The following is a 72,089-nucleotide window of genomic DNA, read 5'->3' on the forward strand; positions in this document are numbered from 1 at the left end:
AGATTCAGGATGAGAGATTCCACTGTGCTTTAAAGCAACAGTTTCTGAGGCTGAAAAGATGGTTTCACTATTCAGAGCATTTGTTGCTCTTGCAGAGGACCAGAGCTCAGTCCTCAGCCTCTGAAGATGTTTGGGCACACACACACACACACACACACACACACACACACACACACACACGAAAAATCTTCAAAAACATTTTAAAAAGAATAATAAATGTTAAAGATTTATATAAATCTGTATTATTCAGTCAATCATGTTTTTCTCCTTTATATTCATTGATCAGCCAAGAAGTCTTTACAAAGCAAAACAGGTACCTGTTTTATTGACACTTTGGTTCATTATGCTTCATGTGGATAATGAAATGAACTAATAAAAACAACTCTGGCGATCATAAAGCATCGTGTGAGGTATTTTTAAGGTTTAGTCAGTGAAAGCAACACAGACAACATCATACTGCCTGTTTGTTCTATTATTCATTCGTTATTCATTCATTCAACAGTTATTCAGTGTGAGCCTGTGGTTACTTTTTATTTAGTTTAGCTCATTATGGAAGAAGACCCAGTATCCCACCCTCACCCTCTCTAGGGTCCCTTACTGCAATTAGATCCAGGAGTTTCCTGTTCTCTACTTTCTTCTCCATGTCTTAGCTATGTATTGACAATAAATTATTTAAAACTCTCTATCTGTACTTTTTGCACTTGAAAGCATTTCTGTTTTCATTACACCAAGTCCAGCTACATGAAAGAATAAAGTTTGGTGCTCTCTTTCCTCCTTTTTGTAAACCCCACCTCAGTAAAAACAGTCTTGCCAAGCATGAGAGAATACAACCAGACTAAACTACGTTCACTTACAACTCAAGAATAGTTTTTCTCCTCACTTCCTTCTACCTTTGCATTATTCATGACAACAAAGACTCCATAAGAAATTCATGCCACAAATGAACTTAAGATGAACTACTTAATTTCATGTTTTATTTTTTTTAAGATTACCTGTTTTACTTTAAATCAGCACAGAACAGAAATAATATAAATTAACATGACTTTTCTTGGGGCCTGAATCAAGAAGATATCAATCAACATGTTACCCAAAGCATGTTTGGGGAATATGAGGTCAAAATATATGATGATAAATGTAGCTTTTACTGCAAAGTCTTACTATGCTGAATTTTTTTTTTATTTTCTTCTGGAGTTGTTTTGGCTCACTCATTGCTTTCTTTTCCCCTTTCTCTACAACCTCTCCAGCATGTGATATCTCTTGATTTTTTATCTTAGCCATTCTGATGGGTGGAAGGTGAAATCTTAGGGTTGTTTTGATTTGCATTTCCCTGATGGCTAATGACGTTGACCATTTCTTTAAGTGTTGCTCTGCCATTTGATATTCCTCTGTCGAGAATTCTCTGTTTAGCTCTGTTCCCCATTTTTTATTTGGATTACTTGATTTTTTGCTGTTTAACTTCTTTAGTTCTTTATATATACTGAATATTAGCCCTCTGTCAGATATAGGGTTGGTGAAGATCCTTTCCCAATCTGTAGGCTGTCTTTTTGTTCTAAGGACAGTGTCCTTTGCTTTACAGAAGCTTCTCAGTTTCATGAGGTCCCATTTATTGATTGTTGCTCTTAGAGCCTGTGCTGTTGGTGTTCTGTTCAGGAAGTTGTCCCCTGTGCCAATGAGTTCTAGGGTATTCCCCACTTTTTTTTCTAGCCGATTTAATGTGTCTGGTTTTATGTTGAGGTCTTTGATCCACTTGGACTTCAGTTTTGTGCAGGGTGATAATTATGGATCTATTTGCATTTTTCTACATGTAGACATCCAGTTAGACTAGAACCATTTGTTGAAGATGCTATCTTTTTTCCATTGTATGGTTTTGGCATCTTTGTCAAAGATCAGGTGTCCATAAGTGTGTGGGTTTATTTCTGGGTCTTCTGTTCGGTTCCATTGATCCACCATTCTGTTTCTATGCCAGTACCATGCAGTTTTTATAACTGTTGCTATATAGTACAGCTTGAGATCAGGGATGGAGATGCCTCCAGAAGATCTTTTATTGTAGAGAATAATTTCATGTTTTAAAATACATGAAATTGTTAGTCATTGCACTACACTGAAATGATGTCCTACAGTTGCTATTTATTTGGAGGAAAGAAGAAACAAAGCATTTCAGTTCAGCTAGGGAGGAAAAAGTAACTTGATTGTGGAGCTAATGCTTGCTTATGAGCTGTTGAATAAAGTAATATACAGAAAACACACAGGTGGTAACAAGAACAAAAAGGTGATATACTGTCTTGAAGAACCTCAGAAGGCACAGTGGAGTGTGTTTCTGTGAATTCTAGGGCTGGAAGGGCATAGTCTCTTGTGAGGAGCTAAAACCTGCCTTCATTTTAACAGAAAGGTGTTTCTCAGAATCACCTCACACACTGCATATATTTAAAGGTTATTTTTGTCTTTGACAAGTCTGAGAGGAATCTAAAATAGGCTGAGGCCTGAATGGACAAAAATACATATCTGGTCTTCTGATCCCAAGCACAAGGAAAATTATTCAAGCACCATGTTTTTATATGCCTAGGCACAATACGTGTATTGCTTTTGCCCTTTCTTAATGCAAATGTAACATGCATAGCATCCTACCTGTTTTCTATCCAGACACAGTGATGATTAATTTGGTTTGTAGAAATGCTGGAGTAGATTGCCAGACTCACCATGCCTATCACCAGCCACTGCATGCAGCATCTTGCTTTGAAGAGTTAAGGAGTGGGGTCTGTCCTTTTTCTAGTCTCGAATGTCAAGATTAAGCCAAAGTGGGGTGCCTGGGTTTCAGCATTTCTTCTGGAATAAAAAGATGGATTTGAAGCTGCCTTTCAGTTTTGTTTCAGGATTTTCCTGGTTTTGTTTCCATCATATCAGCCTCTAATATAGATTTTTGGAGCTCACCATTGATGAGCTCTAGTTACCTCAAAACACAGATATTTACATTTGTAGTCCTGGAAACTGACCATCATGATCTCTGCACAGAGTCAGCTCAGAGAGTGGCTTGCTGTCCAAGCCTGGCAACTTGGCTTCTATCCAAAAGACCCATGTAAAGATGGAAGAAAACAGCCAGCAAATGTTACTGGGTTGTCCTTTGGCCTTCATATTTGTATATAGAATAACTTTCGTTCTACAGAACTACAGTCTACAGGGATTAAGTAATATTCAGAGAAACAGATTACATTAAAAACTTGTAGAACTATCCAGGCACGGTGACATACCTCTGTAATCGCAGCACTCAGCCAGATGCAGGCAAATCTCTGTGAGTTTGAGGCCAGCCTGGTCTACAAAATGAATCCATGACAGCCAAAGCTACACAGAGAAAGCCTGTCAACAAACAAACAAACAAACAGAAAAACTTTGTAGAGCTATCTGAGTCTTCTTCTCCCTCTACAATAACCAGGATTTATATTCCCCTTCACAGTTATCCACAGGGGAAAAAATAAAGTCAACCCCAGAAATTACTTTCTGAAGGCTCCCCAGGAAACTCCTTTATCTAAATTTATTTGGAAAAAAAGCCTGGACATCACTGCCAAGTGATAAATCCGTTCTTTTCTACATAATGCTGATGTGATGATAAACAAAAAGATGGATATTGGCCAAGTGCTAATGGGATGGATACCGAGGGAGAAGTAGAGGGTGTTCTAGTTCGGTTTTCTACTGCTATGATAAACAACTACAATCCAAGCAACCTGGAGAAGAAAAGGTTGAGTTCATATTACTGGCTACCATTGAGGGAAGCCAGGACCGGAGGAGTTCAAGCAGAAACCCAGGGCAGAGAGCATGCAGGAATACTGCTTGCTCACATTCACTCACATGGCTCACTGCACACTCACATTCACCCTCCTTTTTTCAGACATCCCAGCCCCACCTGCCTAGGGATGGTCCAAACCACACTGCACCAAAACATCCTCCTCAGTTAGCAATCACAAAAATACCCCCTCCCACCCCAAAGACGTACCTACAGGCCTACCTACTGGAGGCAACTAAGAGGTATCTAGCGAGCTGGACACTTTGAGCAAATTTTTACTGAAGATGTTTTGCTAAGTGCTCTGTGAATTATGTTTTTTAATACTTATTTGTTGTTCCTTTGCCTTTGGAAACAGGGCCTTGCTTGGTATCACTGCAGGTTTCAGTATTCTTTCTTATTCAAAATAGTACAAGCTATATGGGTTAATGTTTTCAATGTACATAAATATAACAGAATTTTATCTTGCCAGTTGCATAACTGTTCCCTGCAAATTCCTTAATGAACCATTTTGAAAGTAAAACAAAAGGTTACGTGTTTGCCAAATTATCATATTAATTGATGTCATCATTATGACCAAACTGTCACTTAAAGCAAAATTATCTCTTCTAAAACATAAAAATAGATACACAATAAATATTCAAGACACAAATAGCATTCAATCCTACAGATCTTAGTCCAAATAATTGCTGAAAATCCTCAAAATAAGTTCCTGAAATTACACATGAACTGACATATCATGACTAGTATTTAAAAGTTGGAGTTTGGTAACATTTATTGCTTGTATTTTTATGTGTGTGTGGTGTGTAGCTACATAAGTTTATATACACCACATGCATTCAGTTATCTGTGGAGTCCAAAGGAAGACAGATGAAGCCTCTGGGGCTGGCGTTACAAAGGGGATTGATATGGGTGCTGAGAAAAAAACCCTTAAGAGTAGCAAATACTCATATACACTAAGCAATCTCTCCATACCCCTGTGCAGTTTAACATCAGTTTTTGAAGCTAGTTTAGAACTAATTTTTAAAAACTCAACTTATAACTAATTACTTTAATATGTACCATAGTGTTATGCCATACTAAACTGATAAGGTACGTAGATAATAACAGATAAGATAGATGGTAGACACATGAGAGATATATATGTATGTATGAACAAAATTCTTAGAAATGTGAGGCTTAACTACCAAATTGCTATCACAAGAGCCTTAAGATGGAATCTTGAGAGAAGCAGGTAAAAATGGCAAGTGAATAAAAAGAAAATGACACCAAGGAATTGTTTTTGAACTAAAGTGTGTGAGCTCTGTTCAACAGTATGAAGATGTTAAGTATATGCTGAAAAGTTACTGATACAACTCACAAGCAGTGATGCCGCCTTAAAAAGACATTTAATGGTTATTTTCTCAGCATTTGACAAGGCACTTCTCTCATTCTGACTTTTGAATCTTTTATCACCATTGCTTGTGAGGCATCCTAGAACAGTGAGTTCTAGTGCTGAACTCTGAGTCATGCAACTCTGCGTTCCCTGTATCATCAGTTACCACCACAGAACCTCTCCACAGGTCCTTGTTTTTTTCTTTGTAAGCCAATAACTATTTTCTAACTTACAAAATTATTAAAAAAAGACATGCAAAATATATCCTTTTCTCACGAAGGATGTCCTACCTAGTAACTCAAACGATAAACCTGAAGGTCCCTTTATGGCTTCCTTTTGCTCCGCTAATATCCTCTCACCTGTATGGCTTCATCTCAACACTGTAGTCCTCACCAGTGCTTGCTACGCGGCTTTCATCAATCATTTCTGATTGGCCACTCTCCATTTGTTCCTTTCCATCTCATTCTCTAAGAGAGTTAAGTTTCTAGGCTATGGAGTGAAATATGTCAACAACCCGGTGTGAACACACGTGGTGCTCATTCCTTCAGGATAAATTCTAACTGCTCAGCAGGGCTCCCCAGACATCCTGGTCCTTTGGCGTCCAACTTCAGGTATTTGTTTCCTGCATTACAGCCTTAAACTCTCATATTTACGTTTCTCTAGAAATTTAATGAGCTTCTTTGGTTTCCTTTTACTTACTTATTGAGAAAAGCTGAACTATGGACCCCAAGTGGGTAGTAAAATTACAGTTAGCTCAGGCCAGCCTTGAACTCCAGATCCGTCTGCCAGTCTCTGGAATAGTAAGATTCCAAGTTTGCATTGTTAAGTTTGGCTGCTTGATTTCTTGATTCCACAGTGTTTCCTAAATTTATTTTATTCTCAGCCCAGGATTCTGTTCTCTGTGAGCTAATTCCTTGCCTTCCATCTCTTCCCATCCCTACCCACTGCTAAGCTGCTCACTCTCACTTCTAGTTCCCACTGTAGCTTGCACAAACTTATTGTGTGATAGCACCCGGGGTCCTTTGTAACTCCTACTACTGAATTCAAGAGCTCTACCCTACTACCAGACAATGATCACAAAACAAATATTCTTTAAATCAGTGAGGTGACCGTTCAAAGGCTCTCAAACCATGCTTACCAGGGTGACTCATTAAAAGAAACATTAACAACAAATTATATGGTACTCTCTAGTAGCTGCTTCAAAAGATTTACAGATTTGTTCTTTTAAAATATTTCTTTTTCATATTTTTACAAGTAAATCTAGTATATGGCCTCCAGAGTCTTCCTCATCCTGAAGCCATTGTACAAAGTAGAAAAAACCTGGAGGGAAAAACAAATCTCTTGGAATGTATCAGCTTATCCGTAAAGTCCCCAAGAAATCTGATATATACATACAGCATACACAATTCTTTGTTGACTCTAAAGATCAGTGCTCTGGATGGCATTGTTAAAGTTCATCTGTCCCAGAGGTGTCATTACAAATATAGTAGCTTGGGTAGTCTTACTGGACTATCAACATACAGACGAACTCAAAACCTTCCGGACTTTTATCTTCCTTAAATTAAGAGTTTGGTGGCCTCGTTTTGACAGAGCTTATCTGTGGTGGTATCACTAAGAATGGCCCGAAGGGGCTCATGTTGGAATGCTTAGTCCCAAATTGTTGGACTGTTTAGGAAGGATTCGGAGGTGTGACATTTTGGGAGTAGGTATGTCAAAAGGGGTGGGTTTTGAAAGTTGCAACAGTCAGTGTTCTGTCTCTCCTCTAACTTTTGGATCAGAATGCTTACAGCTGTCAGCTATTCTGCAGTGTGCTGCCTGCCTGCCTGCTTTCATGATACTAATAAACTCACCCTCTAAAACTGTAAGTCTCCAATTAAATGCTTTCTTTTGTAAGTTGCCTTGGTTGTGATGTTTTGTCATAAGAAACGACACTATCTGATCTCTTACTTTTCAAGCGTAGTTTACTACAGGCCACATTATGTTTTTCTAAGATGTGGTGATTTCTATGTCAGAGGTGATGAATTCCTTTCAAAACCAGTCCCAGCCCACTGCATTAGGCAAAAATAAATGAACAAACAAGCAAATCTCCATCCCAGGCAGAGTGTGAAAAACTACAACACTGACAAAGGAACTGAGAGTAGAATACTGGGTACCAGAGGCTGGGGGAGAGTAAGAGGTGGGGAAAAGGACAGGTTGATCACCCTGACTTGGAGTATAGACATGAGCAAAAGGTTCTGGGGTGCTTATAGATAACTATCATTACTGTACACTGTGAAAAGGTAGCAGGAAGGATCCCAAATGTTTTCATCATAAAGAAATAATAAATGAAAAGGAGTCAGTCAGAACCAAACTCAACCATTACACAAAGTAGAAGTGTGTTGATACAGCACTCCATGCCCTATAAATATGTACAACTTTATATATCACTTAAATGTAAATATTCATAAACAGAACAGGAGGAGGAGGATGGTGAGGAGGAAGAGAAGTGAAACCATGTTTCATTGGTCTAAGCCAGTTTTGAGAAGCAACTGACCTGGATTCTATGGTAACATAGGTTTATGCTGCCCTAGAAATACCTTCCAGTCACTAAACAGCCTGCCAGCTGGACTTCTATAATGTTCTGCAGTCAGCACATACAAAGTTTTATACTCAGAAACACAAAGGAGAGTCCCAGGGTGATAGTCAGCTGGTGATCAAGTGGCTATCTCTTAAATACCCTTCCTGTGTTAGGCACAGGAATTCATTAACAGTTCTAGCCCTGGAAGGTAAATCTCCAGAAAGGGACATCTGTACTGTTTCTCAGATGATGACCTTAACAGTGGAAGGTCACACATCAACAGCTGGCCTTTTCTTATGACCCATGTCACATTTACAGACAGAAATTTAACTTATTTAAGTCTTTTCTGTATGTCCACACTGCTAGCCGTGGTGTCTTAAGTCCAGGTACCTTCACGTGGAAAGACCTTTACCCAGAAGTTGTGTAGCTAGCACAGTTGGATACATTTTTTTGTAAGGAAAATCTGCCTATGTTGCTCGACTTTAACACTTTATGAAACTGTATGAGTTGCACATAGCTGTGTACATCTGTGGGAACAGATGTTTTCAGAGATCCTTCTTGTAGTTTGTTTTTATCAACCAAACTTGACCCAGCATTAACTTAACCATGTTAATGCTTTGCAGTCATTTACAGCTATGTATTCTGCTTCTATACTGTGGACTCAGCCTGTTTATGAGCTGAACTTGAGAAAAAACCAATTCAATCAATCCTACTGTACTTTAGACTCTGAATATTATTAACTCCTAAAAGTTAAGCTGAGAACATATACTTTGCTCTCTCTGTGAACCATTCTTGCCTGATTCAGAACATACCTGTGTTTAAGACAATGCTGATCACTCACTGTAAGCACCAAGTGGCAATTCCTCCACCCCAACAATGTTGAAAACAATCTGTGTGTATAGGTTGATATCTGCTTGTGGCTTTGTGTGCTGTTTTGGGTCAATAGTGTGAGAAGAACTGTTCCCTCCATTGAGAGATTCCTGTAAAAGATCCATTAAAACAAAAAAAAAAAAATCCCTTACTCCCTTTTCATACTATATTTTCTGTGCCTTTGCTCAAAGAAGATGTCTTTGCTCAGATTGGAGCAAACAGATCAGAATTCTTCTGAACAACCAGGCTCACTCTTAGGTAATGATACCAAGGGTTAATTTTTTTTTCTTTTTTTTAATGTGTCAACAGTTTACACATCTTTTTCACCAAAGTTACACCTTAGCTGAACAAGCTCAAGAGCCGCCTCACTGCCCTCACCTTCATTTCTGTTCTTCTAGAAGTTCTCTGATTTCTTGTACTCTAAATCTTTTCCTTGTCCCCCCTACATTTCTCCTTCCTCTGTCTGTGAATGTCCACAGACTCTGAGAACTTGCATAAATTTTATCTTTTACTACAGTCTCCCTATGGCAAGTTCTATACAGTGGAGAAAGGTGACCAAATTCATCAAGCTGAAGTTGGTATCCCTTTCCTGTAAGAATGACTTCCAATTTGCAATCTAGAATTAAGTTCCCTTCAGGAAGAAACTTCCATGCTGGGCATTCTTAGATGTCTTGAGATGTCAAATATTTCTTCTGCTTCTCGCTGTACTTACTCAAAATCTATCTACCTCCCACCCCTTCCCTCAGCCCATCTTAAACCCAGCCTTGTTTCTTAATATTGTTCCTAAAGTATTCCTTCTTTCTCCTCCCCCCCTTTCTGTCTCTATTAATGTCTTTCTGCATCAATCCATATAGTGTTATTTTAGTTCCCTAAAAAAAGGGGAACAGGGACTGTCTCTGACATGAACTCAGTGGTTGGCTCTTTGACCTTCCCTCCCCACCCCCGAGAGAGGAGGAGCCTTGCTAGGCCACATTGCAGCCAATCCTGATGAGACCTGATAAACTAGGGTCAGATGGAAGGGGAGGAGAACCTCCCCTATCAGTGGACTTAGAGAGGGGCAGGGAGGAGATGAGGGAGGGAGTGTGGGATTGGGAGGGAATGAGGAAGGGGGCTACAGCTGGGATACAAAGTAAATAAACTGTAATTATTATAAAAAATAAAATTTAAAAACAAAAACAAAACAAAACCCCATAGAAAATGTATCTGTATGGGAGGATCAGAGGAGTTGAGGAAAAGAAGTAGGGGAATACAGTCAAGATGCACTGCATAAAATTGAACAAAAACTATTTTAAAAAGTTTAACTCAGTTGTTTTCCAAACTGTCTCACATTATTATTGTACAAATGTGGCAAAAAAATTTTAGAGAAAAGGCAGGTTATTCAATAAATGGTTAGAAAATCAAGTATTCACAGACAGAAGATCTGAATTAGATCTCTTTATGCTGTATGAAAATCATCTCAAAATGGACCAAAGGCCTTCCTAGGAAACATTAAATTGCTAGGAGATCCCAAGGGAGATGATTCAAGATACTGGCATTGCCTGAGATTTCCTGAACAGGACTCTTAACATAGTTCAGAAGACACAAGTTAAGAACTGACATTTGGGACTGTATCAACTTATAAAGCTTTAACACAGCAAAAGAAACAACAGAAACGAGAGGCTACCTATAGAATGGGAGAGAATATTGGCCAGCCATTCATCCTACAGTGTTCTCGCATGCAGAATCTCTAAAGAACCCAAGCTGGGAGTACAGCTCAATGCCAGGAGGTTTGCTTGGCACTCAGAGAGCCTTGGGTTAGAATTTGCTACCCCTAGCACACAGCTGAGGAACAGAGGGAGAAGGGAAAACAAAAGGAGGGAAGAATGAAGTGAGAAAATTGAACAACCTATGAATAGATTATCAAAAACATACAAAGCACCAACATATACACAAAAGGATTCAAAATCTTTAGCTACAAGGGAAAAACCACAAAAGGAATGCAAGTCAAAGCTAACCTGAGGGTCCATCTCAGTCTAGTAAGAATGGCTTTATCAGAAAGGAAAAAAAAAGGGGGGGGGGGCAAAGAGATGCCTCAATGAGTTAAGGTGCTTCCAAAACAAGCCTCATTCAGTTCCTGCTACCTGCATAAATGTGGACAGAGATCTGACTCCATAAAGTTGTCTTCTGATCCGTACATATGTATTCCCACACAGGTTTAATTTTAAAGAAAAAAAGACCTACCGAACCAACACAAAACAAAACAACAAATGAAAAATTCTGGCAAGGATGTGAGGGGTAAAGAAATCCTTAGGATTTGTGTGTTGTATGTGTGGTGGTGAGGGAGGGAGGTGGAGGTAAGGAGAGAGAGAAGGTAGATTAGTGAAGCTACTATGGAAAACAATAGCTCCCTCAATACAGTAAGACATATCATAGGTAGATTAGAATACAAGGCCAGGGGACTAGGAACACCTGTACATACATGGTTACTGAAGCACTATTCCCAAGACTGTAAAATTGGTCTATGTGTCTATCAATTGATAAAAGGATAAAAAAAATAGACAGATATATAACAGAGTAGCATTCAACAAGAACAAAAATAGATCATTTTGGAGAAAAATGGAATGAAGTAGGGGTCACTATGCTGAGAGGTAGATGCTTTCCCCTGCCTCCAATGTGAAGCTAGGGAGAAAAAAAAGAAAAAAGATCTGAAAGTAGATTAGAAACTTGTAAGAAGTAACAAGGAAGAGGGGAAGGTAAAGATAGAAATAGGACAATACAAAGTATCAATATGTAAATGGAAGTTAATATGTACAGGTGATAGGCACAATTATAACAATTTTGAAGATTTATACATTGTCAGCTTTAGAAACATTCTTGTATGTTACTCCTTCTCTAAGAACCTCATGAATTCTGTTTCTTATCCTTTCTCACTCAAAACAAGTTGACCCTTGTCAAATTTGTAATACATGCATTTAAAGAGTTTCTGAAAGATTGGATAAGAAAAGCCATATGTTGGGACCTACAGACCACACAAAAGAACAGTGGTTGCTTATGGACTAATAATTATCTTCTTAGAATGATGAGCTATCTCTGAGACACATATCTTAGTTACTGTTTGATTGTGGTAAAAGAAATGCATGACCAAGGCAACTCTAATAAAAGAAAGTGTTGAATCAGAGTTTGCATACATCATCTCTGAAGGTTGAGAGACAGAAAGGGAGGGAAGAAGGGAAGAGATTCAACAAGGCTATACCTACTCCAACAAGCACACATCACCTAATTCTTCCCAAATAGTTCCATTAACTGGACTCAAAGCATTCAGTTCAAACATATGAGGGTCATTCTTATTCAAATTATCACAACATCCTACCATGAATTTCTGCCAACCATCCTGACAACACTTTCCAATATGCTGTGGGGCTTTCGTACAGATAATATTCCATGAAGAAAAAATTATACAAAAAGCAATATACTCTACAACTTATACACCAGATTGAACCATACAAAAATGCCACTCTATAGTTAGTTTTGTATGGTTCAAAGTAACCGTATTGGAAAACATTAACAAAATTAATGGCTTCACCCATTTCTGCGCAAAACTTGTAAACTGAATTCATTTGAACCTGTACTATTACCAACAAATACAGCAATTATATTATAAATAGCCAAAATCTAAAGCATTAAAATTATCTACATCAAATGAATCATACAGAGACAGCTTCCATAATTGAATCTGATGGTGCCAAATCATGTCTGAAACAAAATACTGCATGATACATCACCAGATATTTTCAAGAGCTGTTGGGGGGAGAAAGAACAAATGCTCCCCAGCACTCCTGTGTGTCATAGAAGCACACATGAAAGCGTTAGAGCGGTATGCTAACAGGTTTTGCCCAATGACTGGCAATTAGTACCGAGAACATTTTAGTCCCTCTCTACCATCATCACACTAGGATTGCCAACATCTATTTACCACATTTCAATGCGCAGTACCTGTTACTAGATTCTATCATTCTGTATCTGTTTCAGTTTGTTGCCTTTGGGGTCATATCTTCTTACAAAGAACATTTGGCTCCTCTCTTCTCTATATAAATAAAAGCTTTTATCACTTGAACAAGGTCAATTTTTTTTCTATTTGGGGGATAAGTAATGAGATGAACTATAAGGTACTACAATATAAAATGTATTTGCCTTTCATCAACCTTACAAAAGAAAAGTGAGAGGCAATGAACAATGGAGAAATGTCATGGTGAGGCTTTTTCAAATAATAAACATGCATAGAAACACAGAGCACACACAATGGTATTTTAAATTTTGTGCTTTCATTATTCCTTCACAAACTGATACACACATTTGTACCTTTCTCCAGTACACTCAGTAGTTCTACATGCCTAATTTACAAGAATTTAGGTACACCATGCAGACAAATATGATCTGATGTTATTGCTGCTAGAAGCTTAAAACAAGTATCTGTCAGAAAATGTTGAGTAGATAATATCGACCCTTGGTTTCAAGGATAGTACAGGGTATTCTTAATATCCCAGGAAACAACTGCACAGAATCTGGTCTGTTATCATATGCTAATTTATATTCACATATATGCAAATCAGGAAAGTCATGGTTACAAGACAATGAAATATGCTTTCCTTTAGAATCCTGAATGCATTAAGACAAAAACAGTTCCGCTTTAAACCTACCTGACAAGTATTTGTAAATAAGATTTTTGATATTTTACACAGCTCAAACTGCACTGAAAATTCTGTGTGTACACGCATGTGGATGGAGGCATGTTTCACAGGCTTTCTTTGATGGCAAACAGGCAGTGTCTGAGCATGTATTTTAGAAAAGTTCATTGTGTGAACATGTAGATGAATTCATTCTGCAAATGTCAAGTTTTGAATTTGAAAGACGCCTATTTAAGCATCAACTTATTGTCCCTGGCACATAATTAAAATCAGGTGTTCATAAGTGTGTGGATTTATTTCAGGGTCTTCTATTCGATTCCATTGATCCACCAGTAGGTTTCTATGCCAGTACCATGCAGCTTTTATTACTGTTGCACTATAGTACAGCTTGAGATCAGGGATGGAGATACTTCCAGAAGATCTTCTATTGCAGAGGATTGTTTTAGCAATTCTGAGTTTCTTGTTATTCTATATGAAGTTGAGAATTTTTATTTCAATGTCTGTAAAGAATTGTGTTGATAATTTGATGGGAATTGCATTGAATCTGTAGATTGCTTTTGGTAAAATGGCCATTTTTACTATGTTAATCCTGCCAAGCCATGATAACGGAAGATCTATTTTCTGCTTTGTTCTTCTAATTCTTTCTTCAGAGACTTGAAATTTTTTTCATACAAGTCTTTAACTTGCTTGGTTAGGGTCACACCAAGATGCTTTATGTCCTTTGTAGCTATTGTGAAGGGTGTTGTTTCCCAAATTTCTTTCTCAGCCCTTTTGTCTTTTGTATACTGGAGGGCTACTAATTTTTTTATTTTATATCCAGCAACTTTGCTGAAGGTATTTATCAGCTGTAGGAGTTACCTGGTAGAATTTTTGGGGTAATTCAGGTATACTATCATATCACCTGCAAATAGTGATACTTTGACCTCTTCCTTTCCTATTTGTATCCTCTTGATCTCCTTTAATTGTCCTATTGCTCTAGCAAGGATTTTAAGAACTATGTTGAAGAGATATGGAAAGAGTGGGCAGCCTTGCCTTGTCCCTGATTTCAATAGGACTGATTTAAGTTTCTCTCCGTTTAGTTTGATATTGGCTATAGGCTTGCTGTATATTGCCTTTACTATGTTTAGGTATGTGCCTTGTATCCCTGATCTCTCCAAGACTTTAAACATGAATGGATGCTAGATTTGGTCAAATGCTTTTTCAGCATCTCAGGAGATGATCATATGGTTTTTCTCCGTTTGTTTAATGGTGGATCACATCGATGGATTTCCGTATATTGAACCATTCCTGCATGCCTGGGATGAAGCCTACTTGGTCGTAGTGGATGATATCTTTGATGTGTCCTTGTACTCGGATTGCAAGTATTTTGTTGAGTATTTTTGCATCAATGTTCATAAGGGAGATTGGCCTGAAATTCTTTGTTGTATCTCTGTGAGGTGTAGGTATCAAGGTGACTGTGACTTCATAGAAGGAGTTTGCTAGTGCCAAAACCATTCAATGGAAAAAAGATAGCATCTTCAACAAGTAGTGTTGGTCTAACAGGATGTCTACATGTAGAAAAATGCAAATAGATCCATACTTATCACCCTGTACCAAACTAAAATCCAAGTGGATCAAAGACCTCAATATAAAATCAGACACACTAAACCTGTCAGAAGAGTGGGGAAAAGCCTTAAACTCATTGGCATAGAAGACAACTTCCTGAACAGAACACCAAGAGCATAGGCTCTAAGATCAACAATTAATAAATGGGACCTCATGAAACTGAAAAGCTTCTGTAAAGCAAAGTACACTGTCGTCAAAACAAAAAGACTGCCTACAGATTAGGAAAGGATCTTCACCAACCCTATATTTCACAAAGGGCTAATATCCAGTATATAAAAAGAACTCAAGAAGTTAAACAGCAACAAATTAAGTAATCCAATTAAAAAATTGGGGCACAGAGCTAAACAGAGAATTCTCAGTAGAGGAATACAGAATGGCAGAGAAACAAAGAAATGCTCAATATCCTTAGTCACCAGGGAAATGCAAATCAAAATATACCTGAGATTTCACCTTACACCCACCAGAATGTCTAAGATCAAAAATTCAAGTGACAGCACATGCTGGAGAGGATGCGGAGAAAGGGGAACCCTACTCCACTGCTGGTAGGACTGTAAACTTGTAAAACCACTTTGGAAATCCATCTGGTGCTTCATCAATTAGGAATAGCGCTTCCTCAAGATCCAGCTTTACCACTCCTAGACATATATCCAAAAGATGCTCAAGTATACAAACATGGTTGGGCATTTGCTCAACCATGTTTGTAGCAGCTTTATTTGTAATAGCCGGAAGCTGGAAACAACCCAGATGCCCCTCAATTGAGGAATGGATACAGAAATTGTGGTATTTCTACACAATGGAATATTACTCTGCAATTAAAAACAAGGAAATCATGAAATTTGCAGGCAAATGGTGGGGACTGGAAAAGATCATCCTGAGTGAGGTAACACAGACCCAGAAAGATACACAGGGTACATACTCATTCATAAGTAGATATTAGATATATAATGTAGGATAAACATACTAAAATCTGTACACCTAAAGAAACTAATCAAGGAGGACTCTGGCTACGATGCTCAATCCCATTCAGAAAGGCAAAGAAGATAGATATCAGAAGAGGGAGAAAACAGGAAACAGGACAGGAGCCTACCAGCAGGGTATCAGAACAGATGCTGAGACTTATAGCCAAACTTTGGGCAGAGTTCAGGGAATCTTATGAAAGAAGGCGGAGCTAGAAAGACCTGGAGGGGACAGGAGCTCCACAAGGAGAGCAACAGAACCAAAAAATTTGGGCAAGGGGTCCTGATGCAACTTGATGATCTGGGGAAAGAAAAACTCTCCTTTGCTGAGAAAAGAGGGAGGGAGGACTAGAAGGGGAGGAGGGAAGGAGCTACAAGGATGTAAATTGGATAAAATAAATGGAAAAAAAAGAGAAATCGAAAGGAAAAAATTAAAATCCCTTAAAACAATGATACTCCAACCAAGGACCATTCATGGAGATAACCTAGAACCCCTGCACAGATGTAGCCCATGGCAGTTCACTGTCCAAGTGGGTTCCATAGTAATGGGAACAGGGACTGTCTCTGACATGAACTCAGTGGCCTGCTCTTTGATCACCTCCCCCTGAGGGGGGAGCAGCCTTACCAGGCCACAGAGGAAGACTATGCAGCCACTCCTGATGAGACCTGATAGACTAGGATCAGAAGGAAGGAGAGGAGGTCCTCCCTATCAGTGAACTTGGGGTGGGACAAGGGAGAGGGAGGGTGAAGATTGGGAAGGGAGTAGGGAGGGAGCTAAAGGGGGAGATACAAAATGAATAAACTGTAATTAATAAAAAATTAAAAAACAAAAATAAACAGAAATTAAAATAGATTCATAAAATCAATGACCAGCCATTAGTATTGAAAAGAAACATGAAAAATACACTATGCTTGAGCCTGTATCTCTTCAAAACATCATAGCACTTGAGAATACTGCTTGTAGACACAAAGTAGCCTTTTAAATACTGGGACCTTAAATCCCTCTTCACATAAGAATTTAAAATAACAACACTCAGCTTTTAATCAAACGATGTTTTATTAGCAAAAACAGTAACACATAAAGGTAAAAGAAAGCATATAAAGGAGTAGGGTAGTGAAAAGTGGGAAAAAAGAAACACTGCTCCTAGCTGTCTCTGTCCCTTCTCCATTTAGCATTGATAACTAGGGATTGTTACTAAACACCTCACTACATAGTAACAGACATATTTTGGTATTTACATCACTTTTACAGAATGTTCTGCTGTGGTCTGGCTTTCCCCTCCCAAACTCATGCTTCTTATTGGAACAGTAATAGTTAAGTGGGATCTTTAAAGATGGGCTTAGACAATGGGCTGTTGCCTCAATAAAGTGGTATGATAAACAAATATCCCATTTTCCTCAATTGTTTTCACCATGTGATAAAGTAGCAAGAAGGCCCTTGCTAGGCATTGGAACTTTGACACTGGGCTTCCAGGACTCCAAAACTGTGAGGCAGTCATTTTTATTTGACCCAACCTGTGGTATCCTGTTACAGTAGTGCACTGCCTATAGTAAGGCACAGCCCTCAGTAAATTTTCAAACTTTTATTCCAGATGTTCAAAAGGCAGTCTCACCCTGGTTCTTTCAAAATTTATGCTTAAAAACCCATGTTTGTGGGTGTCTAAGGAGACCAGAAGAGGGATTGCGTTACCCTGGTAGTTATGTCAGTTGCAAGCAGCCAAACATGGGTTCTGGGAAACAAACTCTGACCCTCTAGAATTGTAGCAACTGTTGACCACTAAGCAATTTCTCCAGCCCTCAATAACTATTTCTATTCATTACACATCTGATTACTATGAACTGGGCTATCTTTTCTCTAAAAGAAAAAACAGAATTCAGCTTTAAAAATCAACCATAGTAGCTTATTGTCAGCAATAACATTTCCATGCTACATTTATTAACCGTCGACTGCAGAAACAACTGTCTGCGTTGTAACCCTTGAGTATTCAGATTTAGTGCAGAAACGCTTAAGGGTTTCCTATTTGAAGTAAGACACAATGACTACATTTACCTTTTCAGGTTGGAGCTTAGGGCCAAGGTGATTTTAAATGAGCTCTACAATTAAACTGAGGATGACAATCCTGCACCATTTCTCTCTTACAAAAGGCAGCTGGTCTATAAGTCTGTGTCCTGCTCCAAAATCCACAGAGTGGGCAATTTGTGAACAATACAAATTAAGGTTTTTAGTTCTGCAGGCTGGAAAATGCCAGCAGCTTCTTTGGTGTTGGCCCATTTGTTCTCCAAAGCCAGTACCTTTTACCCAGATCTTCCAAGCAGAGGGGTAGAAAAGCCACAGTACAGAGCATTCACCCACTGACAAGTAGATTCTTTCATGAGGAATCACATCTGATAGGCCCCATCCCCAATACCACCCATACTGGAAGAAAAACAGCAGACACGTTAGCAATTGGGTTCACCTCAAAGAATTGACTACAAAACATATCCTGAGAAGACATCCACCCTGAAATGCTAAGGATATACAACTTGTAGCCAGTTTTTCTCACTGATACAACCTCATCTCCACTAGTACCCAAACTTAGCTCATCCACATTTAAGTGAGTTGTCAAAAAAGCTGCAGTAATGTATTTGCCCTGAAATATCTACAGACTAAGGCGAAATTCTGTGGAAGAGCAGTATGTATTCTTAACTGCTGGGCCATGTTTCCATTCCAAATACAATCTTACTCTAAATTCTATCAATCAAAAACATTCTACAAAGCAGAAATACACACTATAAACTAGACTAAGTAAAGCCTCGTATGCCAAGGCAGAGCTCTGTACCTATCTTTTACAAATGCTGCAGCTGTCTCTTTCTGTATTGAGTGAAGTGGGACCTCAATGCAAACAGAGCTGACGGTCTTTGAATGAGTTATCTCCAAGTTCCCCATGTGCTGTACAAACATAGTATTCTAAGCATGCCAGGGAAGGAAAGATTAGGATGCACCAACTAAGTATAAAGTGCTAAGAGAGAAACCTGGATTCAACTCCTTGCCATTGTAATGGCTAAGTAACAGCTAAGTGGCCTCTTCTGCGTGGTCAGGCTCCTCAGTTAATAAATGGAGTGTATAAACTACACTGAAGGCCAACTCAAGTACCAACGACCATTAATTGCTCATCATTTACGCCAATGCTGGCAAACAACACTCATTTAATTGAAAACTCTAAATTCACTCTGTCAATTCAATAGGCATTTATTAGGCCTGTCACTTGTGTCAAATACTGGAAAGCCTGGGAACAGACACAGAAGACACATATACACCAATGCACACCTTAATGTAAGTGACTGAACAGCAATGCTTTTTAAATAATGTGCTTAAGTAATGGAGATCTACATAGACAGTGGAAGTTGTCAATGTATAGTTAAAGCCAAACAGCTACTGAAAGCTTCTTCCAATGGCGTCTTTCTCCTTCACACTCGTAACTTGCGTAAGGAAATAAAATTTAAAGAATTCTTAACACTTGTAGTCAATTCCAAGGGTGTCAAGTTTATAAAAATGCTTTAAAGACTCTTAGTAGGACTTCAACATGTTAAGATTATACTAGAAAGACAACCAGTACTCAGCACATGACAAAACCATTACTGTGCATGCTGTTTCCTGGGTGGGATAGTGGAGGACATGATTCAACATTTTATTTAAAATATTACCTGAACTGGATTCTTCTCCAAGAATGAGATGAACTGTCCCTATAAATACCATTACAAATATATATGAACTCACAACTGAAATATATTTGAAATATATATGAACGTACAACTGAGTCATTTCATTTAGTATTTTACAATGTTTTAAAAAACTCAAACTCCATAATAGATTTTCCTTAAAAAATTCTTTACCATATAATCTGCACAGTTCATATTTCTCTGATATACAAACATAGACCTAATAGTAACGTCCAAAATGTGAAGAATTACTCTCCCCAGGAGAGGGAGGTGGAGGAGGAGGTGGTGGGGGCAGAGAGTATGGTAAATTAAGCAAAGGATGAGAGGCCATGTTAGGTGCAGCCCATCCCATGCTCAAAGAAGGAGGTGGAGGCGGGGGCGGGGGTGGGACTGAAAAGTTATGCATATCAAACATGGGCGGGGGAAAGGGATAGTGGGGCATGACGGGATTATCTTGTCTCTGAGGTGGAAACCCCAAAGTCTCTTGAGATGCCATGTGGTCTGAATTATAGAACTGATGAGGTGGGGGCCTGCTGTGGCTTCCTCGAGAGTATCTTCCCCTGGGAAAGCCTCGAGGGAATTCCCTGTTTTGATATCCTTTTGAATGTTCTGAAAGAGAGCCGTAAGCATTCCGATTCTGATGCATTTCACCAACATCTTCACCTTTGATGGCAGAAAAGCAAAATTAAAATTAAAATACAGTTTAATATATCAAGTTTAATATATCAAAAACTGAACTCTATCCCTTAAGTTATTAACATGACAGAAAACTCAATTTTAAATGAACTGAAAAGGCACAACTTACTGCTTAAGGATTAGGAAAAGCCAGCAAGACAAAAACGTTTAGCAGTAACTGCATCCGAACACCACAAAAATCCCACAGCATTATTCCCACCCACACTCAAGGCTGAGCAGGATGGCTACATTCTTGCTTAATATTTGTCCTAGACAAATCAAAATTTATTTTTAAAAACCTGTACAAAGATATTTATAAATTTACTCCTAACTAAAAATGCCAACAGGCCAGATATTTCTTAATGGTTAAGTAGTTTGAAAATGCATGATGCATATCCCCCGTCCGTAAAGAAACAATCTACACATCTGGCAACTTGCATGGATTTTCAGGAAACCATGATTAGCAGCAAAAGCTAATGTGTGATATTTACAGCTGTGTAATCCACTGCAGGATTCCAGTTACATTCCTGAAATGGCCACAGATATTAAGAAATGGAGAATAGCACTGACAAAGCAACCCAGGGGTAAGCACCTGTACACGCAAGGCCATGAAGCACTACAAAACAGAGAAGGAGCAGAAAAACAGACAGATGCTTGTTGTGAACTGATATGAGAAAGCAGCCACAACTAGATTGCAAATGAAGGAGCATTCCACTCTGGCCTTAGAAATACAGGGCCTTGAGGATATCACCTCAATAATAATCCTAGATGTGAGATAGCAAATTTACAAGATGTTGCAAGTGAAAGAAATGGGGGTAAAGGGCACATAATAAATCTCTCCTGTTGTTTACTACAACTATGTGAATTTACAATTATCTCAAAAAGTTTAATTTTTAAAAAGAAAAGATTCTAAAAGGGAAAGTAAAAATACATAGTGTGACATGGGTGGCATACTACTGAATTCTAAACATGGGCAAATAGGTTTCTTGAGAAAACCACGTTGTAAGCACGCTGCCTCTATCAGACTCAACTTGTTACTATAGCTTCAGATGGAGCACATCAAAGGGCTCTCGACACAGCCCATGCTGTGCAATGCCTCCTACGCGAGGGGCACTAGGAGATAAATGGAGAAAACCCTGGCGTTCTCATTAATGCTTACTTACATATTTGCAGATAAAGTCCAAAAATGATTATAAAAAAATAATACACTCACTTGACTCATTCAATTCGGATTTGAGTTTTTTCCGGCCTTGAAGTTGAGATTTTTTTCTCTGTTTGGCTTCTTTTTCTTTTTCATCATCACTGAAATCCAAGGCCTTACAGAGAAAAGTAGAGATTCACTTACTATTCGTTTGCCAATGAAACAGTAGGCACTTGTAGTTGAGGCTCAAACTGCTGCTTACTCACTGACCATGAGGAAAGGTGGCTCATTTCAACTTAATACTATCTATTAATATGTGACAAGAAAAACTGGTTACTTTGTTTTTAAGTCCTAATAATTTTATTAAGCTGGATACTCTTATTTTTTTTCTCCCAGTTTATTTAATTCCTAGAAAGCTTCAGACAAGTAGGTAACTTTAAAATGCCCAAATTAGCATCCTTCAGAGATGGAATACATATTCCATGCCCTGGCCAGAAGTCCTGCTTTAAATCCTGCTTTAAGATTCATCATCATGCCAGCTGACAAAGAAAGCAGTAATGAAGACTAAGCTATTTTCACATGTCACCAGATCCAAAACAGAAATCAAAGACATCATTCTATGACTGGTTCACTCAAACTTAGACACAGGCATTGCCCATCAGCTAACATTATAGTAAGTTCAATCTCGTTCTTCAGAATACGAACTATGATGCACACATACTGACAGTGTTAGAAGAGTGCCAGGCTGAGCAAGGAGAGTGAAGGAAGTGAGACTTTCTGGCATGAATGGATTGAGAATATATACACAGTAAAAAGAACAAGGCACATAAAACAAAATGCTTTGTAAAGCAAACCAGAGCTTTTCTCTCATACAACAGAATTAGAACTACTTTCTCAGGAGTGAGGGAAAAATTTATAATTGGGAGAAGTTTTAGAGATTACTTTGAGTAAATTTTGCTCTCATCCCCTAAAATAATTTTTATAATATAACTTCAATTTTGCATTCATGTAATATTTAAAGCAACTATAAATTTTGCATATATACATTAGAATTGTAAGTAAAGATGACTAAGAATTATTTCTAAGAAATCTTTAGGTCTTTTATGAATGTCTAGCATTTTCCCATGGTCTAAAATTAGAGAATTCTTCTAGACTGTAAGGTGTCATTAACAACTATATAAAATTAAAATCTAACATTTTTATAAACTAGTTTGCCACCCCCCCAAAACCAAAATCATACAGCATGTGAGATTTAATTCTGTAAAACACAACCTGAATCAAACCAATTTCACAAAAACTTAGTATTACCAAAATTAACTTTACTCTTGAGGACTAAAATGAAGATTTAACAGGATTAATTTAAGACCCATGTGAATAACCAAACACCTTTTGGTATAGATACCAAGATAGTCCACTCCCTGAGTTAAGTAATTCATGCCTGTAAAATCTCCTGGAGCAGACATAAACCTGGTTCATATCTCAAAAAAGTTAGAAATTAATCCAGACCAAGAACTTCAGTACTGTTTGAGATATCTGAAGTATTCAGAAATTAAATCTTCAATTAAACCAAAACCACCACAAAATCTTTAGAATATCCTATTCTCTATCACCTGGAATGGAAACAAATAATCACTACTCATTTGCATGTGATTCCCAAATAAATTCCACAGCTCTAGGCGGTTTAAATCATTAGCCCAACTCAGGAGATGAAACTAAGGTCCTAGTGACATACATGGACACAAAAATAAGAGATGGAGTTTCAGAAGAGTAACTGTGTTGCACATACATGAGGAGTAGAGTCAGGCATCTGCTCATGACTCCATCCCCAGGCCCAATGAGTGGCTTGCTTTGCATCACAGCCAAGGGCCATCAGGTCTCACAGTGACTGTCACTAAACTTAAAAAACTCGACTTTAAGGAATACCATTTTGTCTATCAACAAAGTTGATAAAATGAGAATTATAAGTTGGAATGAATGAACAATGTATATAATTAAGGCATGTGCTGCCTTGTGAAACAGTAAGTGAAAAGGTTCATACTAACTTCTGGAGGTGGTTCCTGATCATTCTTCCAAGAGGCATCCGATCCTCGGTCCCTAGAACAGATCAGATTCTGTTATATGTGAACAGGAAGAAACTAAAAGACTATCTTTTGTGTCCTTTACCAATCTCAAATAACGTGGCATTTTATAAGAAACACACACGCTGGGACACATGTAAGTGTTGGCACTGGGAACTGGGATAAAAGGCTATGTATACGGTGCAAAGTAAGCGGTTCTGTTCTTTTGATTTTCATTTTCAAGATGCCTGACTTCTGTATAAAATTTGTTCCACACCCACACATAAGAAGATATTCTAGCTGCTGCAGACATGAACAATAACAGAGCAACTCTCTCTAGAGCTTCATGGGACAAAGGCAAAGCCACAAGTTGTCTTTCCTTAACTCACCTAAGAAAAACCAACAATTAATTCTCTGTGAGTGATTCTCAAAACCAAAGACTGGTGAGTTTGTGAAGGAGGAACAGTGAGACACTGTGCTTTATCAGACGCCTATATGAAATGAGTTATTAGAGATGAAATCAGTAATTTTGGTGGGAAGTTTTACAATGTGAAAAAGTTTAAGTATTTAGAGTATAATTATAATTTCTGAAACTTCATTTTAAATCTGTTTAATATGAACTATTTCATGGTTTCAGGGATCTTTCTTATTCAGCTACATTAATACAAATTATTCTGACCAGATGTACTCACTATTTTAAATTAGACCTTAAAAATAAATGAGATGCTCCAGATTTAGTGCCACTAAAATCAATGTAACAATGACATTGATGTTACAGAATGAACACTAAATTGCTTTAAAAATTTAACTGAGATCTTTGACATTATATATGGTGCCTCCATTCTGATATTTTCACTAGCTGAAGATTAAGACAAAATTAATCTGCCAGATCAGAGTCTGAGCAACCCAAGGTTGAGATGAAGCTGTTTAATCAATGGTGGCAGGTGGGAGTCTCTGTGTTTGCTAGGCACGGTGACTTTCCCTGCCACTCTCTCTATGTGTTTGCTGACGTCCTTAAAGTTACCACTGTTTGTTGAGTTCTAGACATCTAGCCTGTGACTACATGAAGCTGAGGATGGCTACAAAGCAGCTCAACATGAAATCATAAATCTAACACTAAGCTGTGTGTGCGTGTGTGTGTGTGTTTGTAATATGACTGCAATTTCAAGGTGTGGATTTTGTAGACAACATCATGTCATAATGTCAAAAGTTTGAGCACAACTGGTAGGCTTTCAAATGCTACTAAGAGCCAACAAACGGACAAGCTTGACACTTCCTTTCTGTAGTACCGCAATCAGAGATTCTTACAAAGGCAATCCACTCTTTAGTTGTCTTGGTGAGGTGACAAAAACACTCTCACCCAGAGGGTCTCAGTTCTGATAGAAACATCAACCTGGGCAATTAGACTACTGTTGTGGAACAAGGACAGGGCAGGAGAAGAAGGAGAGAAGAGGCCTGGATATTGGTTCTGGACAGCTAAGGCCACCCCAGACCTCTATGTCCCCATAGCATGAGTTGGTGGCCTCGAAACATGGCTTGTGGCTCCCAAGGAATAGTCAGAAGTGAGTCCCGTTTGATTGTTTCAGTGGGGGTTCTGGAGTGGACAGAAATGACTCTGTGGTCCCTCTCAGGAGAGGGAAGGACTAGCGTGAACAGGCCTTGGCCAGAGCTCTAGCCATGCTTTAGCACGATGATGTATGAGCCTACAATGACTGAGGGCTCAACCAGAACTTATCTCAGGCCTTGGACCCTATCATGGGTCTTGGTACTTTGAGGGGCCCTATATTATGAGTGGGTTCCATGGCTTCTGGGTCCTGTTGAGTAGGTAGGAGGTGTCAGGAGAACACAGAGCTCCCTGGAGTCACTTGTTTCTACTGCGGGAGCCTGTGTATGTCTGTGTACCTTCCGTGCCCAGTGTCTGTGCGATGGGCTCAGCAGGGATCCTCAGGGGAGGCTTTGGACAGGGCTGGGAGTGGAGGTGAATATGGCTTTTGAATGTGGCTTTTGGAGCATTGGCTGGGAGTACCTATGTCCATTGACAGAAGCTCTGCCTACACTTCCCTGATGGAGGTCTTGGTTTCTGGCCAGGGAGCCGTGGTGTCTTTGGGGTAGCATGCTCAACCCAATTGTACCTACCTGACATTTCAGTCTTGGAAAAATTCCCAAGCTCTCTGGAATCTCTGTGTGTGTGTGTGTCTGTCTGTCTGCCTCTCTCTCTGTATTTGTGTGTGTGTGTGTAGGTACAAAAGTGTGTGTAAGAGTGGAGGCCTGAAGCTGATGTCTTCCTTGCTTGCTCTCCACATTATTCATGAGCCAAAAATCTGTCACCCGAACCTGGTGATTGTTGATGTGGCCAGCCAATTTGTTCTGGGCATCCTCTGTCCCCCTTCTTCCTGAGTGCTGTGACTGTAGGTAGCCACAGTGTGTGCCTGATACTCTGGTGCTGGGGATATGAACTCTGGCCTTTACGCTTGTACAACAAGTATTTTATCCAAAGAACCACTGTCCAGCCTCTACTCTCCGTGTCTTGAGAAGCCACTGCATCAAGCTCCAGCCTCCTTCATGGATGCTTTGTTGCAGGTTTCCTCCCATGGAAACACATACTGTATACGTTACACTCCCATGTCTGTGTGGTCTCAGGGGCTTATCAGGGCCCCTGTTGATCCTCCAAAGTAGCCCGGGGCATTGTTTTAGTTTCCTCATGTAGCTCATTTTCTTCCAGAATATAATCAGTTTCTTTGGGACTCAGGATTCTCAGCCCTTACAGTTTGGGTAGGCGTGACTCCACACCTAGCTAAAGCTTCAAGGTGCACGCAGCATCCTGCACTTTCCATTAGAGTCAGTGGTCATCAGCTCACAGGAGAGCAGAGGACTGAAAGGCCAATCAGAGTTCGAAGTAACCAGATCAGGGGGTGACCCATGACATCAGGCAGCCCAATCAAAGCCTGCCCTGAAATGTTTTGCTGGAATAACTAAGAAGGAAACAGGCATAAAAAAAGCCAGTGTTGGCATCATTTATTGGATGTAGGCATTGGGAGAGGTGCACACCCTTCCTGGTTTAAGTCCTTCTGTGCTCTGTACCTGGTCATGAGTCTACCCAAGTGAAAGATGAGCAACTCAAGGCTCAGAAATATGGTGGCTTTGGAGATGGCCCAGGTAATATTTTGCAAAGCCGGAATGTGATTTCAAATCTGTCCACTTATCAATGACTGTTTTATCATGCAGTCAGCTGTCATTAACCTGTTTACCTCATATAAATTCAGTGTTCCCTTTGAATACAGCCAGTACTAGAGATGATGCATAGGATTCTCAGTCTGGAGTTGATAAAGGTAACAGGAAAATTTAAGCAACCCAAATTCACTAAGGAAACAACAAGCAACAAAACAGCAAGCGACAAAAAGCTAACTAAACTAGCCTGTTAGGGGTGGAACTGCGACGGGGCAGAAATACTTTGCTCTGAAAGCCAAGCTCTACAGTCAGGTAGGTACAAGAAGACATCAAAATGAATAAATGGGAGAGTATTTCTACAGTACAGCCTTACTGTTCACTTCTCTGTTTTACTCGTATTTCTTCTAAGAACTGAAAATCAAGAATAAAGAACCACTTTTACGTAACTATTTTGTAAGTATTTTTAGAAAACCTTTTTGGGTATCTGTTAAAGGTTCTATATGTGGGGCATACACAGGGTAACATCTTATTTTTCAAGGAAAAATAAATATAAAGCCCTTATGACTTAGTATCTATTTAATTTATCCTGTCACTACTTCATGTAGGAGAATCAAGTACACAAAGCTAGAAAAATAACTGAGGCCAAATGGTTCTCCATCAGATTCTTACAGATGACTTGTATAAAGACCAAAGTTTCACTTCTGAAAATAGAAAATGAATTTTAGAAAACTGATTTAATATAAAAATGTACAGGGAACTTCTTATGTGGTACATCTGAGAATATTTTTATAAGGCTAGGAATGGTGGTACAAACTTATAAACTTAGCAGCAGTGTGAAGGAGACAGGATGGTCAGGAATGAATCCAGCTTGAGATACATGATACTCTACCTTAAACAAAGAAACAACAAACAAAAAACAAACTAAAAACAGTTCTTTAAACTTGTAACTTTATTGGAAATATTTTTTTGTGCAGTAATACTAATACTGAAGTAGTTTGTATAATAAAATATATAATGGAATTTATAAAGCTTTATGTTCTACAAGTGATGTAATCCTAGTGGCTGATCATGTTATTTGGGTAAAATAGAAAATTACATATTTTCTACCTGTTAATGCTGATGACAAATCACAGCCCTCAAAGTTATTCACGAAAAGAAAAATGAGCTCTCTGGAATACAGCCACCATTTAAGTAGAAGAAACCGCCATCTATGGAGAATCACTCTTAAAATGTAAATTGCTCACACAGGAAGAACATAGCAGTAAAGCACTTACTGTTGGAGTTTTTCTGTGAATATATACTGAGTGAAGTCTTTCATGGACGGAGCAAAATACATAGTGTCCTTTATTTTGATACCTTTACTCTCAATGTGATCTGAAGAATTAAACCGTAACACATAAAATGGATGGGCAACAGGTCCAAATATCTCAAATATCTACAAAACAGAAGACACGGAATATGTATCTTTCAATAATGATTTAAAAAAGTAGCAAGATTTTTATAAACACTGATAAATGCTAAAACAAGGCAATTCTATGTAGTAAATTATTTAATTTTACACTTGAAGATTTTATATTTTGATTACAAATGCAATAGTTTATTGCAAATTTATTTTTTTGCAAATAAAACAATAGCAAGTTTGTTTTCTGGTAAATTAAAATTATTTTGGTGGTACCTGCTAGATACAAATATGAATTATAAACTCCTAGAAACTACGGAACACAGCCAAAAGTAGGGATCTTACATGTAAAACATAAAAGCAAGCTAAAGTATCAATTATGTTGCTTTTGTCAAATGTTGATGTTTTGGAAAGTGGAGCAGAGCAGCTGGGACAGTGCTTAGAGCTGCAATCCCAGGCATGGAGGCATGAGCTGGATCCCTGCTCCAAGTTCTGTTCTCCATAGCTACGGTGAGTGCATAACAATCCTCCTCCAAGGCACACTTTATTACCTTGTACTACGAGCTCAGGCAGTTTCAGGGTGTTTCACATGCATTCAGTTGCACATGTGAAGATGGAGTCATACGCTAGCCTTGATCTGGAAGCGGTGCGACTGTCACAGCTGAGAGCATGAAGATTAAAGAGTGTAATCTTTACCAACTAACTAACTCACAGAGTGTGCCTGTTTTACCACCCCTCAGTGCGTGGTTGGCTAGGTGTTCTCATTCTGTGGTTCAGTATCTTATTCATCTTCATTACACAACAAAACGACAAGCCTAACAAGATAAAACTATTCTTAAGTTTATGAATACTCTAAAAATACGCAGTGGTAAAGAAAATAAAAACTAAAGGTAGCAACATTAATATTAATACTTCTTCTAATTTAAAAACTAAAACCATAATTCAGTAATACAGCAAGATAAAAGCTTTAAAAATGTTTAGAAAACTAGACTTCTTCCAAGGAGAGCTGCAGGGATGAAGGACTGTCAGCACTGTCACTCTAACTGGCCTATACTGTAACAACTTAAGGCATTCCATTATCTGACCTTTAGTAACCGGAAACTTCTAACTTCCTGGATAAACAGGATAAAATAGTGATAATCTACATCATAATAAAAACCTCTTATAACTCCAATTATACAAGGTAATCACTGTAACTGGTACATGAGGCTCATCCCCAGGGTCTCATTCCCTGGAGAGTATGAGGCCACTTAACTTTGGCAGTGATTTCACCTAAGGATACCTCTGAAACTTAAGGCTTACATAGAGCTTGGCTTATTCTAAAACTGCAACACTGAAAATTCTTGTATACATTTAAACTAATCCTTTCTTTAGACCTGAAGTATTTTTGCTTCAGAGCTGCAACTACTCCATTATAAAGTTTTAAGTAAAAAAAAAAGTATTGGGAAGTAATGGGAAGGTTAGCACAGGCTCAGTGGTGTTCATGGTTGTAACTCAGTCACAGGAAAACTTGGCTGAGTTCGAATTAACAACTTACCTAATAAAGATTATTTAAAAGAAGAATGTAGTAGCATTATTTTTAAACAACACAAAGAATCAATCAATCCAGAACCTTATGGATGGACCTCAGAGTATATATCTGATGTTGAGCAACACCTAAGGATGAAAATGTGAAGAGCAGCTCTGCAGTAGGGCTCTGGGTAGTGTGCCTCCTCAGAGTCCCTACAAGTTCTCTGCACCCCTACCCTAACATTCTACTCAACTTCAGAAAGTCTGTAACTGCACACCACCTAATATGAAATTAAAATAGGAAATTTTACACTGCGAGAAGAAAAGCATAAAAAAGCAGTAAGAACTGAGACTTTTATTCTGAGCCACCTACAAGAATCTTAAATATGGTATATCCTATAAAATTTTTATACAAAGGATTCCTGTCAAAGCAGTTAACACATGCCACTACCACAAAATGGCACTTATACAGCATATGAAGCTGTGAGGAAACAAGTCGTAACACAGTATGCAGTCCCCAAGTTCCTATCTCGTAGCTCTTCTCAGGTCTCTTGAATGCTGCATGGCAAAGGCCCAACTGTGTGTGGACCTGGCAGCTGACACAGCCTCGAGTGAGAACGAGCTACACCTCCCTTCTACCCACTCTCCAGGTCAGAGTCAGTCACGCTAGACCAGGTTACTCCTATTTTCTCCCAAACAGAAATCTATCAGGAAAGAGACCTAAAACAGCTTGTATTTCTTATTCTGGATACTGTTTTGTTTCACAAATTTCTTTAGCCAACTCTACTTCAAACCCATTTCAGAGAAAAGGTGACAGACCTATAACTATGTTTTATTTCCTTCTTTGTTTAGGATAGGATCTCATTCAATTCTGCTCAGACCATCGAATGTTGGATTACCTACCACTTTTCAATTTTACAAAGTTCTCTAAATAAAATTTAAACCCAGAAGTAATTTTTACCTCCATGCATATAATTTTCATCTAATGCATTGACTAGTCTGAAAATTCCCATGTATTTGTGGTATAAAAATGTTATAAATGCCATTTGTAGGCCAAGTGTGGTGGCACACACCTTTAATCCCAGCAATCCAGAGACAGAATCATGTGTGAGTTTCCAGGCCAACCTGGTCTACAAAAGGAACACACACACACACACACACACACACAAACAAACCCTGGCTTCATGGGGTGGTGGTGGTGGTGGTGGTGGATGGGATGAGATGGATGGACAGACAGGATGACAGCTATAACAACAAAAAAACCTAAAGAACACCATTTTAACATTAAATAGGTAAAGCATGTATTTTGAAATTTAAACTGCCTAAGGGAGCTACCATGAGAAAAAAGCAAATGTTATGAAAACCGTAATAAGATTTAAAGAAAAAATCAATTTCAGTAATTTTATTTCAAATTAAAAGAAAAATTAAGTAACAATTTTCCTTGCTTCTTTCCTCCCCTGTCTGTTACCACTTCCTTGAGGCCAGCAAGAAGCATTCTGTTTCTGCCAGGGCAAATCTGGTTTCTTCTGAAATAGTACACTAGGCACAGAAAGCTATGCACAGCATGGTCATGTAGCCTCTCCCACTCTTTCCCTCTATTCACCCTAAGATTGTTTTATCTGGTGTGGAGATGCACACTGGCATCAAAACCATTTCAGAGGAGGAAAAGCACACACTGTCCTCCACACCCAAACCTGCCTCCCTTCACAGCTTTCCCCCAAAAGAAAAAATTCTCAATGCCAATAAATTCTGTCACCCACTGCTTTGCAGTTGGCCATGGTAAACAAGCCTGCCAGATTTAACATATGTAGGTGAGGAAAGGTGACAGAACTCAGTAAAACTTGATACTTTCTAATCTGTTTTAAAATTAAAAACAGTGGAGAAAGCAGAGAACAGAGAAAGGTATTTGAGTTCTCCCAGGAATATTCCCTTTTTCCGACTCAATGTAACTTACTTTACTCTCCTGAAACAAACAAACAAAAATCTCATCTAGGAAGAACTAAATTGCTAAGAAATTAGTGTTTAGAACTTCTGCCCTTGTATCTAACAAAGAGAAAAAAAATTCTTCACATGGGAATGTACTGATCTATATGGCAAAGAATTCTACGGGATAGTAAGCCAATTTATGAAATACATAAAGAATCAAGAATGAATTAAAACTTGATGACTTGTCTAATAAACTCTTAGGACAAACAAGAGCAACTAGAAAACAAAGTAACAATAATTTGAGTGAGTTTTAACAAACCTTCCCTGCTGCTTGTCGATCACTTTTGAAAATGACAGTATCCTCATTAACTGGAGGTATATTAGCCATAGACTCAATTATTACTGAAAAATAGACAAGAGAAGACAGATTATGGTTTAAAAAGATCAACTAGTATTTTAAATATAACCTAAGCTTTAAGTGCAATATAACCTAAAATTTAAGGAGGCATAACATACTTCAGTAATTATTCATTAGTAAATAAAATCTTAATTAGCAAACCAAGATAGATTGTTATTTTAATAGAAAAAACTGTAATTCAGTCAGGCGTGGTGGTGCTCGCCTTTAATCCCAGCACTCAAGAGGAGAAACAGGCAGATTTCTGTGAGTTCGAGACCAGCCTGGTCCAGGACAGCCAGGGCTACACAGGGAAACCCCGTCTTTAGGCTTAAACAAATTTAAGCTGTGTACATTTTTAAATAGTTTTTAACAAATATATCATCTAGTCTCAACATTTCTATTAAAGAGAACAGAAACTGTCCTACAAAGTTTTGCTTTCCTACTAACAAATGAAAAGTCATGAAAGCATATTTCTTTGAATAAATGAAAGCAAGGTGATAACGGGCCCATTGTAATTTCTATTCCATATCTTTCTTCTCAAAAAAACAAACATATGCTATCCCAAGGGTTTAGCGTAATACACAATTCTTATAAATGCTACAGATTATATTATATTATAGCATTATATATAATATATATTATAGCATTATATATATGTATTATATTATAGCATTCTTACAAATGCTACAGATTTTAAGCTGTTTTACACAGTAACGTGCAACACATACACACCATAGCACTCAAAAAGTTACAGTAACACATATCACTATTTTACTATACAGATAATGCCATTTTCACTGGAAATGAAGTTCTTATTATTAAAGGTAACCCAGAATTTTTCTGTTGTACCTCAATTTATTTCTTCAATTAATGGTTAGTTCTAAGTTCTAAATATAAATGCATAATGTGAAATTCAGGAGACCCATGAACATACAAACATACGCAGTAAATAAATAAAATGTAAAGAAATATGTATAATGAAGTTTATGTACATGCAGTAACAGGAGTTAAGTTTAAGAATTATTTCTATAAAAATACTTTTGCTTTAATTCAAATTTAAATCAAAAATGACAAAATTATGATAAGTACTGATCTATAAAAATATTGACATAGCTATTGTTTAGGAAAGGGTCAAAAAATAAAGTTCTACTTCAGCTATTTTTACAACTGATCAAAGAAACAAGACTTGAATTCTGTCTTATACAGGTTTTACAAATTAATAGGACTTGTAATATAGTTGCTTTCTCAAATTCAAAATTGTATGGCTTTGTCAGCCAACTGCAGCTTTTTGAATTTATTTTATTTTAAGAATTAGTGTAACTGCCAAATTCCCCACCATATACAATCTTGGGATGCAGAACAGAAAACTTAAGCCACATTGAGTGGGTTATGTAAGGGAAAACCCCTGCACCTAGGGCCTTGTAGGGTCAATCACATGATCCTTGGTTGTTCATTTTTCTAAGAAATTCTGCAAACTTCTAACCGGAGCAAACCAAGGTTAATGGGAGAGGATGGAGTTCATCCTTGAAGGAAAATCTCTGTCTCTTCTACATATAATACACATTTAGGGACGAAGTAACAGCCTCCATACTTTCTCATGGTCAAAGAAGAGAAGAGGAATGATATGAGGAGATTTTTCATTCTCAGGAGGTACTACTAATAATTCTCCTGGCTGTGCAGAAAACCATTCCAAGGGATAATCAAAAACAGAAGAAATGATGGACAAAAGATAACAGAAGAGAAATTCCTGGCTTTAAGAATGAGGCAGGAGTGCAAGGAATCTTATGAAAGAAGAGGGAGATAGTAGGACCTGCAGAGGACAGGAGCTCCACAAGGAGAGCAACACAGCCAAAAAATCTGGGTCTTTTCTGAGACTCATACTCCAACCAAGGACCAGTCATGGATATAACCTAGAACCCCTACTCAGATGTAGCTCATGGGAGCTCAGTGTCCAAGTGGCTTCCCCAGTAATGGGGACAGGGACTGTCTCTAACATGAACTCAGTGGCTGGCTCTTTGACCACCTCCCCCTGAGGGGGGAGCAGCCTTGCCAGGCCACAGAGGAGGATAATGCAGCCAGTCTTGAGGAGAACTATAAGCTAGGGACAGATGGAAGGGGAGGATGACCTCCCCTATCAGTGGACTTGGAGTGGGGCTTGGGAGGATGTAAGGCAGGGAAGGTGGGATTGGGAAGGAATGAGGGAGGGGGCTACAGCTGGGATACAAAGTGAATAAAGAGTAATTAATATAAAAATAAATTAAAAAACAAACAAATAAAAGAATAAGGCAGGTGGATCTCTTGAGTCTGAGGCCAGCCTGGTCTACAGAGTAAGTTCCAGATCAGCCAGGGCTACATACACCTTGTCTCAAAATCAAAACAAAACAAACAAAAGAACAAAGAAGAGACACGAGACAGGAAATATGTGGCCTGGGCCTAGAAACCAAAAAGAAAGAAAGGGAGGGATCCTTCACATAGCCTAAGAAAGTGCTAGTATTCATGGACATCTCATTTTAGCCTACTAAGTTCAGACCTCTATAAGACTACAAGTCCACACAGCTGTTAAGATAGAAAGACTGTGGTGTTTTAAGTCACAAATTTGTGTCATCTTGTTACAGCCAATAAAATAAATGAAATCAAAGAAAATTCTTAAAAAGTCATCAAAAATAAGAAAAAGTATATTTAAGTAAACACTGAATATTGTATTAAGTTTAATGATTAAGATAGAGTGTACATGTTTCAGTGAAAACTTGATACATCAAGTCCTTAACCTATTATAAGTGTATGCTTGAACATATTGTTAATATAAGTTACTTACATACCTAATTGTTCAATAATGCTTGAAACCATTCCAAGAGGCTTCAGCTCAATATCTTCAGGCAAAGTAACAGTGAGTTCTTCAACAGAAGGTAGTTCCTATAATATTGAGAAAAGCATTAATCTTCCAGCTTCAATAACTTAAAAGGTGGGGGGGAGATTTTCCATTTGAAGTTTGACACAGACTGTTAAAAGATGTAACAATAAAGGATAAAGCACTCCTTTGGTCTTTCCTTTATAGTAGCTGGTTGGGCTTCTGACTACATTTCTGCCATTTAAGTGGCTCAGGAAATCTAGTATCTCTAGTTACAATGTCTATAGACTTAAATTCTACCAATCACACTTGACAAGAGATGACCTCTTTAAAGAAAAGCTTTATTAAGAAATGCAGAGACATTCTATTTGAAGAATTCTACTAAGAACTACAATTCTTCCACAACAGGACAGTTCTCTCTTTGAGCTATTTTGTTAATTTGGATAATTAAGTAATGTGACTATTTATAGTAGAATAAATAATCAGCAATCTTTCCTGACACTGTGAAAGTCTGACAATGACACCTATCAATCAAATACAGAATTCCTGGAATCAGATGCAGTCTGTAAAAGCTGAAAAGGTGTTACCTCATACCTTTTCCTTCCAGGTTAAAAAATAAGTTTCTCAACACCTACACATTTCTTTTTTGACCCAGCTATAAACCATACCTCAGTTGCTATAGAAACTAAATACTAAAATAGATGAAAGAAAACCTAAGGATAAAACTTATGTTAGCATTCATATTAAATACACAGAGCTTTGTGTTTTTGACCCTTGACCAAATCGTATCATTCCTGAAGAAGACTTGAAAGCAAAGGCACTGTCAATGACATTTTTGGTTTTTCTCAGGATAACATTTGGAGAAATGTTAAGAAAGATGAGAAAAATCTAAATAATACAAAGTATAATAATGCAAATGATCATGGGCAACCATTTTTACCTGTGAAAACTTAAGTTTTAATAAAAGTCACTTATATATCTAAACTTTACTTTCCTTCTGGGATATGCTTTAAAAGAAATCACACTAAGCATTACATCCAACTCAATGTAGCAATTTGCCTCAGTACAGTTAAGAAATAATTTTGTTTCAACTGTCAGATTTCTTCTAAGTATTTTTAGGGAGAGAACAATTACCTGCCATTTTGACATTTATTACTTCATCTGTATGTTTTCCCTCCATGTATGTCTGTGTATCGTGTGTATGCTTGGTGCCTGAAAAGGCCAGAAGAGGGCATAAAACCCCCGGAACCTGAGTTAAAGATGGTTGTCAGTCATCAAGTGGGTACTGGGAATTGAACCTTTTAACTCTCTCCAGCCCTTACTTGCATTTTAAAACAATAAAGACAGAAGGAGGTTTTCTGGCAAGATTGTATTTTGAAAGTGTTAGTATATATATCAGACATCAAAAACTCATTCAAATTAAGTTCTACTTGTAAAATAAAGGTTCATGTTAAAAACAAACAAAAAAGACCACCACTAGGAGTACAGAATACAAAGTAAAAAACAATTCCTGACAAATTTCTTGCAAAAAAAAAAGAAAAAAAAAGAAAGAAAGAAAGAAAGAAAGAAAGAAAGAAAAGCCACAATTACTGTCATGTGTTTCCTTCAATTATATTCACTATGCAGATACAGGATTTATCGAACTTGATAGGATTCACTGTACTAAAATATCTTTGTTACATACTAGTTATCTCCTTTACAACCTGCATATTTTCCTACACCAAAACATAAATATCTATCCATTCATACCTACTGTATGGTCCTGTAGAAGTATGTCATATTCTAACACAGTAAACACATAACATATTTATCTATCCTCTAAAAATGTTCGTCACTCATTTTTTACATTTTCGTGTGATTCTTGTACTAAGTAGACCTATACTGTATATCAATTCACACTTTCTACATCATGCTATTACTGAGAAGTAAACTGAAAATATCTGCCAGTTGATATGAAATAATACAAAATATTATCTTGCTTTAAAACATTTTTGCTTCAAACTTGACTGTTAAGTAAGACTAGATATTTCCTGGTGATCTGTATGTGTTCATGAACTACGCATGTAATTTATGCAGTTCTCTTCTGGATGATTTATCTTTTATTGACTTTTCTGATACCTATGGCCTTTTCAAGGTATTTTCCTTGTTTCAAATGTATAGCAAATAATGCTTTCCCTGACCCTAGCATTTTGTTTGGTACACATCTGACACTGCTGAGTTGTCTGAAAAACACACTGGCATTTACTTTCTTTACTTCTCTAGTTTTAGGAGTCAAAATTTACTTGGCCTATTAATGTTATGTTTGTATAAGAGTAGAGTAGAAATTGGTTTTATCTTTACCCAAATACTATCCTGCAATCCCCACAGATTATAATCTTCTAGGCCAACTGGACAACCAGACTTAAACATACTAAATATACTTATCCTTGCACTTTTATTTTTTTAACCAAAAACCTCAATTTGGTTCCACAGATCTGTAACAGTCAGTACATTATTTTAACAACTGTGGCATTCATCTATTCAGAAACAATTAATTCCCAACCAACTCCACCTCCATCAATATTTCCCCGATGGCATTTTCTGTTTTTATATGTTTATTTTATTAGGTAAGCTTCAGAACTATCAATTAGTAGTTTTGGCATCTACATAAGCAATGAGGTTTGTTATTAGCTCCTTTTTTCATCACTAGCTCTAAATTCCTAGTATTCAGCCTGTATCACTGCCCCCCACCACCCCAAGCTTTCTCTCCTCCTCTCCCTCCCTGCTCCGTTGAGGAGGCAGGGTCTCATTACACAATCTGACCTGTCTTAGAACTCACTATGTAGACCACGCTGGCCTCAAACTCAAAGATCAGCCTATCTCTGTTTCTTTGTTTTTTGGGATTAAAGTGTGGCTACTATGCCCAGCTTTCTCTGAATCTTTACAAGAACATATTTGACACACTCCTTTGCAATATTAGAGCTTTATGTTTTCAGATTCTTTAGTGTCAAGAAACTACAGTGGAAGTTTTGGTTTCTTTAAACCCCAGTTATGTTATGTCTTTGTTTTAAATCCAAGTGCGGACTATGGAGCTGCTTTTAGTTTGTCCACTGCTGATAATTGCCTTATGTGGTTGGAGAAGGGAGTGGTCTTTCCCAGCTGCAGTTAGTGGCATTCTGAGAACTCCAAGAGGATATAAATGCCAGAGGCCAGACAGAGAGAAGGGACACTTCAAGAACGCTTCAAGGAACAGTCTGAGAGAGAGGGGTTGGGGAGCAGCTTGGAGGACAGCTAAGAGAAGGAAGAAGGCTGCTGATAGATATCCTGTCTACTGAGATTGGTATTGCCCTAATGAACTCCAAGACCCTAACCAGCTGGAGCTAAGTCTAAAGAGACTCACATCCCCTTTCCCTTCTAAACTTCTTTCTCTCCTACCTAGGGTCTGGGGGTTGGAAAGGAGGTAGAGGCATAAGAACCAAACTATAATAAATTGAAAGAAAAAAAAAAAAGAGCTATAAGAAAGTATAATAGTGGGCACAATATCTAATTCTATGAATGCTACAAATGTTAAGAATAATTATGTATTGATTCATATGTAAATAAAAAAACATATATATACACACACACACACACAACTATTCCTCTGTTAAAAAAAGCTCATTGAGTTTACTGTCTTTTCATCACTTTGACATCATTATTAACACAATTTTGTAGGTTAGGTTTTCTCAGTCTACAGGGTGATGAGGTCTGATACTCAACTCTAAGCAATACTTTCAGGGGAAGAAGATAAAATATACAGCACCAGCCTGTTTCTAAGGCAAGTGCTTGGTCTTGCTGTCAGAAGGAAGTCTAGCGGGCTTCCATCACATTATTTTAATCATCACTGTAACAATGAAAACCGTCACCTAAACAGGTACAGGACATAAAATGCACAATGGGGGAAAAAAGACTGGTATTTGTAAGTGTCCGCACACTTCCAATTTCAGTTGAGTAATAGAGTTTAACATGAGAACATGTATTTCCTCAGCTTTAAATTCATTTTTACTTAATCACTAATGTGTGTGTGTGAAGCCAGTGTTGACATATTGTGTCTTCTATCATTCTCATCTTGTTTTTTTAGACAGGGTAACTTTGCTAACTCTGAAGCTTACTGATTAGCTAGCTATTCTGAAGACCTGCTGTCACAGCTTTCCTCCCTAATGCTGGGGTTACAGACATATGCCACTGCTCCCTTTGTAGCATAACACCTCACTATAAATTGCTTTAACAAAGTCTCTATTCAAATACTCTAACGAACACAGAGCATACATGATGAACTAAATATTGCACACAAAAAGTAAAGAGGTAAGTAATGAAACTAGCACCACACAATTTCAACTGTGCCTTGAAAAATGAGCTAAAATCAAAATCAAGGGAAAATGGATACTGATTTCCTTCAAATAAACAGGGTAAGAGGGAAAAAAAAGAGGGGAAAAAATATCTCAAATTGTATCAGCTAGAAGTCCAAAGAGAAGTTCCTTGGATTGGCATATCCAATAAAGCACTATTATCTTACTGTTTGAATTCCAAATGTCACCACCTCTTCCCTAACTACTTAATCTAAAAAGCTGCATGACTACCAAGGCTATTATATATATATATATATTATATATATTTTATATATTATATAAGTATATTATATATACTTATTATTTTCTAGACTATTCTATTCCTTTTCCTCCTTCAAAACACTCTAACAGTCTATGCTTATTGTCCACATCCCTAAGAAAAAATAAACCCAATAACTAGGACCCAGTGAACTGTAGCACCCAAACTGATGAATTGCACATTCATTATATATTTATTAAACAAACTGATACATGTTACAACTCCAAGCTAATCAAAGACTCAGAAGTCAAGGTTTACTTTAATCAGAGGAATAAAATCAGAAAATGAAAATATAATTTAATATACAAACCTCAAGGAAGGAAAAACACCTGAACCCAACCACCTCAAAATAAAATAAAGCTGCCTAGGAAAATTGACTGCCAGGAATGATCCATAGATACCTCTAGCTTGCAGAAGCAAGCATTACTTCAATTAGATTAACACCTGGCTTCCTTGATAACACAACAGCTACCCTGGTCACAAGCTATAAATCTCTGCAGAGACATATTATCTTCTATTAAAGAAAACAGAAGTCAATCATTTTACTTGTTTTGTAGGTGGTAAAAAGGTATACATACGACAAAAAATAAACATCAATAACAGGGGAAAACACCTGGAATACATACTGACGGACATGGCTATTTGGATTGCATACAGGATTTAAAGAATTGGAATTATCTAATTCCAGTAATTATCTAATGCAGAGGTGATGAAAGGGAAATGGGAAGGAAAAACCTTCATCATCAAGTAATGGACAAAACTCAGGACACTGAGAAGACAAGAAGGGTACTTATGTGCAGAGAAGAAAAATTAAATGAGCTAGGATTACCCTAAACCCACTGCTAAACAACTGTACACAATCCCCTTCATTTCACATACCCAAATAGGTATCAAGTCACACCAACCAGTTAAACATTCCCATCACTGTCCATAAATCCTCTGCATAATGTCACTTTACACTCTCATACAGAAACAGCACAAGACACACACAGGTACTAACACTGTATACTTCCAGCCATGAACACAGATAAAAATTTAAATGGCATTATGATAACATGTACCATAGTACTAAATCATCTTAATGGTAACATAAATATTCCACTTGGGAAATGAAGATTTGTGATTAATCTGTACTAAAGTTCCCAAAATTAAAATGAAATTAAAAGCCAGTTTTAAATGTACATTATCTGCAACTAAACACAAACATTTATGTTGTCACTTTTCTAAAACAAATATAAAATGTTCACGGCCTCAAAAATCCAAGAACAGTTAAAAATACATTCCTAGACACAGTCCGTATTTCTATATTTGATAATACACAAAAGATAAGGACTGACATCCTCAGTCAAAAAGGCTACCTGAAAATACAATACATCAGACACTTCTAGTAATGGAATGACTAAAATTCAATATACTAAAAAATTCAAGTAATTTATTTCCTACATACCCCATAGCTAAGTTAAAGGTTTTTCTGAGGCAAAAGTGTTACAAACACAATTTAAGAAAGCTTACATTTAACAGAGAACCTTCACCATGACAACATAATCCTTCAGCCTCTGAAAGACTCTACCCAGCAGGGTATCAAAGCAGATGCTGAGACTCATAGCCAAACTTTGGGCAGAGAGAAGGGAATCTTATGAAAGAAGGGGAAGTTAGAAAGACCTTGAAGAGACAGGAGCAAGCAACAGAACCAAAAAATCTGGACACAGGGGTCTTTTCTGAGACTGATACTCCAACCAAGGACTATGCATGGGGATAACCTAGAACCCCTACACAGATGTAGCCCATGGTAGCTCAGTATCCAAGTGGGTTCCCTAGTAAGGGAACAGGGACTGTCTCTGTAAGGGGAACATGAACTCAGTGGCTGGTTCTTTGATCACCTCCTCTTGAAGGGAGAGAAGCCTTACCAGGCCACAGAGGAAGACAATGCAGCTAGTCCTGATGAGGCCTGATAGGCTATGGTCAGAGCGAATGGGCGGAGGACTAGGGGAGGGGCATGGGAGATGAGGGAGGAGGGTGGGATTAGGAGGAGACCAGGGAGGGGGCTACAGCTGGGATACAAAGTGAATAAACTGTAATTAATTAAAAAAATAAATTAAAAAAAATCAAGCAACAATAAAAAAAAAAAAAAAAAAAAAAAAAACCCAAACCCAAAATAATCCTCTTAGACCAGATTCCACTGTGGTTAGGCACTTTGCTATCAATCTTATCATTTCTGAGTCTGCTCCTTCCCACTTAACAGGTTCTCAGGAAAGCCTTTCTGCTCTCAGTTTTCTTCTATTAGTAATGCAGAAAAATGAGCAAAAGCTCTTAGCACAAATGTCTAACAACACAATTTACAATATGCTAAGGAACCATCATCAAAAAGGCAGCAGAATGAATATGGAAACTACATACCAGAGTGGAACAAGATTATTATGGCTTTCTAATAAGCCAGTCATAAAATTACAAGACCCAGGAATATGATAGTTCCTGCCCCTTAACAGGCAGAGATAAGTGGATCTCTTATGAATTTGAGCCCAGCATGATCTACATTCTGAGTGCCAGGCTAGCCAGAGCTAAAGAGTGAGACTGCCCCATAGTAAAGCAAAGCAAAGCAAAACTAACAAGCAAAAAGACCTTAACAACCCTTCTGAAGCAGTAGTGAAACAACACTTGGAAGAATATTGCAGTCTGATTCTCAAAACATCTGTGAGGTATACAAGGTTATCTGTTCAACAAAGTTCTTGATCAAAAGAGTAGCACACAGCGTTCAAAATGCATCCTATTAAAAACGAAACTTCCAAAACAAAAATGTAAGGAGCCACTCTGCCAAAAGTAGGCCCCTTAGAAGATGACAGTCATCCTTTACAATGGCTGACTTCTCTAGCTTTTTTTTTGAAGGTTTACTATTGAAAAAGAAAAAAAAAAAAAAAAAGGCAATTTGGTGATCTAAGGTAAAATTACCTGAAGACTCTTACTTGTGTTTTGACTCACAAAAATGAAGCAAAAGCAACAGAGAGTTCTAGAAAAAAGAAGTAAATATTCCACAAAGAAACTAATCCCTCCTGGTATTAGTTTGAACATAACTGAGAAAAGTGGGGAAAGTGGAACAAATTATCTGGCCACTTTTTTCATATTTTCTCATGCATTGGAAGAATGCATGCCAATTACCTGGCACTATTAGGTAAACCTTCCCTTTTCAGATATGGTTGGAAAGTAGGATACAATCTCTGGAGCACTGAGAGCCATAACTGAAATTTTATTTTTCCTATATCTGGTAAGACATATTGGAAAAAAGAATGGATTAGGTCTATACAGTTTATGTTAACTACGACCATATTTAATATTTAATCTCTAATTTTTCCAACATCTCCAGGAGAGGCGTCACAGATTTCTATAGAACTCAGCCATCTCTGCATTGTACCATTAGTGTCCTCATTCGTTACTGTTAGATGATACAAAACTGTCTAAGGCCAACCCTTTAAATAGCTGCACCTAAAAAAGTCAAGGATTCCTTGAATGTCTTTGTTTTTCTTTTCCAATGACTATGTTTTCACCCTATTTTCCTCTAAAATGCCTGTCAACAAAATCAAAGTTCAAGAGTGGGTATGCAGACACAAACCTTTAATCTCAGGGAGAGGCAGATCTCTGAGAGTTCAAGGCCAGCAATGGCTATAGAATGAGACCTTGTCTCAAAAACAGACAACAAACAAAAAACAAACACTACAAAAACTTCATAAAACTCTGCAAAAGATTCAACTATAAAACTCAACTAAAATTATAGTTCAGTAAAAAAGGTTCAGTTTAGAACTAACATTAGCTGTGTGGATGATAAATGAGCAAATAATCATTTTCTGATTTCCTACTGAGTGAGACTACAACTGCCATTTGACAGGCTCACCCTCCTTGGGCAAGTTCACATGCTTTTCACGAGTCTCTGGCCCCATGCCTTCCTTTACCACTGCAAGCCAAGCTGCCTTCCCTTTCCCAGTTCTACTGCTTTAATACACAGCATTCCTTTGACGTTCTGTCACTAACTCTATTACTCTTTCAACTTCACCATATCCTCACACTTTAGCTAGACAAACTTACTTATTAAAGTCTACCAGGGAAAGTAAGACTCTAGAATGGATCCATGTAATTATAAGCATACATCTGTCCACACACTGGAAATGCAGATACTCTACTGCATGAACACTTTCATTTGAAGCTTAAGTCATCCATTTACTGCCTTGAATAGCTGTATGGTGCTACCTGGAACCCGGGACCCTGTGGGTGTTAAGGCAGGTGCTTTACCATGGCTACATCTCCAGCATGCTGTGAAGAGGCTTTATGGAATCACTTGTACAGTGAAAGACAAAAACCTTCTTTTAAAAAAAATTATGACTGTTGCATAACCTCTAACACAAATAAAAAATCATCTTCCTTCAAGTCTACAAAACACTGCTTAAACATCACTTCCTGTGTGATAATTTTCATTAGTATCAGTTTAGCCTATAGCAAATTCCAAATCTACCCCGTCGTAATAAGCTTAAGTTAAAAAACCTTTTTCCTATATTTAGGAGAAAGTGATCAATAATACATATTCAGTTAGTGCAACACAATTTCACAGGAGCTGGGACATCAAGCAGGTATGAAAGAGTTGACTGCAACTTCTAACCACCTGAAATGGATCAGATTTTTTTTCCTTCATGTGAAGATGTTTAGATGTGTCTGCATTAGCATATCACGTGGATAAGCATACACAATCCAAATACAAAGTATACTTTCTTTAAACAAAGGCAGTCTTGATTAGAAAGTTAAATTTCTCATGAACTGCTGACCAACATTTACAGTTTTCTTGAAGCTGTACCATATGCATAAATACATGATTATTCCTATTGAGTATTGCCCACCCTTTATCCCCATAATTACCGAAGTCATAATTTTAAAATGTTAAGTCTTTTTCAGACAAGAAAATAAGCAACAATGTATAAAATTCATTTTTAGTTCATAGCTTAAAACATCACCATTTCTAATGTTTTTAATAATTCAAATTTTCAACTATATTTGATTTGAGTGAAGAGCTCAGAGCATAAGTTTCTGAGAATGATTTCAAAAAGATCTAATTTTCTAACTCAGTGACTCACAATCAATGCTATGAGACTTAACATAATTCCAAGGCTGAGATGCATATATTGCTTTACATTTGTTTAGGTTCTATAGAAACCTCTCAGCATTTAAAGGCTTACTCTGAAGAAATGCAATTAGTTAAATAACACTGTAAAAGAATATCTTGTGTATTACATGGATGTAGCACCTGTCAATAATAAATCTGATGGCCTGATGCTTCCACAGAAAATAGGAGGTTAGACATCTGGGAGGCAGAAAGAACTCTGGGAGAGTGCCAGAGTCTGGAGACTTACCAGCAAGATGTGATGAGAACAGACACATGGTACTTAAGCACAGGTAACCAGCCACAGGGCAGAATGTAGATTAGAATAAATGGGTCATTTTAAGTGATGAGCTAGTCAGAGAAGAGCCTAGCTATATGGCCTAGGTTGTAAATATATTTTCAGTCTCATGAATCTTTATTCTGAGAGCATGGGACTGGGAGGAAAAACACTAGCAACACACATCAGTCTATAACTGTAACATCAACAAGGCAGCCAACTGGGACTCCTTTTCCTAATCTCTTTTCCCTGTTCCCCTGACCACCTCAGTTGTTTTTTTTTTTTAGACAGTATCTATACAGCTCAGGCTGACTCTCAGGATTGCTACTATGGCTTCTTTTTATTTTTAATTTTCTTGGGATGACAAAATATGATGTAGTGAAAGTATTGGTTTCTTTAAAAACTCAGTTACATTATGTAAACGGTTTTTGTTTTAATCCCAAGTATGGGATATGGAGTTGCTTTTAGGTTTTTCACACCTGATAACTACCTTGTGTGACTCAGAGAGGGGCATGATATCTTCATGAGCTGCACAGAGTTTGATTCTGAGAACTAAGAGAGAAGAGGAGAAAGCTCCAAGGAGATGGACAGAGGAGGAATCATCCTGCTGCATTTGCCATTTACTGTTGCTGGACTGCTAGATACTGTGACAACTGAGACTGGTATTTTCCCAAAGGACCCAGCCTGATCTAAGACTAGAGGTCTATGTCCACCTTCCCTTTTAACCTTCTTTCTCTCCTATCTAGGGCTGAGCGGGTTGGAAGGGAGGTAGAGGCTTAAGGAACTCCAAATAAAGTAGAGTTTAAAAACAGCACCTACAATGTGGCTACAATCCAATAAAAAAAACTCCCTATAAGGTTTAGTTCTGAAAGAATAATATCCAAGTTATTTCACTATATAACTCCCAGATACCTGTGACTCACAAGTTAATAAAGACTGAGTGTCTCTTACAAGAAACTAGAAACGTCCTGGCTTTCTGATTTTTGACTATTTCAGTATACAAAATAAGATATGCTGGGGATGGAACTCAAGCTTAAATACGAAATTCATTTGTTTATTGCATAACTTATACACATAGCATAAGTATAATCTTATACAATATTTTAAATAACTGTACATGAAACAAAAGTTACATGTCAATATTCAAAAAGTTTCATATCTTCACATGAGGATGCTCAGCCTATAGCCTGATCACTGAATTCTAGTTTTCAAACAGCTGGAAAAACTTCAGGAGACTAAATCAGAGGTGGCATAGACTGAAAGAAGTAAAAAGGAAACTTTGCACATCTCAATAGAACACTTCTCAAAGATGTAACACTTCAAACGCAGATAGAACACAAATTAAACGAAACTGGGCATGCCCATGATCCAGACATCCCTAGGACCCACATAAGCTGAAAGCTGCCATTAACTGGAGGATTTAGCAAAAGCAACTCATTTTTTTCAGAATTTCATTAGGTATTAAATTAATAAACTATTGAATTCAGCAGCTTTATGCTAAGACAGGCAAATAACACTGCCTAAGAGTCCAAGTGGCCCATACCAGCTCTTAAAAAAACAGCCCATAGAACACAGTTGTAGCAAAGATCAGACACTTACCCGAAGAATGACACTTACTAAACATGTTAATATATGTAATAAATAAACAAACAAAAACCTAATAGTACTGTCCCAAAATAAAAGAAATAAAACACTACTAGCCAGTCAAGGGAACCAACAAGAAAATGAGGTATTTAAAGGGAGGGATAGAGAAATCCATAAAGCTGGAATGCAAGAGATCAATAAACAGCTGAACACAGGAAGCAGCCAGGGAGGAAAGACAGAATCACATGACATTCATTGAAGTTGGAAGAATGTCCAAGAGGCACAAAAATACTGACCTAATACTACACCCTCTCCAGCGTCGTCAGTGTAGCATATCAATAGATTGTGCTACTAGATGGGAGGTACGTTTCCCTTGGGAATAGGCTCCCTGGAGGTCACTGGCAAAGTACCCTCTCATGGCCACCTAAGCCAAAAAGACGTATTCTCAGAGTCCCACGCTTCCTTGGTTGCAGGGTTGGATTAATGAGCTTTTTTACTGTTTCTCTATGATTCTTGGAACAGCACAATTAACAATTAAAGGAAACACATTTCTGATAGATTACTAAAAGCTTTAGCAAAAAGGAGTGGAAGGAAAATAAAATTTTAGGACAGGTAATAAATCAGATTCAGCATCAGGAATTGCTTGTGGAAAAACCAAACATTGTAGGTAATAAAGGGGTAAGAGTTTTAGGTCTTTCTAAAGAAAATACTTAATCAGGATCTGTCAAGATGAATGCTCTGGATATTTCCACTGCAGTAAAACTACTACAAAACCATTACCAAACACAGGTGTTTATGATGAGGCAGAAAGAAGATAGGTAAACACAGGAGGTCAGAAGGTTTTATATTATACTATTAGTTTTATGGACAAACTGGCTCGAGCGTCCCGCTTGGTGCCTTATCCCTAAGGAGGATAGTAAATCCTTAGCAAGACAAACAGGAGGAATTCTCCTCAGTACTTATCTCTAAGGAGGATTGTAAATCTTTGGCTTGGAGGGCCATAACAGTCCCTGGCCTTCCCCTCACTAATTAGTAGTGATAAAACTGCGTAAATAGCCACGAGTTTAAAGTTTTGTGTTTGCTTTGATCAAAAGCTTTTAGGCCAAGAATTTTTTGTAGACACTGCTTTATATCAGGTTGCCCTTTCAGTTAAAATGTAAACTTTGTTGGTAAAAGTCTGAATGTTCCAGGAAGTATGTCAACTTCAAGATGCTTCTTTATGTAATCACTATATAAGTGTTAGCTTGACTTCAGTAAATCACAGCAGATTCAAACACTCCTTGGTGTGGTCTCTGTCTGTCAAACCGCCTAACCTGTGCCTTCCTGATATCCAAACCTCTGATTTCCCACGGCAATCTAATAAATTCCCATGACTTTCTAACCCCAATTTAGAGTAAATCTTCTGTTTTCTTGAGGTGAGTCAAGTCTTTTCTTCTCACAATACTATGTTCAAACTTAGCCTAGCATCACAATCATTTCCAAATACTTGCTTCTACCAGTTAACACAGACCCTCCAACTGCAGCATCCCTTACTTGTCAGAAAAACATCCACCTGGCTTGTATGCTACAATAACCCAATCCTCACCCTTCTCCAAACACACATTCACACTCCTCTCCTGCTAACTGGCTTACAGACTCTCCCACTATCAACACTAGCCCACATGCTTTCCAAGCTTTCACTTCCTACACATTCTCACCTCCTACAGACTTGCCCACACACACAGGAATGACCATGAGGCTCATGTCCAAGCTAACTCATATGCATTCCACTGGCTTTGTTCAAGGCAGTGTAACAGATACAGGTAGGTTAAATTCCTCATTAAAAACAAAACAAAACAAAAAACAAACAAAACGCATATTGGTAGACACACTACCACCCTTACAGAACTAACACAGAGGCAGAGCAGGAAAGACAGAGGTCATACTATCTTTGGAATTCAGGACCAAGCTTCTCTCTCTCTCTCTCTCTCTCTCTCATTTTTTTCTCCCCAAGCTTATCTCATGTCTTGAACTCATTGCATCCTTTCAAAATCATAGTAGATTCTTAAAAAGTCAGAGATTTAGGCAAACCGGAGAAATTATGTCTCCACTACCTCTAGCAACAAAGCTGTGTTGTTTTTCCTAATACTGTTAAAGTAAAACTAAGTTAATATCTAATCAAAACACCATAATTTAAAATTAAAACCTTGCTGGGTGATAGAGTGCACTTTTTATCCCAGAACTCATTAAATAGAGGGAAAAAAAAAGGCTGTGAGTTCAAAGCCAGCCTCAACTACTTAAGTTACATACAGCCAGGGCTACGTAGAGACCCCGTGTCAAAACACTAAACAAACAGGGGTATAGACTCTGTGCCAAAAGCCTAAATAAACAGGGCTCAAGTGTTAAGACCATTGGCTGCTCTGACAGCAGACTGGGAATTCATTTCCCAGCACCTATATGCCACGTAACACCTGTCTGTAAATCCAGTTCCAGGGCACAAAATGGCACACACCAGGCAATGTTCTCAGCTCTAAAAGACAATGTACTTAAAAATGGCCATCTTACCAAAAGCAATCTACAGATTCAATGCAGTTCTCATCAAATTACCAACACAATTCTCTACAGAACTTGAAAGAACAATTCTCAACTTTATATGGAATAACAAGAAACCCAGAATGGCTAAAACCATCCCATACAATTAAAAGATCTCCTGGAGTTATCTCCATCCCTGACCTCAAACTGTACTATAGAGCAACAGTAATAAAAACTACATGGTACTGGCATAGAAACATACTGGTGGATCAATGGAATCGGACAGAAGACCCTGAAATAAACCCACACACTTATAGATACCTGATTTTTGACAAAGATACCAAGACCATACAATGGAAAAAAAAAGATAGCATCTCCAACAAATGATGCTGGTCTAACTGGATGTCTACATGTAGAAAAATGCAAATAGATATATATTTATCACCCTTCACAAAACTGAAGTCTAAGTGGATCAAAGACCTCAACATAAAACCAGACACACCAAACCTATTAGAAGAAAAAATGGGGAAGAGCCTGGAACTTAGAGGCACAGGAGACCACTTCCTGAACAAAACACCAACAGCACAGGCTCTAAGAGCAACAATCAATAAATGGGACCTCATGAAACTGAAAAGCTTCTGTAAAGCAAAGTACACTGTCGTCAGAACAAAATGACAGCCTACAGATTGGGAAAGGATCTTCACCAACCCTGTATCTGACAGAGGGCTAATATCCAGAATATATAAAGAACTCAAGAAGTTAAACAGCAACAAACCAAGTAATCCAATTAAAAACTGGGGTACAGAACTAAACAGAGAATTCTCAATAGAGGAATATCAAATGGCAGAGAAACACTTAAAGAAATGCTCAATGTCCTTAGTCATCAGGGAAATGCAAATCAAAACGACCCTGAGATTTCACCTTACACCCATCAGAATGGCTAAGATCAAAAATTCAAGTGACAACACATGCTAGAGAGGATGTGGAGAAAGGGGAACCCTTCTCCATTGCTGGTGGGAATGTAAACTTATACAACCACTTTGGAAATCAATCTCGCGCTTTCTCAAACAATTAGGAATAGTGCTTCCTCAAGATCCAGCTATACCACTGCTAGGCATATATCCAAAGTAGAATGTTCAAGTAAACAAGGACATTTGCTCAACCATGTTCGTAGTAGCTTTATTCATAACAGCAAGAATCTGGAAACAAGCTAGATGTTCCTCAATTCAAGAATAAATATAGAAATTGTGTTACATTTACACAATGGAATACTACTCAACAATTTAAAAACAATTAAACAATTTACAAAGCAAATTATGAAATTTGTAGGTAAATGGTGGGAACTAGAAAAGACCATTCTGAATGAGGTATTCCAGAAGCAGAAAGACACACATGGTATATGCTCACTTATAAGTGGATATCAGACATATAGTATAGGATAATCATACTAATATCTGTACACCTAAAGAAACTAAGAAAAAAGGACCCTGGGTGAGATCCTTAATCCTCATTCAGAAAGGCAAAGAGATGGACATTGTAAGACGAAGAAACAGGGAATAGGACAGGAGCCTACCACAGAGGGCCTCTGAAAGACTATACCCAGCAGGGTACTAAAGCAGATGCTGAGACTCATATCCAAACTTTGGGCAAAGTGCAGGAAATCTTATAAAAGAAGGGGGGGCTAGAAGGACCTGGAGGGGACAGGAGCTCCACAAGGAAAGCAACAGAACCAAAAAATCTGGGCACAGGGATCTTTTCTGAGACTGATACTCCAACCCAGGACCATGCATGGAGATAAACTAGAACCCCTGCTCAGTTGTAGCCCATGGCAGCTCAGTGTCCAAGTAGGTACCCTAGTAAGTGGAACAGGGGCTGTCTCTGACATGAACTCAGTGGCTGGCTCTTTGATCACCTCCCCATGAGCGGGGGCGGGGAGCAGCCTTACCAGGTCACAGAGGAAGACAATGCAGCCAGTCCTGATGAGACCTGATAGGCTAGGGTCAGATGGAAGGGGAGAGGACCTCCCCTATCAGTGGACTGGGGAAGGGGCATGGGAGGAAAAAGGAGAGAGGGCAGGATTGGGAGAGGATGAAGGAGGTGTCTACAGCTGGGATACAAAGTGAATAAACTATAATAAATAAAAAAAAATGTTTTAAAAAGAAAACAATGTACTTAAAAAAGTTAATCTACACTTGAGCCATATACACATATTTCAATGATACTCCCAGCAATTAAATTTATCTCTGCTATATTTACTGTCTTTCCACTAGATAGCAGAAAGTAGGAACATGAATGCTTTTGTTTAAAGTACTTGGCATGTGTTACATATATGTTATAATTTCTTAAAAGAACAAATGGAGAAAAGAAACCTATTTACATTCATTCTGCAATCACTATTATTGCTGATCCTGAACATTCCATCGGAGGCAATTATTTCACACAGTACCAGGGAGATGCAAAAATCAGTTATGATCTCAGTCCCCAAAGAACAACGCTCCTGGTCTGTGTGGCCAAAGACCCTGTCTGATTTTCCTGAAATTCTGAGCATTCTATTTAGAACTTTCCATCCCCTGCATATGAGCATGCACAGTAAGTCATGCACAGTAAGTCAACACAGTAAGATTTTGCATTAAATTTCAAGACTTTCAATGTTAACAAATTCAACAAGGCAATTTAAACTATATATATTTTAAAAATATTGTAGTCTCCTAGTTGTTGGTTTTCTAATTCGTGAACTAGGATATAGGTAAACAGAAAAACATGGTTCCCTGCACTTGCAGAAAATACTCCAATATGAGCCTTTGTTTGCCCACATTCAACGTGAATTAAACCACCAGGATATAGGTAAACAGAAAAACATGGTTCCCTGCACTTTCAGAAAATACTCGAATATGAGCCTTTGTTTGCCCACATTCAACGTGAATTAAACACATGAACCACAGCACAATAATCCAAAAGCCTACCACGTCAAGCATAAATAAAACTTTTTACTATGAGCAACAATATTGATAATCCAGCCAAGAAATAAAAAGCCTTCAAATTTCATATTAGTCACCAATTTAGTCTTTTACACTAATTACAGCTAATCATTACAAACTTTTAAGAAGCACTGATAATAACTAAAGTACATGGACTAGACCCTAAACAAGCAATTAAGCCTGTACTCTAATTTAAGACTAACCTCTTGAATACAAGGTTTCAACCAAACTTGATATTCTCTTCTGAAGGTCAGTTTACATTTAAAATAACCCCACAAAAAATTTTGCCATCAGCCTTAGTGAGGTGCCAATATAACACATTTCATATAAAACATTTGTTTCCCATTGTTTTGATAGTGCTAGGGGGCCTTGGGTTTTCATGCATGCTAAGCAAGTGGTCTAAAACTGACTGACCTGTGTCCAGCCTAGACAGTCTTCTAAAGAACTGATACAAGTCACTAAAATAAAGGCAATGCCCCAACATGACTATCAGTTAAGTATGAAGTGTCAGGCTTAGAAGCAGCCTTAGAAACTTTCCACATTTCTTTCATACAAGAATGTCAAAGTTTGGCAGATGCACAAGCAAAAAGCCAAGACAAAGCACTAAATTTATGGAGCAATTAATGTAAGTACTTACATTAAGAAGCAACTCATCTTTTGTTTTAAGAGGGAAATTCTTATTGTCCTTCTCGACTTGTACATCCTCCTCTCCATCTGACAGTACTGGAGGAAGTGATACACAGGAGGAAGAGGAAGAGGAAGATGACGAGGAGGAACTTGAACTATCTGAATCCGTTTCACTGTAGAGGAAAAATTGAAAACTTGGTCAGGTACTATCGTAATTTAAAAAAAAAAATGTGTTTCAGGTAGGAAACAATTTACTTTGTTTTGCTTGTCCAATTCAAAAGCTAACATTTCAAACTGACTTTGCTAGTGAGATATTAGGGGGTATTGGGGCTTTCGGGTTTTGTTGTTTGATTATTTTATCATGAGGCAGGGGTTTCTGCGCAACCCTCGCTGTCCCAGAACTCTGCAGACCAGGCTGGGTTTGAACCGGAGGCCGCCTGACTCTGTCTCCAAAGAACTGTGATTAAAGGTATGTACCACCATTCCCAGCTTTTGTTGTTGTTGTTCATTTTTAATTCCCTGACTTAAAGCAAGAACAGATCTCATTAGGATGAAAGGTTATAACATCAACGTAACAGAAGTGGCATGAAGAATAGTTAATTGTGGGAAGAGGCCATTTTTGGCATCAGATATATTACTCTTAAAAATATTGATACTTAGGCCCTCTCTGGGCTGACAGTGTCAAGTGTTATAAATCTCTGTGAGTAGAAATTAAGCACACAACAATCAGTGGCTAACGGTAACTCTAGGCAAAGCACCTGTCTGAGTCACCAATAAGGAGTTCTTTTCAGTCATCACCTTGAAATTCTTCAAACTTTGCCATGATGATCACTCAATTCTGAAAGCTTTGCCTTGACTCAACCAGCCCCCTTACTTCAGCCAATTTTATGTGCTATTTTTACGTTTTTTACTTGGTCTTTTTTCTTTTCTCTGAACTTTTCAGGCATAATTCATTTCAATGATCTCAGTCATCACCCACGTGCAGGTAAATGCCTCCATTTTCAGCCCTAACATTACAATTCTAGAGTCCTAACACCTAGGTACATACCAAGCACAATTGTATGAATCATACATAGCTTATATTTCCAACAAATTAAAAATCATTCTTACTGAATGAGTATCTTTCCCTCAATGTCTCTTTTTATTTCATGACTCAGTCTTCCATCCAGTCATGGTGGGTGAGACCCTGGCATCATTTTAAAACTACCTCATCCTAGGTCAATTATAACAGTCCAACTTCCTAATCTACCATATTTCCTCATCTGTTCCCACCATTTCAGGACATCACTTCTCACCTCACATTTTCTGTAATAGCTGTATACCAATACCAAAAATGGCCTCTCCCCACAATGACTCTTCATCCCACTGCTGTTACTTTCACCTTCTCATTACATCTCATCCAAATGAGCTCCTGCTCTTGCTTTAAAAAGAAAAAAGTATTCTTGGACAAGAGATAGGTACAATTTTATAAGACTGCTTAGGATTTTAGTGAGAGAAATGTGTTTATACAAAAGAATGTCTACTTTAGGCCAAGCATGGTGGTTCATGCTTAGAACTTCAGCTCTCCTGGAAGCAGGAGAATCAGAAATTCAAGGTCATCTTGGCTATATAAAAAGTCTGCAGCCATCCTTGGGTGAGACCCTGAAGAAAATGCTGTTTGCTTGTTTATTTTCTAAAGAGACAGAGAAAGGAGGTATAAACTTGGATGGGTGAAGAGGATCTGGGAGGAGATCAAGAAAGTGAACTACGATCTGAATGTTAAATGAAAAATTTTTCAATCATAAAAAGAATGCTATGCTGATATATTTAATCTGCTGCCATGATGTCTGCAGCAAATTAGTTTTAAATGGCCCAATAACATTCAACTTGTAGTATAAAAATTCTGAGAGTTGTTAATCCTCGATGGTTGCTGTACAGGTTTGTACTTTAAGAAAAATTCAAACTTAACAGAAAAAAAATGTTAATTCTCCTCCAAAACATCTATACTATGAACAAGACAAAAAACAAGCCCCTTAGTATGTCAGCCTTAGATTGCCTTGAAATCAGGTTTCTAGTAACTTTTAGGACCTTAATTCTTGTCACTCCCCACATGGAGCCTAAATCTATCCTCCAAGTGCATGTAACTTTCCAAACTTCTATTATTTTCACTATTGTGAAATTATTATACTATTTGATTTGCCTAAAATCCTTCAGCCTAGAAAACATGTATTCCTTGGTAAATTCTCAACTTAAATACTATCTACTACGCCTACTCACCAAATTCCTTCCTTCCCTATTCCAGAGCACTTTTCCAACTGCTACTGGAGGCTGTCCACAACTTCTTTTGGGGTACTGGTGTATAGCTGAAACATTGCCTCCTAGAGGGAGGAGAGGGGCCTCGAAGACTCAAGAAGCTAGTGTAACTTACAAGGCCCTGTCCCAAAGTGACAAAAGCAGGAAACTGCTAGGAGGAGGCTTCTGGCAGAGCTGCCACCTCAACAAGGAGCGCTCCAGGAATACAGCTTTTGTCACCCAGGCTCCTACATACAAGCACAATAAGCGCATTGCTTGCTGACCTAGGCTTGAGTGAAACTGCTCCTTTGGCCTGTTACTGTACACTACCTGGGATGAGGAGATGTCTGTTCATGTCTCCCACAAACAAACAACAAAAACCACACAATCACCAAAAACTTGAAATAAATGATTCTATTATCAAAACATTATCTACCGAGCATACAGGCAAAAAGTAATGCCTTTTTTCATTTCTTCAAATATCTAAGTACCCTCCGCCAGAAAGGGCCAGAAGTTCATTTTCAACATAATTCACTTACTCCCCTGCACCATATCCTGTTTGGCTTCAAAACCTGCCTCCTGATGTACTTCTGTATCACCTTTCCAGCAGCGCAACTGCTTACAAGATGACTTTCACCTTAGCACTCACTGCCAAGAAACCACCCTGTTCATAACTGGCTTACCTCCGCCCACCAGTCTCTTCACCTGTCCTCCCTCCACTAGAAACCTATTCTCCCTTGTCTCTCTTGGTGAGTGGTTTCCTAAAAATGCCAAATCTCCTAATCATGTATGTATCTTGTCCTGCTCAGAAGAACACTGCTCATCACCCCAGGGTTGCTCAAATATTTGTAGTTTGATACCAGTCTATATTTTGGATCTTCCACAACGGAAGGACATTGAGAGGAAATGTCTGTGTAAAGCACAGAGCCCCAATACCAAGAAATGGGCTAACAAATTGCAGACTCTTGAGCCCTATCTCAGTTCTACAGACTAACATTAACTATCAAGAAACACCAATAAGAGGGAAGGGTGGTGGGCACCTGGCCAACTCGCACTTGAGAGGTGGAGGCAAGAGCATCAGGAGTTCAATGTCACCCTCCTGGGATACATGAGACCCTTGCTGGAATGGGGGAGGATCAACTTTGAAACAAAGTAGGGCTGCAGAGGAGGCTCGGTGGGTAAGTGCACTGGCTGGCTGCTCTTCCAGGGGATCCGGGTTGAATTCCCAGCGCCCACACGGCAGATCACAACTGTTTGTAAGTCCTATTCCATGGGTTCTGACATCCCCAAACTGACATAGATGCAAAAAACACCAATGTACATAAACTAAATTGACACATTAAAAAAAAAAAAAAACAAAGTAATTCTTTTCCTGACCCTCAACTCTGAAGGTTTGAAAAACCTAGACTCGATTTTAAAAGTACCAATTCTGAACTGAAACAAATTCAAGTTTTAACCCTAAAGTATATGCTAAGCTGAGTTGCTACGAGAATAACAGAGCAAAATAGTCAACGAAATGTCCAGGTTTCTAGACTCAGGCTACTACCTCTACTTGTAACTCCCAGGACTATCAAGTTTGGGCAGGGAGTGGAAACCCCTGGATGGTAGCTGAGAGCGGCGAGGCCGGGGTACCCGCTCCCGGGACGCACGTGCGCGCTGCGCCTCAGCCGCTGCCCGCAGAGCGCGCGCAGTCCACCGCCGGGCCCCAGGCACTCCACCTGTCCGAGTCCGACTCCGAGTCCGAGGAGAACGTGGCCGGCAGGCTGGGCGGCGGCTCGGCGGCGCAGCCCTCGCTCGGCGGCGGGCTTCCGCGGGCCTCGGGGCCCGGGGCGGGCGGCGGGGCCCGCTCGGCCTGCTCGGCGCCCGGGCGCTCCTCAGGTGGCGGCCGCGCGGCGGGGCCCTGGCCGGAGCCGCCGAACTGGAGCGTCTGCAGCTGCGCGGCGGCCTCCACCACCTCCATGGCGCCGCGCCGGCCGCCGACCAGCTCCAGGCTCCGCTCCGCACACGCTCCGCCGCCCCGGCCGCCGCGGACCCCGAAGTCCCGCGTCCCGCAGGTAGCTGCACGCGGAGGGAGCCGAGGACACGCCCCCTCGGGCTCGTCCACGGGACTTCCGGGAGGGCGGGAGACGTCACGTGACGAGCCGCACGTGCCCAGGGGCGGCGGGATTCTGAGGACGGAGAAAATATGGCTTCCGCGCGGTCCTAAGTCCGCCGTTTTCGCTAATCTGATGTCTCTCACTAAAGCTAGGCCTTTAAGTAGCCAGGCACGATGGCTATGAAGCTAGTATTTTAGTACTGGTTCCTGCATAAGAGAATCTCTCTCCAGCAAGTCTTGGAAAGACACCCTTCGTGATTTCTCTTGAACGTTAAGATAAACAGCACATTTACATTTTCACTGTAAAAGAATACAACACTTTTCTTTCTCCACTACACTGAAAACACAACAGCAGTGGTGAAGGGATTTTGCTGTTGATGTTATGACAATGTCTATATCATAGTTGATGCTGCTTCGTAGGAAGGGTGGGGTGACGCCAAATGAAGCATTTTAATCCTGGTATTATTTAGTCAGATTGTAAAGCACTCAAGCACAAAGGTTTATTTTTTTATTTTTTTATTTTTTACAAATTATTAATTACATATCCTGATTATAGCGCCCTCCCTCAACTCCTTCCAGTCCCATCCTTCCTCCCTCCCTTACTCCCATCCCCATCTCCTAGTCCATTGAAAGGGGGAGTTCTCTTCCCCTGCCATCTGCCCCTAACTTATCACTTCTCATCAGTTATGCCGGAATCCTCTTCCTCTGTGGCCCAGCAAGGCTGCGTCACCAGGGGGAAGTGATCAAAGGGCAGAAGACCAAGTTCATGACTGAGGCAGCTCCTGCTCCCCTTACTTGGGAAACCCACATGGAGACATCCAAGCACAAAATTCTTAAGACTTGGGTAGAGAAGCCTGGTACCTGTAATCCCAGCACTCAGGAGGCAGAGGCACTCAGAAGTTTGATGCCAGCCTGGTCTACAAAGCTAGTTCCAAGACAGCCAAGGCTCTACACACACACACAAATTGTTTCAAAAAAACAAAAAGACTTGGGGTAAGATCAGAATATTCTGGTTTTCTGGGTCTTCAATTGGATGCATCAATGCCTCACCTAATTATATTGTAACAAATCAATAGGCATACATATTTATGAAGGATTATGTAAATTTTATATATTATTTATTGACAATTTATTGCAGGAGCTCCGTAAAATACTTTCAATTAAGTTAAAGAAGCATGTAATCCAGGAATCTCTGCACATTAAAATGTTTACAACCCAGTAGGAATTTTAAAAGCGGAAGTAAATCCTTAGGAGATAATTGAAATGTGGCATAGCAGATTCAAGAGCACAGCAGTGGCAAGTTAAGATTGGTGGGTTGTGTCATGGAAACCCTTCCAAGTGGAGTGCAAATTCAAGATGCTTCGTAGTAATACACTGATTAGACAGTGTTCAGATAGCCCAAGTAAATATGTCTTAAAATCTCAGTTCCACATTTTGATGAAATATACAATCTGGTGTAACTAAATCTCAATTTTCTTATCTTTAAAGTACAGACAAAAATACTATCTCATTTGGTTTAATGAACATTAAATGAGGTTGTATGGAGAGGAATGACTTGTCTAACATGCATTCATTGCACAGAAAAACCTGTGAAGCTGCCCAAAGCATGGATTTATGAATAAGATGTATCATTGATAATGAGAGATATTGCAGAGAGACACAGCTGGATTTTAGAAGGGGAGACATTTTATTCAGAATAACACTCAAAGTGGCAAAATGCCTGTTATCTTTTTTTCAGGATTTAGACAATGGCAGTCTAAATTAGGGGTTAAGTCAATGAGGTGGAGTAAATGGAAATTCAACATCTTAAGACTGAAACAAGGAACTAAAAATTTTGTAACCTAGGAAGGAATAAAGAAGTCAACGTTGCCTATATAACTGGAGAAGTTGGAAAATGCTATGAGTGTGTGAAACTGGATCTGAGAAAGAAACAGCACTGCTGATTAAAAATGACAAAGGGAATTTAAACATAGACGACTGGCATTCAATAGAAGGCTAAGATCAGAAGCAGAGTTCAAGGATAATTTCAGAACTCATCTGTTCATTTGAAAATTGTTTACATATCATTTCTGTGAGTGTGCACTGCTGTATAGCCTATGTGTACAAGAAGATTAATGACAATCCTACTCAGAAAGAATTAATAGTTCAGTAGAAAAGGTAAGTTGGAAGCCCGGTATGGTGGAACATGCCTGTAATCCCAGCACTCTCAGAGGCAGAGACAGGTGGATATGTGTGGATTCAAGGCCAGCCTGCTGTACAAAGTGAGTCCAAAACAGCCAAGGCTATACAGAGAAACCCTGTCTCAAAAAGAACGATAGATAGATAGATAGATAGATAGATAGATAGATAGATAGATAGATAGATAAATAGCAGAAAAAGTTCTTCTGGAAGACAAGAGATATCTTGTAGTAGAGGAAGGCACATAATTGGTTTGTTTGTTTGTTTGTTTGTTTGAAACTATGTTTCTCTGTGTAGCCCTGACTGTCCTGAAACTACCTTTATCTCCTTTTATACATCAGGCTGGCCTAGATCTCACAAAGATCCACTTGCCCTGGTATTAAAAGCTGGGATTAAAGGTGTGCACAACCATGCCCGGCTCTTTTTTTTTTTTCTCCGTACTACGTATTTTTATGACAGAGAAATGCACAGATAGGGAAAACAGAATAGAGAAGACACTTGGATAGGTAAGAAACTGATTTATGCAGTCTTGAAAATAATGTGACCATAAGATTCACAGGAGCCAAACCTGGCTCAAGCACTGTTTTAGGGTTTCTGTTGCTGTGAAGAGACACCATGACCAAGGGAACTCTTTTAATGGAAAATATTTAGTTGGGGCTGGCTTACAGTTTCAGAGATTTAGAACATTATATCATGGTGGAAGCATGGCAGCATCCAGGCACACATGGTGCTGGTGAAGGAGCTGAGAGTTTTGTATTTTGAAGGCAGCAATGAGGAACCTGGTGTGTGTGTGTGTGTGTGTTCTTGAGCATTTAAGACCTCAAAACCCGACCTTCACAATGACAGGTTTCCTCTAACAAGGCCACACCTCCTAATAGTGGCACTCCCTATCGCCAAGCATTGGAACACATGAATCTGTGGGGGCCGTACTTATTCAAACCACCATAAACGTCTTGTAAGGTCATTGCTACAGATCAGTTAGCAGTGTCTCTTCCACACAGACACAGTTTTCTTGGACCTTAAAACAAAGCTCACCCTCATAAGAACAGCTTAGACTTTTCTTTGTGGAGCCATTATTTTGTAAGTGATCCACATCAAATTCAAAAGCCCAAATTCACATCAAATTCACAAAGCCCAAAAATGGTTTGCATAAAGAATCCACTACTCAGAAACTCTCATACCTGACTGTATCTGTCCTATACGGCTGGTCTGTCAATGTCCTTCCTTACAATACTGGAGAATGAAGGCAGGACCTCCCAATAGCTTATTCCAGAACTCTTCCACTGAGCCATCCCTCCAACCTTACACTGTTCATCCTGTCAGACCAGAAGAAAACAGGCACTTTTCAGCCAGAGTCTAAGATCATCTTTGTAAGGAATGCAAACAAAATGGAGAACTGGCCTGCAGGATAGCTAGGGAGCCCCAGGACCACTCAATACCCCCACCCCCGGCACTGCAGAGGGCTTTTCTATGAGTATGATGGTGAGTGAGCTAGGCCTTTAAAATGAGATATATGAATACGTCAATCTGAGAAAACAGGAAAACTTTACAAGGGAAAATTAAAAAAAAAAAAAAAACAATTTCCTGCTTCAAACCCTAAATATTTGCACTAACATTAAAAAAAAAAAATCTGAATTACCCAGCTTATGTTTCAAGCTCTACTTGATCTGCATGCTATTTCCTGTTTTCTTTTTAAATTTCATTTCCTGCTCTCTGCCCTCCCTTGTGCCCATGGTTTCTGGTTGTAAAGTCCTTCAGTCTACCAGATTTATTCTCCATATGTGACCTTTTCCCTTTGTTGGTAATTTTTTTTTTTTTGCATAATAACAAGAAGTATCTACTCAGTTTACCCAGGTAAGATTCTAGAAGAGACCTCTCGACCACTCGACCACTCAACCTTAGTACTCAAGTGTTAGAAACTTCCTACATGTTTGCTCGCTTTCTGTCCAATAACTTCAAGTTATACTTAAAAAAGTATATACTACTTATTATATTTCTTATTCTTCATTGTCTCTTTTTCTCCTGAATCACAAAGTCTCATGAACCTAAGAACTTTGTCTAACTTACAGCTATTTCTTTCTTGTGTAGATTATGAGAAAATTAGGAAGAGTTATTTTTTGAAGTATCTATTTTGTGTGTGCACATGTGTGTGGGCAGTTGCGTCTAGGGAAAGAGCCAGTTCTCTCCTTCCATCATATGGATTGTGGGGAATTGAACTCAGTTCATCAGGCTCGAAAGCAAAGGAGTTTGCCCACCTGCCATCTTACCAGCCTCCTTATAGATATTTAAATGAAAGAGTAAAAAAAAAAAAAGATAAAATATAAACCTTTCTTAGGCAATCGCAGTAAGAAAGATGGCTTGCAGATAACACATTAGATGCCACTGCAGGGACTTGTCCTCTTTAAATTAATATAACGATAGCTAAAAAAGCTAATATTGCTGATAAAAATGTCTTGTTTCTGAGATGGAGACAATCTGGGTTTTGGGATAAGAGCTGTGCTGGTGCCTAGCTTTGAAATAGGTCACTATTAAAACTGATGCTTTTTCTAAGTGCTGGAATGTCTCAAAATGTCCTGAATTTACCTCCGGTACTTCCAGAACCTTCCAGCCTACTGCATTATTTCTAATAGCTGCTAAACTTAGCCTGAAGTGTTTAGCCCAAGGCTAATTCTTAAGTTTTTGGTATCCGAATACCTGACAGAATCACCAGTAAAACTTAGGGAAGAGAATTTGCCTTGTGCTGAATTACAAGTCAAATGTCAAATTTTCCATTTCAAAATGACACATTATTTAAGGTGTGAAAATAAAATTTAGGAAGACAATATTATATATTAACATGTATATTATGTTGTATTAGCAAATATGCCATCCTCTATACACTGTTAAGACTGAGAAGATACAAAGAAAACAAACAAACAGAAACCAATCCTAACTAGTTCTTAAGGTCATTCCTCTGAACTGTGGATCTTGCTGTTCAAAAAAGAAAAGGAGGTAGACACTTGTCACAGGGCATAGTGTAAAACCTTGGGCTTTGCCTCGGATCTTTGAATTCAAATCCACATTTTAATTGAGTTTGGTGGCTCTGGCCTGTAATCCCAGCAACCACTTGGGAAATTGAAGCAGGAGCATCCAAGGCAATTTAAGGTTAGTTGGGACTTGCAGCCTAAGACCCTACTTCAAAAAACAGAGACCAGGGCTAGAGAAGTTGCTCAAGCAGTGAAGTGCTTGCTTATGCAAGCATGAAGGTCTGAGTGCCATCCCTGGAACCCACTTTACAAAACAAAGAAACAAAAACCAGATGCCAAATAAATAAAGAAATAAAGAAGAAAGAGCAAATGAAGGAAGAAAAAAGAAAGAGAGAGAAAAGAAAAAAAGAAAAACTGTTCAGACAGGTTTGGTGTCTTAGTTCGGGTTTTATTGCTGTGAAGAGACACCATGACCAAGGCAACTCTTACAAAGGAAAACATTTAATCAGGGCTAGCTTACAGTTTCCACACTTCAGTTCATTCTTGTCATGGCTTGAAGCATGGCGACATGCAGACAGAGAAGCTGGAGAAGCTGGAGAAGCTGCTGAGAGTTCTTGATCCTCAGGCAGCAGAAGGGACACAAGGAAGCAGAAGTCTGTGTCACTGAGTGTAGCCTGAGTATATATAACCTCAAAGCCAGACCCCACGGTGACTCCTCCAACAAGGGCACACCTACTCCAACAGGGTCACACCTCCTAATCAGGCTACATTCTGGGGCCAAGCATTCAAATACATGACTCTATGGGGGACATTCTTATTCAAACCACCACATTTGGTGTCATGCATATTAATGCCTTTTCTGAGGAGGAAAAATAAGGACAAGGACAGATCTTGGAGGCTTCCTTGGCAGTCAGCCTCACTCGCTCTACACATTAAATTCTAGGCTCTGGAAAATCCTTGTCTCAAAGCTGGGCATGGTGGTGCAAGCCTGTAATCTCAGCACTCAGGGAGTCAGAGGCAGGGGAATCTCAGTGAATTTGTGGCCAGCCGGGTCTACAAAGTAAGTCCAGGACAGCCAAGACTACACAGATAAGCCCTGTCTTGAAAATAACCAAATAAATAAATACCAATAAAAATATGTATTAAAAAAATCTTTGTCTTAATGAAACATGGTGGGTGTCCAGGCCATGAGTAGAATCGGGTATTGAATATTTTATTGTTGGGTAACCCATGTACTTGGGTTAGCTACAGGTTCCTCAAACTCCCATGTCCTAAATGCTCAGCATCTCTTCCTCATGTTGTCCCTGTTCTGATAATAATCCCATTGTCCTCTACTCACTGTGTACAAAGTCCCAACCTCACAGGTATTCTGAATGACTTTGCCTGAGTCACTTAGTTTTCTCGGTCTTTTGCTCATTCATTCAATCAGCAAATCAACAAATTTGTGTTAGGTATAATCCTAGATATTGGGAAGAAAGTGATTAAGTAAATTAAAAAGCTCATGAGTTCAGTGGCACATGCTTGTAATCCCAGGACTTAAAGGAAGCAGAGTTCGAGACCAGCCTGGTCTACAAAGAAAGTCCATGACAGCCAAAGCTACACAGAGAAACCCTGTCTCAAAAAAAAAAAAAAGAAAGAAAAAAAGCTAAAGTAAATCTCATGTAACTCACAATGTAGTGTTTTGTTTTACCTGGGAAATGATATGAGGACCTATCAGAGATGCCCTACAAAGGACTAGAGTTGTGGGAGGCTGCCAGGTTGAAGAAATTGTGAGGAGCCTTGGATACACAAAACATCCTCTTCTCCGTCAAACTGACCACTAGGCAGGCAGCCTCCTGAAGGAACCCAGGCACGTGTTAACACAAAGGCCCCACACAGAAAGGTACACACACACAGACTGGCACATAGGCTGCAAGGAAGTAGGCACAGAATTAGTTCCCTTTGTTTCTTCATGGCCTCTAGGAAGCGTACGGTGCTGCCAGCTCTTGATGGCTCCAATCCTCATGGCTTGTTTTCACAGGAAGGTCGCCACTCCCTACACAGGACTGACCAGTAACGAAAGCTCACTGGTAAGTGCCCTTGCTGCTTTTTCTGAGGAGCAGAGCTCAGTTTCTAGTAACCACACCAGGCAGCTCACAACTACCTGCCCATAACCACAGCTTCAGGGGATCTGATGCTCTCTTCTGGCCTCCAAGAGCACCTCCACGCACGCACGCACGCACGCACGCACGCACGCACTAAACTTTGCTAACTCACTTGTTTCCTACTCTCCTCTAATACTCGTGGGAGGTGACTTACCTGAGTTGTGAGCCAGGAGAAACAGCTGCACACGTTGGCTTCATCCGGGTACTCTTAAGCTCTGTGCCGTGCAGAGACTGCGTTCTGAAATACCCTTCATTGTATACTAACACGTACAAACGCATGACAGTGGTGTTCTCTGTGCCAGATACTGTGCCAAGCATTATATTAAATTTACTTTTCTCCACAGTTAAATAGAATTATCTCTGTTTTATGAAGAAGGAAACTGAAACTTAAGAGGGTTTAATTAGTTTCACAAGATTATATAGCCGGGAAAGATTTTGAATATTTCCCCAGAAGAAATCCTGAAAATTTGAACTGAGTGACTGGGTAAAGAGGTCTGTCTAATCTCAAAAAGGCAGTTTTGCTACAGATCTAAAGTCAGGTTTTCCAGTGAAGTCACTTGATAGTCTTCCTTTCCCTCCTTGTCTTCTTGTGTGTACATGTGTGTTCCTGGATCTCTGTGCACATTTGTTATTTGAAATGGAGTCCCAATAAATTTCTCAGGTTGGCCTCAAACTTGACATCATCATGTTTCAGCATCCTGAGTAACTGTAATCATGAGTATGTGTAATGGCTTTAAGCAATTTTATCAATAACTAACATAATTTCCCCATCCAGGCACTCAGGAGTCTATTTCTAGATTGTTGTGTACTCCAGTGAGAAACAAATGCATGTGTTTATTGAAAACTCCAGAAACTATCACTGATGACCAGATAGATATAATAAAGAGAAAACTACATCCAAATTGAATGTCTCAGTGCTAAATATGAGCACCTCATCCCTTTAGAAACAAATGGTCCATGTGAATGTACCATTCTCCAAGGAGGATATTTCAGGCTAGCATTGCCCAGTGAAATTTCATTTATGGGAATGACCTTTGTCTGTTACTTATCAAGGCAGAACACAGCAGCCACCGTTGACTACTGAGAATTTTAAATATGGATAAGGTGGGTGAAACCAAAACCAACTAACTGCTACTCAATATTAATTAGTTTCAATTAACATGTTCCTCCAGGTAAGGTATAAACAGACCAAGTTCCGTGGATAAGCCTATCCAGACCCCAAGTCATATTTTCCTGAGGCAGCTACCATGTTGGATGATGATGTTTCGAGCTTTTGTAATCCCACTCAGACACTGTCAGGTCTTATCTGTGGACCTCCAAGGCCAGCCAGTTTAGCGCCAGATTCAGTGAGAGACTCTGTTTTAAAAACTGAGGGGGGGGGAACCACTGAGGGAGACACTCAGCACCGACCCCCAGCGTCCATACACACTTTCGAGTATAAGATCTACACGCATACATATGCACACACAAAGTAAGACAGAATGGTACTCCCTGAGGCCAGTTTAATGGGATGGTGGAGAAAAAACATACAGCTGATTTTTTTGTCTTTCTTTTTCTTTTCTTTTCCTGTCTTTTTTTCTTTCTTTCTTTTGGATTTTATCTTTCTTTATTCACCACTAAGTTGTTTTTTTCTGTTTTTTATATTTTTTTATTTTTTATAATTTTTATTTCTTTATATTAATCACAGGTTATTTACTTTGTATCCCAGCTGTAGCCTCCTCCATCATTCCCTCCCAATCCCACCCTCCCTCCTTCATCTCCCCCCTGCCCCTTTCCAAGTCCACTGATAGGAGAGGTCCTTAGGTGTCTTCAGGACCGGCTGGCTGCAATGTCCTCCTCTGTGGCCTAGCAAGGCTGCTCCTCCCTCGGGGCGGGGAGGTGGGGTGTCAAAGAGCCCACCATTGAGTTCATGTCAGATATAGTCCTTGTTCCTCTTACTAGGGAACCCACTTGGATAATGAGTTACCACGGGCTACATCCAAGCAGGGGTTCTAGGTTATATCCATACATGGTCCTTGGTTGGAGAAACAGTCTCATCACCAGTGTGTTTTTTAAATATATTTTAATTAAAAGAAAATGTCCTAACGTTCTGACCTCTCCCTTTTCTCCTTCCATCCCTTCTCAGCTACCCTCCCTTCAATTCCTCCCATGTCCCCCATCTCTAGTAGATAGTCTCTTCTCCTTTAATTATTATTGTTGCATACCAATGTCTCAGCAGATTTTATTCATATATTTGTAGAAAGCTGCTTTTTATATGCCATCAGTCCTCCACATTCCAAATAACAGGCATGCATGGTTACATAAGCATAGTCCTCCACATTGCAAATGCTAGGCACACATGAACACATAGGCATAGGTCTCAGACCTGTCTATCATCTGCTAATCAAAATACGGGAGCCGTCCTGCCACACTCTTTTTTTTTAATTTTTTATTTAACTTTTATTAATTACACTTTATTCATTTTGTATCCCCCATAAGCCCCTCCCTCCTCCCCTCCCGATCCCACCCTCCCTCCCCTTTCTGCATGCATGCCCCTCCCCAATTCCACTGATAGGGGAGGTCCTCCTCTCCTTCTTTCTGATCTTAGTCTATCAGTTCTCATCAGAAGTGGCTGCATTGTCCTCTACCATGGCCTGGTAAGGCTGCTCTCCCCTCAAGGGGAGATGATCAAAGAGCAGGCCAATCAGATTATGTCGGAGGCAGTCCCTCTTCCCATTACTATGTAACCCACTTGGACACTGAACTGCCATGGCCTGCCACACTGTTAAGACTCCACAAAACTCACCAGCAGCATGCCTCTCTGAGCGTAGAAGGCAATTCAAGCCAAGACACAAACTGGTGCAAAAAGTTCCCCACACCAGAGACAGTATTTATTAGTTTATTTTTTGCTTGCCTGGCACATGACAAAACACATTCTATCTAAACCCACTCCCAGTGCCCAACTCCAGTGCCTCACTAGGGTATGATCCTGATGAGCCCAGCCCAACAGGGGCCTACTTCCTGTCTGGTTTAGTACCATTCTATTGCCATGACCAAGCCAACACTTATAAAAGAAAGCATTTAATTGGGCCTTGATTACAACTTCAGAGGCTTAGTCTATTATCATTATGGTGGAGAACACAGCAACACAGCAGCAGGAATATCAGGCAGGCATACTGCTAGCAACATATTTGAGGGCTATATCCTGAGCCACAGGGAGAGAGAGAGAGAGAGAGAGAGAGAGAGAGAGAGAGAGAGAGAGAGAAACTAGACCTGGCATTTTTTTTTTTCTTTTTCATAATGATTACAGTTTTTTCACTTTGTTGGTATGGGCTTTTGAAACCTCAGAGTCCCCCTCAGTGACACAATCCCTCCAACAAGACCACACCTTTTAATTCTTTTAATCCTTTCAGATAATGTCAGGGTGAATACGCATTCAAATATTTGTGCCTATAGGGGCCATTCTTAAACAAACCAGCACACTGCCTAAAACCTATCCCAGATTAGCTACTATGTAGGGAGCAAGGGAGGGGTGGAAGAGTGGTTATACTCTTCCTGCAAGTCAGTTTGCAATAGACTTAGAGTTTCAGGTTAAAGGATTCTGTGACATGCTGAACACAAATAATGCTTTGTAGTCTCCTCTGCAGGTCAGGCTGGCCTTAAATTCTAGACCCTTTTGCCTCCATTTCTCAAGTGTTGAGATTGTATTTTTTTTCATGTTTTATTCTTCTTGGAACTTCTTTGTAAAATTAGCCCCAATTTTCATCTCAGTTTTGTGTTAATGTTTCAGGTCTATTTGTCCTTTGGACACTGTCTTAGTTAGGGTTCCTATGGCTGTGATGAAACACCATGACCAAAGCAAGTTGGGGAGAAAAGAGTTTATTTGATGTACAATTCCATCACTGAAGGAAGTCAGGACAGGAACTCAATAGGGTGGGAACCTGGAGGCAGGAGAAGATGCAGAGGTCATGGAGGGGTGCTACGTACTGGTTTGTTCCCCATAGCTTGCTCAGTCAGCTTTTTTATTTTTAGGACAAAAACAGAACCCAGGATCACCTGCCCAGAGGTGCCCCTACCCACAATAGGCTGGGCCCTCCCACATCAATTAATTAACCACTAATTAAAAAAATGTTCTGCCCTTCCAGGCTGTGGTGCTCCACACCTTCAATCCCACATTCGGAAGTCAGAGGAGGTCCAATCTTTATGATTTCATGGCCAGCCTGGTCTACAGAGTGAGTTTCAGGGCAACCAGGCCCATACAGAGAAACCCACTATTGAAAAACCAAAAATGAATATAGATAGATGAGAGATAGATAGATGGGTGGATGATAAATTTGCCCTACAGGCCTGCCTATAGTCTAATTTTATTGAAGCATTTTCTCCATAGAAATGGAACCTCTTCAAGGTGACTCCAGCCTGTGTCAAGTTGACATCCAGAACAGGCACTATATCGAAGTTGCTTTTTTACCCCCTACACATGTCAGAAGTATTGTGGAGGGTTTCTTCTTCAGAATTAATCATCTCACCACTGCAAGGACAGAAAAGTAAAATCTGCAGAGCATATTGAGAAGCAATAAATAGTTCCTGGCTTCCAGAAATGAGTTGCAAAATAACTTTAGGATCAAATATTATTTTATTCTTTTAATATTTTAATAATATAATATATGTAATGATAAAACAAAAACTAACCCTTCAGAATTGGACAAAATAAACAAACAGAAGGGAAAGAACCAGGAGAAAGCACAAGAATCAGCAATCCATTTGTTAACACATTCAAGAATACCATAAAACCACTGAACTGGAAGCCATAATAAACACGGAGGACCTGCTGCAGACTCTTGAAGGCCCTGTGCATGCTGTATCAGTCTCTAGGAGTTCACAGGAGTTTTGATATACAAGATATTGTTTTCTTGGTGTCTTCCATCCCCTCTAGCTGTTACACTCTTTCTACCTCTGCTTCCATAAGATTCCCTGAGCCCTGAGGGGAGGGATTTGATAGAGACATCCCATTTGGGGCTGAGTGTTCCAAGATCTCTCACTCTGTTTAATATCTGGCTGTCTTTACATTTGTTCAAATTTGGTCAAAAATAGTCAAAGCTTCTCTGAGGGCTGAGCAAGACACTGGTCTATGAGTATAGCAGAATATCATTAGGAGTCATTTTATTTTATTTTTATTTATTTTTAATTTTTTTTTTTTTAGCAGAAGTATTTGGTTGTACCCCAGATCCCTGGGCTATCTAGTCTTTGGTTCTTGGTCATCCAAGCAGTGTTGGGAATGGGTTCCATCTCATGGAGTAGGTCTTAAGTTAAATCAGATATTGGTTGGTTACTCTCAAAAGTGTTGTGCCACCATTTAGCTAGCATATCTTGAAGGAAGGACACCATTGTAGATCAAAGGGTTTGTGGTTGGCTTGGTGTTTACATTTCTATTTTGGTAGCCTGCAGAGTAAATTTCTGTACTAAAGACACTAGTACATAGGGGTTGATGTGAAGGCTTTATACTGGCACCAACTCATTGTCTCCATGTTCAGTGGGTTGTGTAAATGTTGTCTTAAGTAATGGGGCCTTGCAGTCAGTTAGTCTATAGTTTTGGCAACACCCTGGGTTGCTTGGCTAACAACTCAATTAAATGTACCCCAATCTTGGTACTTGGAAGTTTCATTTGTTGATAAGAGATGGCAATTTGGAGCTCTGTCTTCCTCTTCATTTGGCAATTTCACTTAGATCTATATTAGGAAATGGGAAAAGATTTTTCCTAACTACACATGAAATAGAGAGTTAATATCCAAAACATATAAAGAATTCAATAAACTAGATATTTAAAAAGCCCTGTTTAAAAATGAGGTACAGATCTAAACATAGAATTCTCTCTAAGCTGTGAAACACTTAAAGAAATGTTCAACTTCATTAGCTATCGGGAAAAATGCAAATCAAAATTACTTTGAGATTTTTGTCTTATACCTGCTAGAGTGGCTAAGATCTATCAAACAAGTGACAGCTCATGCTGGTGAGGATGTGGCATAGGGAAACTCATCCATTGCTGGTGGGAGTGCAAAGTTGTGCAGCTACTATGGAAATCAATGTGGCAGTTTCTCAGGAAGATCAATCTTTTTCAAGACCCAGCTCTACCACTCTTGGGCATATACCCAAAGGATGTTATGCTTCTTTTCACCACAGAGACATTTGCTGAACCATGTTTATTACTGCTGTAGTCACAATAGCCAGAAACTGGAAAGAACCTAGCTGTCCCTCAACATATGAATAGATAAAGAAAATGTTGTACTTACAGCCAATCATTGAGCAAAGCATAGGAAGTCTTGTGGAAAAGCAGAGGGAAGGATAGAAGGACCTGGAGGACACAGGAGCTCCACAAGAAGAACAACAGAGCCAACTAACCAGAGCCCAGAGGGGATGTGGAGACTGAAACACCAACAAACACCAACAAACGACAATGTATGGGCTGGATCTAGGTCCCCTACACAGATCTAGAAGATGGGCAGCTCAGGATTCATATGGGTTCTCTAGTAAGTGGAACAAGGGCTATCTCTGACATGGACTCTGTTTGGCAGAGCTATTTCACCAGGCCAGAGGGGAAGAGAATGCACTTGGTCTTGATGCAACTTGATGTGCTGGGGTGGGTTGGTAAGGGGAGCTCCCCTTTTCTGAGACATAGGGGACAGGGGAGGGGGGAAGAGGGAGATACAGTGTGACCAGGAGGAAAGGATGGAGGCTGCTATGATCCAGATGGAAGGTGATAAATAAATGAATTTTTTTTAAAAGAAAATGTGCTACATTTACACAACGGAGTATTTACTCAGCATAAAAAAAAAAGTCATGAAATTCACAGGTAAATGGATGTCCATAGGGGGGAAAATCATTCTGAGTGAGGCATTCCTACTCCAGAAAAAAACAAGTATGGTATGCAATTGCTTACATGTGGATATTAGCTGTGTGGTCAGTGATAACTAAGCTTCAATCCGTAGAACAACAGAGGTTGGGTTGTGGAGTACAGCTTATTAGTTGCGGAGTACAGAATGCTTATGGTGGAGTCTGATGTGTTCAGTGGGACCCACAGATCAGAAAGCCTGCCAGAAAGAGAGGGAGACCTCATTAAAAATTTCCAAGGGTCAAGAAAAACCAGGTATTAAAAAGACTTGGATTTTAGTTTCTTACCTCAGATTAGGTTGATGAGCTCATTGTAAAACCTGGGCAGTCTCTGAGCTGAATACAGGTTCCCTAAAAGACTTTTTTGTTGTATTTGGGTCTGTAATCTTCAACAACTACCTACAAAACTAGGCTGCCTTGCTCCTCTTTCCATGTCACTACCTTGGCTAATTCTGTTTCATACATTTTGCTTTACGGACACTGGAGAATCCTTTATCTGGGGCTTGCAGTTGTGAGCCTGGGTGCCACCTGCCTGTCTCACCTTTATTCATCTGAATGAGACAGTAGGAGGAGGAAGAGTCACCAAAAAAGATGACAGTGCATCTGGATTTAGCCATACAAGGTGGACACATGATAATTCATGCAGGACCTTTGATGTGTTTGTTTGTTTGTTTGTTTGTTGTTCATTTTCAGTTATCTGGGGTAATCCCCTTTTCTAAACAGCAGTTTGCTGAATAATATGAGTGTTCCCATGTGTTGCCTGTAATTCAGTCTTGGGATTACTGAATTGATTTTCCTTTTTCAAGCAAAACATAAAGCCACATGAGAGTTAAACAGAGGTCAATCAATAGTTGAATGGTTTCACAAAATAGCAAATGTAGCAGCTGGCACCATTTCCAATCTGGAAAAGATGCTATCAAAACAGATGTTTCATGGTTTGTTTGCTGGATGGGAGAAAATTATTTTCACCCTGTTTTATTGAGATTTTCTGGTGATTGAATGAAAGTCCTTATAGGAAACATTGTATTTTTCTCTTGCATCTAAAAATCAAATATGTCAAGGTTATTCATACCTCATTCTAAAAATTAAATTATGATGCCAATCAGTAGATTAGTAGTGCAAGTATAACTGGAAAAATAATACTTGAATGACAGAGAGAAGAAAGATACTTGGGCCTAATTAAGCCTGAAGTTTCATTACCCCATACAATCTT

At 39.0% G+C, this 72,089-nt stretch overlaps 1 protein-coding gene across 1 annotated transcript; it reads right to left on the reverse strand.

Annotated features, from left to right (window-relative positions):
- Nucleotides 1-19,012: 19,012 nt before the first annotated feature.
- Naf1 (nuclear assembly factor 1 ribonucleoprotein) lies at nt 19,013-56,718 on the reverse strand. Its single transcript, XM_055618873.1, has 8 exons — nt 56,348-56,718; nt 52,369-52,531; nt 34,590-34,683; nt 31,693-31,775; nt 27,814-27,974; nt 23,357-23,408; nt 21,387-21,489; nt 19,013-20,161 (listed from the first exon to the last, which is right to left on the reverse strand). The coding sequence occupies exons 1-8, from the start codon at nt 56,587-56,589 to the stop codon at nt 19,719-19,721; spliced, it is 1,341 nt and encodes a 446-aa protein (XP_055474848.1). The 5' UTR covers nt 56,590-56,718; the 3' UTR covers nt 19,013-19,718.
- Nucleotides 56,719-72,089: the final 15,371 nt, after the last annotated feature.

Source organism: Psammomys obesus, unplaced genomic scaffold (assembly GCF_907164565.1).
Source record: "Psammomys obesus unplaced genomic scaffold, mPsaObe1.curated_primary_1811, whole genome shotgun sequence".
NCBI classification, from domain to species: Eukaryota; Metazoa; Chordata; class Mammalia; order Rodentia; family Muridae; genus Psammomys; species Psammomys obesus.

Bases quoted from the DNA above. Each gene is read 5' to 3' on its own strand.
- Naf1 (XM_055618873.1), bottom strand. From the start codon at position 56,589: ATGGAGGTGGTGGAGGCCGCCGCGCAGCTGCAGACGCTCCAGTTCGGC. The intron at 52,532-56,347 runs GTGGAGTGCCTG...TTTCCTCTACAG, and splicing joins TCGGAGTCGGACTCGGACAG to TGAAACGGATTCAGATAGTT. The intron at 23,409-27,813 runs GTAAGTGCTTTA...GATCTGTTCTAG, and splicing joins TTCACAGAAAAACTCCAACA to GGACCGAGGATCGGATGCCT.